General features: G+C 37.6%; 2 protein-coding genes, 1 long non-coding RNA gene and 1 pseudogene across 3 annotated transcripts in view; 2 read left to right on the forward strand and 2 right to left on the reverse strand.

Moving 5' to 3' along the window:
• The window catches only part of LOC113439854 (carbonic anhydrase 3-like), a 22,199-nt gene extending 19,316 nt beyond the window's left edge, over positions 1–2,883 (forward strand). The window contains exon 7 of the mRNA XM_026705897.2: positions 1,328–2,883. Coding sequence (XP_026561682.1) covers positions 1,328–1,447 — 120 coding nt within the window. The 3' untranslated portion in view covers positions 1,448–2,883. The remainder of the gene's footprint in view (positions 1–1,327) is intronic.
• A 7,236-nt stretch (positions 2,884–10,119) lies between these two features.
• Positions 10,120–14,454, reverse strand: LOC148126422 (uncharacterized; annotated as a pseudogene).
• A 14,177-nt stretch (positions 14,455–28,631) lies between these two features.
• On the reverse strand, positions 28,632–30,986 carry LOC148126423 (uncharacterized). Its single transcript, XR_015743251.1, has 2 exons — positions 30,853–30,986; positions 28,632–29,852 (listed from the first exon to the last, which is right to left on the reverse strand). It is a non-coding gene; the product is annotated as an uncharacterized LOC148126423 (long non-coding RNA).
• A 265-nt stretch (positions 30,987–31,251) lies between these two features.
• Positions 31,252–50,333, forward strand: LOC113439933 (carbonic anhydrase 2-like). Its single transcript, XM_026706018.2, has 7 exons — positions 31,252–31,771; positions 34,079–34,276; positions 43,402–43,520; positions 45,208–45,300; positions 46,657–46,719; positions 47,133–47,288; positions 49,380–50,333. Exons 1-7 carry the CDS (start codon positions 31,744–31,746, stop codon positions 49,497–49,499), a joined length of 777 nt encoding a protein of 258 aa, XP_026561803.2. The 5' UTR covers positions 31,252–31,743; the 3' UTR covers positions 49,500–50,333.
• The last annotated feature ends 21,756 nt before the right edge of the window (positions 50,334–72,089 follow it).

The following is a 72,089-nucleotide window of genomic DNA, read 5'->3' on the forward strand; positions in this document are numbered from 1 at the left end:
TTTTTTTGCAGCAAAGGGAGATCACCTGATCAGTGCTACCTTTTTGGAATGTCCATGTTACCTTTAACACAAGCCCCATAGGGAAAAACTCTATACTATTTACATGTTAAACGTATAATGTCACTCAGCTACCTTATAAACATAAAGTACAAGCCTACCTTAAATCAGTACAACAATGTTTTTTCAAAATAAGATCTTTTTAATGGACTTAATAAGACTTGCATATCTTGAATCTCAAATTTTAATTCAGTCTGATAAAAGTGATTGGCAATTTTATTCTTTCCAAAAGAGTTTTTCATTTAGACAATGACACTATCCTTTATCAATTCTATTAGAGAAAAAAGCACTCAAAGGAAAGAAGCATATTTTCATAGTGTCTTATTTAAACTTTATTTTATTTGTTTATTTCCTATTTTCTAGTTAAACTTTTCCTGGAAATACAAAATATTAGTATGCTTTGCTTAGGTTTCTTGGGCCAGCAATCAAACCTTTAATAAGGCCTCCCACTCTAGTCCTTATGCTATTTATGTAGAATTAAATTATATTGGCTTTAACTGAAGTGATTTCCAAATAGGGCGAAGTCCAGAGTAATGGGTCATTCATAAATAAAGACTGCTAAACTTGTTTTTTTGATTTGCAAACAATCTAGTAAAAAGTTGGGCAAACAAGGCGGATCTTTATATTATTGCAGGAAGCTCTTTGATTAGTTGTAATAATCAAAAATCTGTTTATATATTATCTTTATTCTTCTAAGTTTCTAAATGTCGTGAAACAAAATGGGATATGATATTTAGAGTAGCAATGTAAGGCATTCATCAGAGAAATAAAGATAAAAGGTTTGTTTGTAATTAGAAAGATCTTGATATCCAGGCAATTTCTTACCAAAGCAGAAAGACTTCTATAGATCTCCAGGAAAGGAAAATCAGTTAGCAAGGGTGTTATCTATATTAAGCAAAAGTTGTTTCAGTGTTTGGGAAGAATTGCTATTTGAACTGTGGTAGGTCCTGAAATTACATGAGAAGAATATAACCCAGAGTAGACCACGGGATAGCTATAGAATATTTAAAAATTGCATCAAATATGTAAATTGTTTACAACAATTGAATACAACAAGTAAGAGTTTGTTTCTACTTGGGTGAGAGGTTTGCTAGAAAATAAGCTAAGCAGAACTTTACAGAACAAATACAACAATGGTTGTATAGCATTTTTTTCTTGAACAAACTCTGGCAGCTTTTTAAAGGAAATTATCATTCTAGTATCTGTTGAATGTTTTTAGATCATTTGTAACTAAATTGATCTTAGAAACGTCTTTGTTTTTCCTCCGTAGATGTTAAAGCTCCGTAGCCTTTCTAGCAATAGCGCAGAAGATCCTCACTGTCCTTTACAGGACAACTGGCGGCCTCTTCAGCCTCTCAATAACAGAATGATACGATCAACATGTCAATAGACTCTCCACTACAGTTGCTGTCTTGAGTCATGAAGATCTAAGGTTTTACACTCATGTTGTATATAGGTGGTACTTCCTCTGGATCTATGCTGTTGAGCCATTGATCTATTAAGCAATGAAGCAGGGCAAGTTATTAAATGAATATAACTTCTGTAGGAGGAAAAAATAACGATAGTAAAACTTTAACTTGTCTATTGATATGCTGTGGACTCTCTCTTCATATGTCATATACCATTTGCCATGATGTTACAGAGACTGAGCAGTGTCTATCAAATGCTTCCTTGCTAGCCTTACTCATTTGGCTGCTCCTGCCTACTGAACTGGCTAAACTGTTTTCTGCAATCAGATGTCTTTTCCATGTGTGGGTTTGATCTTATCCTGATTTGATTATTTAGTCATTTATTCTGTAGCAATGCAGATAGTGTGCATTATATTCAGAATCGCTGTTATAAATGGGAAGAAATTTCATAATGCAATGAGATTTTCACGGGCATCTCATTTTAGATTTGAAACCAATTATGAAATGGAAAATATAATGAATCCAGACTTAACAATGTCAATATTACTTTTTTTTTCAAATAAACTTTTATATCTCCTATGGCACAGGTGTCAAATGCATGGCATCATATTGTCGTCACATGATGTTTTGTGACATTTTTCCCTTCACAGAGCTGGGGTGGGTGTGGCCTACGCGTGATGCATCCAGCCCGCTAGCCTTGAGTTTGACACCCCTGTCTTATGTATATATAATTAGTAACTTATAAGCATCCAAGTATTTTCTTCCAATTTTAAAAATTGATGAATGGATTGTTTCCTTCCAATTAAAAAAAAATCAGTTTGTATTTGCATTGTAGTGCTTAACATTTCTAAAACATTCATTAAAATCTAAAACATACATTAAAACACGGGTGTAAAACTCAAGGCCCGAGGCCTAGATCTGGCCCACAGGGTACTTAGATCTGGCCTGAAGTGCCTCTGCCAGCAAAAATGGAGCTTGGGAGGGCTGTCTATTTTGCTGGCAAGGGTTGCAGGAGGCTGTCAGAGCCAAAAATGGAGCTCGGGAGCCCATTTTCTCTGGCAGATCGCTCAGGCCACCACAGATACCTTCTGACACGAGCGATGTTGAGCTGGCCGCTCCCATCCTGGCCATGCCCAATCCAGCCCCCTGAGGTCAAACAAAATCCTGATGTGGCCCTCAATGAAATCGAATTTGATACTCCTGCATAAAAACATTTTTTTAAAGCTACTCGGAAAACAACAGTGTTTGGGGAGAATGTCTAAACTTCTGAGAATTATTAATAAAATATTGGCCTGGGTTGTTTTTCTTTCTTGCTTTGGGTTTTGCTTTGCAAGAAAAGCATTTCAAATTGTACTGTATGATGGCAATATACTTGGTTTTGTAAAACAACAAAAATAAATCTACCTTTCAGAACCAATATTTTTAGATTTTTTTTCTGACACATAATTAGAAGTCAGAAAAAGAATGCTTGGTCTTGAAATATAATTTTAGTGTCCTCCATCAATAGACAATGCACATGGACTATTCTAAAAACAAAAACAAACAAATTACAAGTTCACAAAAATTATCCAGACTTGTTTACTTCATTTTACTCTATAGGACAGTTTCATCTTTTTTAGTAAGTTAAATCTTTAAGAAATTTCATTCTGAATAGTGCTTGTCAGATTCCCCCCACAGGTGAGAAAAAGTACATTATTTATAAATATTTATAATCCATATTTAGCAACCAAATTTCAACTCTATATATGCTGAAAATATCTTATAAATCAAGCCTATGCACTATACCATCTGCTTTTTCTAAAATGACTATCATAAACAAATTCTATGTTCACACAGTTTTTGATGACTTGGTCAAGGACAAAATTTGGGAGGCTACACTGCAGTTCCAAATTTTGCTTATTTTCACCTCTTGTACTCCTTTAAACACAATCCCCTGTAGGCTTTGCATTCACCATTGCTACATTTCTATTTGTATATGGGAACACAGCCAAACGTATTCCAAACATCAAGCAGAGGTGACCATTCACTCCTATTTGAAAATGAATTGTTATACACTGTAGGTAGATTCTTAATCTGCTAAATAACATTTAGCATAATCATATTCTGCTAGGATGTCCTCCTCACTCACAATTCAATCCACTAGTCTTGCTCATTTTCAAAAGGGAGCAGATCCACCCTTTTTTGTATGTGAAATATTTCACATATCCCTTAAGTACTATTTCATTTTCTATTAGGCTTATTTTTATAAGGTAAATATGCCTAGTCTTTTAACTTTTCCTCATAGGATTTAATTTCCAGACTTATTCCAGACTTATTATCATCTTGACAGCTTCTCCATGTTCCTTTTAAAATGTGGCCCCACCCTATACTCTTATTTCACACTAATCAGGGCACAGTATACAATATGGAACAATATGCAATATAGATTCAAAACTTAATACAGACCTATTTTTCATTGGCCTTTAAACCTCTGCATCTCACAGCCCATCAGTTGACTCTGGTGGTGTTGAGAAACATCCAGCCAGACAGGGAGGAGGGATCAAGTAAGGAATTAGTCTTGAGTCATTGTGCAACCACAAGAGATCCAGGACTGACCTGTCCTCCCAATTATGGACCTTATTAGTTCCCAAGAAAAACTAGTTGGGAATCTTATTATAGGCGTACAATTAAATAGTAAAATACATATGTATCTGGTAACTTCTTGACTGGGGATGCTGTCATTCTTACCTTATTATCTCCTATTCCTATGGTTATATATTAGGTGTAGGACCTTAGCCTTGTCAGAATGGACTATCATCCTTTGGATAGGATTGAATGCTTATGCCTTTTCAATGTCATTTTGGATTGAGATATTGTCCTCCAAGGTATTGCCCCATCTGCCTAGCTTGGCTCCATCTGCCAATCTGATAAGCCCATGTTTTGGCAAAGCAACTCACTAAAGAAACAAACAACTGGAGCTGGTCCAAATGATTGTTTATTAGCCTAAAGCTAGCATATTACAGCAAATCACTAAGTTACTTGAACATGAACAGGCCAAGAGCAAGACCCACAAGGTTACAGTACATAGATCTTATAAGGAATATAGATCAAAGATAATTTGAGCATGTATACACATTATAGAAGATATTAAACAGAGGGAAAAAATTGCTTTACAACTGCCAAACAAGATAACTAAGGGGAGACATGGTATTTTCCCTGATGTGAAAACATTATAAACCCATTCCTTGAAATATAATATAGCAGCTTTGATCAAGAACTTATGCCAAGGCTGTAATTGGTATTCTAAAAAACACTTCACTGCAGTATAAAGAGAGATAAGAAAATACTTTGATTATGCTGCCTCCTTTCAATGTATGAAGTCTGTAATTAGTAGATGTAGATTTCCATCATCATCATCAAAATTAAAAAAATGTATTGTTATGAGAGATACACCAAAAGAACATATATAGAGGCACTGAAGAAAAATATACAATGCTATATTTAGATGTAAACATAAAAGAAGTTTCAAAATTGATTCAGCCTGAGTTCTTATTCCAAGCAATCACACATCCCATCAACTAGTCAATGTATAAAGTTGATGAATAGCAGTAGGCAAGGACAAAGACTTGGAAAATCTCTCCTTTCCTCTAGGAAATGCATGACTATCAAAAGCGACATTTGTAGTTATTCAACTTTACTGGACTGGTATACTATACCTATTAATCCATCTTGTTTCAAGGGTAACACAAGAGATCTTATTAGAAGCTTTATTGAGATGAAGAGGCACTACATCCACAGTGATCTATCAAAACATGTCTCTATTGTAATAAGAGATATGGTTAGTCTGACTGAAAGTTGTTCTTGACATGCTGTTTCCTGACTATAGTAGCGTTCTTCTTCTATGTTTTCATAGCTATGCTATTTGACAATTTGTTCTACTTTCTAACCCAATAAAGATGCGAAATTGTTTTGTTTAAGGCAGCAAAGTTCCATTTGCCTTTATTATTCCTGAATTGCATCATCTCCACTTATTTGTAACTATTTTGAGAGAAGGTAAGCACTAGTAAGAAGGTACTCAGTAACTTCTCCTTATGCTCCATTATTAGTTCCTGGCCATCCTGCAGAATAGACCAGCAGCCATTTTGACTCTTCTTTTCCTTTGGACAAATGCTAAAACAAAACAAAACATGTTCTTCTAGGTTGCATTTTGAGCTTTAGTCCTCCAAGTTCCATCATTCAAGTGTAAGCTATTAGTTTGCATTTATCCTTATTTTTTATAATTTTGTTTTTTGCTTCATAGCATCTTGGAGAAATGAATTATTATAACATTATTATTATTATTATTATCACAATATAGGCATTCTAAAGCATTTCCCATTTTTCCTTCTATAGAGATAATTTCTTCCTGTAGTTTAATTTTTTTTCTGCTCACTTATTGATCTATGCTAGCCTTTTTTGCCTGTATTCTTTAAACTCTGTCCAATTTTAGTCTAATATTATATAACTAACCTTTTTAAATCAGTTCTCTTGGTCAGGATTACATCCAGGATAGATGGCTTTCGTGTTTCTTCTTTTGCCTTGTGAAAAACACATTTATCACCAGAAAGATCAGGAATCTATTGAACCTCCTTCTCTTAGCTGAGTCAGAGAGATAGTAACATTTTCTTCTGGAGATGTTCTGGAGACAATCCTGCAGAGCCACATATTTCCTCAAGCGTCTGAATGCACTTAAAGCAAAACCAGATAGGATGATAAACACATTCCTTTGTAATTAAAACTACTATTGGAAATATACCCTTTTTCTAGCAAAGATTTCTGTATATTTTATAATACATATGACTATTGGGAACTAAACCAGACTGGAGTGCAATGGGACTAAAGTATATTTTGTAAGACAAAACCAACTAATTCCATTAGATTTTTTTAATATTTGGTTTACAATGTGTTTTTTTTCCAAAGCCTGCTGCCAGAAAAGCAAAGTGTAAATCTATTATCTTCTCAAATAGAAAACATTTAAAAAGCTAATTGTCATGTACCGTGTTTCTCCAACAATACGCCCCAGGAAGGAAGACCCAGCATGTTTTCTAGGCATAAAATGAAATTAAGCCCCTCCCCCCAAATTTAGGCCTAGTTTAAAACATGTGATATGGGGGGAGGGAACTTGTCATTAGGAGTGCCCCATGGGCAGCTACACCTCACCATCAGTCGCTCCTAACAGCCAATCATGGTGGAGCACCCTTACCCCTCCCCTACCCAGGTCAGCAGGTGGGCAGTGTCAGCGTGGATGTCCGGCAGTGTTTTACCCGCTTCTCAGGCCTCCGTAGCTTCTAGCTGGTGCTGGCGCTTCTCTCAACTGCATCTGAATCGTTCCTGCTTTTCCCTGTCCCCGTAACAACAAGGAAAAAAAACATTTTGAGGTACCTGGGAGCGCTGTGTGCTGTGTTTTGGTTTAATCCTGATTGGCTGGGTGGGCGTGAGAAGAGCCAAGCGAGCATCTCTGCTGCTGCTATCCTTGGAACTCCAGCCTCGGACTCTGCAAGTTTGCAAAAGTCCCAGTGTGCAGCCCGGTGTGCAGCCTGTTCTTGCATTCCAAGTGCCCAGGCCGAGCTGCAGCTGTCCCTCTCTCTCCAGCACCATCTCCAACAACAGCGGCAGCAGCGGCAGGAACCATGGAAGTTATGGAGGCAGCGCCCCCACCTGAGAAGCGGCTGAAACACTTCCACCCTGCCTTATTTTGTGAGAAACACAGTATTTATTGATCAACTCTCCATTTAAATTAAGTCACAGAAAGCAAGAGCTAGGAACCAAGAAAAGCATTTGAGGAATATGATGTTCCTATCCCTAAAACTTAATTAGGATTTTAGTCAAAGACTTCTGCAACTGAATTATGCTAATGTTGGAATTTCTTGCTTCTGGAAAAAAGAAACAATAGGTATTTAAAGATTTTCAGAAAGAGCTATATGTAAAATGCTTTTTAAATTAACATTTGGAAACACGTCCATTTGCATCGGTGCAAAAGTAGCTTAGTAGTTACACGAGAATGCAGATTTGTCATATTTCTGGCAACCATTCATCATGGAATGCTTATCCTACTGTATAATTTCAATAATAAGAGTGTTACTATTATTGCAGTCATTTTAGCTGGAAAGAATAAAAACTCAGCTTTATTCAATTGTGATCGTTCTAACTTTTACGTTTGTGAGAGCACCTTGTCTACATCAATAGAAAGCTTCTTAGTTTTGGTTGATTATATCTTGTTTAAATATATTTAATTAGACCAATGAAATGTAATAAAAAACCAATGCTTTTCACTTCTCTAGAAGCTGTTTTGTAGTGAGGTATGGAGTCTTAATTTAGTTTAGATTTAGTCACTCAATCTTAATAAATGCATTTTAAAATTACTGTTGATAGGCATGTGAATTATACATTCAAGTACTAAATTTTTGTACTGCACAATGAAATGCATTGATTTTTTTGACATTCATTTTACATTCCGAGTTTTCCATAAAAGTCTAGGTGTTTTTGACAAAATTATAAGGTACTGTAGGAAGTGAAATTTGCTGTGTCCTTATACTTAGCAGTCCTTATACTAAAGGTAATGTGGAGGTAATGTGGAGGCTAGAACAAGTTAGTATCCATCAAACAATTAGAAAAGCAACTCAGTTGCACAGCTGTTAAGTTCCTGTGTACTTTATTCCATGGCCAGTAAGTGGCGACAAACGACAGGTGTCTGAACAGTACCATTGCATAGTCTAAGTTGAAAACAGAGATAGTTTATAGGAAAAGTGCTGGGGAATGGGAAGCAGAAGTGATTGTGGATCTAAGACACTTAGGATAGTCCAATAGTCAAAGCTAACCCAATGTGGTTTTGAATAATAGATAAAGAGTTTATATGGAAGTTAAGATTAAAATTAACAATTTATGGAAAATGTCATCTGTATATTCAAGAGTGCCATAAGAAAATATATGTACTTTTTTGTAAAAAGCAAATCTACTATAAAATAAGTATATATATATATATATATATATATATATATATATATATATATATATATATATATTTTTTTTTCTGTTTTCTGAGGTTCTCGTGGGTATTTGTATGTGGATCTTTGGTTGTTCGGTTTTCTCCCGCGTAAGATTCGAAGTATCTGGCAACGTTTCGATGAAGTCTCATTCATCATCTTCAGGCTTCTGTCTCCGGCTCTGTGCTTCTCTGAGAAGCACAGAGCCGAGACAGAAGCCTGAAGATGATGAATGAGACTTCATCAAACGCTATCTCAGATACTTCAATCTTACGAGGAGAAACCCGAACAACCAAAGATCCATATATATATATATATCTATATCTATATCTATATCTATATCTATATCTATATCTATATCTATATGTATATATATATATATATATATATATATATATATATATATATATATATATATATATATATATATATATATATCTGTTTTCTGAGGTTCTCGGGTATTTGTATGTGGATCTTTGGTTGTTCGGGTTTTCTCCGTGTAAGATTCAAAGTGTCTGGCAACGTTCGATGAAGTCTCATTCATCATCATCAGGCCTCTGTCTTTGGCTCTTGCTTTTCAGAGTGATGTGAGGTTGCAGCTGCTTTTTCTTTCTAACTGTCAGTGGGGGTGGGATTTGAATGGGTGGGGGCTTGGCTGTGTTCTGATTGGGTGGGGTGTCTTCTCATTGGTGGGGGCCTGGCTGTGTTTTGATTGGTTGGGGGTTGGCCGTGTTCTGATTGGCTGGATTTCTTGCTGCCCGGCTTCGAGTTCGAGGTCGCGCTGCATCTCCATAGTTGGTGTCGGCTTGCTTCATGTATTGGACAGACTAACAGAAGAATTAGTGCACGCATTGAAGAACATAAGAACTCAATCAAAAAAGAAGAAAGCGACCTCTTCCTGGTCCAACACCTCAAAGCCACAGGACATAAAATTAACTTTAAAAATACCAGAACTATTGCCAAAACCGAACACTTCAACAGCAGAATAATCAGAGAAGCCATAGAAATAGAAAACGCCACACAGCATGAACAAACGAGATGACACCTCCCACCTCCCAGCCATTTGAAACCCGCCCTCATGAACAGACGAATACCTGCAACCTCACCACTGCCCACTCCAAACCCCTCCGAGCCATACATGAAGCAAGCCGACACCAACTATGGAGATGCAGCGCGACCTCGAACTCGAAGCCGGGCAGCAAGAAATCCAGCCAATCAGAACACGGCCAACCCCCAACCAATCAAAACACAGCCAGGCCCCCACCAATGAGAAGACACCCCACCCAATCAGAACACAGCCAAGCCCCCACCCATTCAAATCCCACCCCCACTGACAGTTAGAAAGAAAAAGCAGCTGCAACCTCACATCACTCTGAAAAGCAAGAGCCAAAGACAGAGGCCTGATGATGATGAATGAGACTTCATCGAAACGTTGCCTCAGACACTTTGAATCTTACGCGGGAAAACCGAACAACCAAAGATCCATATCTATATCTATATCTATATCTATATCTATATCTATATCTATATCTATATCTATATCTATATCTATAAGACTTACTATCCTGGATCAGGATATCCTTTTTTCTATCCAAAGTAGCATTGGGTAATCTTTTGATGATGAACATTTCCTCAAGCTTAACTGAAACTATATTTTTCTTCAATCTTTCTCTCTCCTTGCCACCTATTTGCTTTCTCCTCTTTCTTTCTTTCTAATTGTCTGTTTGCCTAAGATCTAAACTGAAAAAATACCCCTCTATTATCACTGACTTGTAGTTTTTTACATCTACACTCCAAAATATGTGCTTTTGGTTCTATGGAACTATCATAACTAGACTTATTTTTTTTTAATTAACTGGATATACCAAAATAGATCAAGCTGCTCCAGAAAAAAAAACTTGTAAAACTACATAATCAAAACAATAGATTGTCTGCAGGGTATATTAACCTGCACAATATAATCCTATCATCTTTACAATGTAGATTGTAAAATCAATTGCCCAAGATTGTATTTATTTATACCTATGGGGTTGTGAAATTCTTTCATAAAGGAGCTTTAAATACATGATGCCTACTAGCTATCACTCAAGAATAGAAGCTGGAAAGAAACAGCAGTTCCAATGCATTTATAGGTGAGGAGGGCGTTTGGGGTGGGGGTGGGGAAACTGAGTAGTTTGCATCTGGAAAAACTGGTACCATTTTAAAATCTCACACTCTTGTTTACTTTCTTACCTTTGTTATCATTAATGTATTTAAATAAATATACAAATTAATATTAATTTCTGGAAGCTTTGCCTAGTAGGAACTTGTTGTAATGACAAAGCAGTCGAGTTGTTTGATCATGAACAACTGAATCATGATGATCTTTATTGGAGTCTAGTCTTGCATTTATACACATTTTTAGTTATCCTCCATCATTGGTTAACTTTGGTTACTCCTTAACTTTGGTTACTGTTTAGCACAGTAATTAATACAATTAATTATCTCTAGTTAAAGTCTAACATATGTTTACTTTCTCTCTCTAAGCCTCCTTTAGATGAGTGACTTTGTTTACCTGAGTTGTATTTGCTTGAAAACATTCTTTATCTGAGGTTTGCTATCCGAGATTGGAACATTCCTGCAATTACAACTCTACGCATCCTCGTTTTTTATTTTAAATGGAGGATTCAAAGATTTATGAATGTATCACAATTGTAGAGGATTAAGAGAGGGGGAAGCAGGATGAAACAATGCGAATCAATTTGGAATATATTGAATAAAACAACAGGTTGCAATTAGTACAATAATAATAATTATAGCATAAAAGAAAAACTGTCTGAGCCAAGACCAATCAGGGAGCCAATTGGTTAGCCACTCAAAAGGTGAGTAATGAGCATGGATATTATTTTGAATGTATGATTGTAAATTGGCAAGCTCATCCTCAATAGTTTTATTCAAATAATCAAAATGCACAGCACATCCACGGTGTCCAACAGAACCCTCCCTGGCGGGCTAAAAGATAGGCTATGGCAAAACGCTGCAGTAAGACATCTTGATTTAAGTCTTCTATTTCATGCTGCAAATCACAAATAATAGCAGCGGTAGCATTGATGGATTTTTCAAGTCAGCAGGTGAGACCAAGAATAGATCGTCTGTTTTCTTGAACAATTATGCCAGGATAAGAGCCTAGAGTAAGGACTCCTGTAACGGCCCCTGCCAATGCACGGCCAAATGTAGAACCAGAAGACAATTGTGTGTCAATAATGACTTCATCATTACATGTAGGCCCCAGAGAGGAACGCCGCTGTCAAGTTGATGGGAGCATACCTATTTGAACAGGTAGAGTAAAATAACCTATAGTTGCACATTGATAATTCTGAGGATGAACATTAGTGGCATATTTATCAAAAAAGAACCACATATTAGGATCCTTAAGCTACCAACCAGCACATATCGATCCTGTATTACATTGATCAGAGGCATTAAAAATAGAAAAATTGTCAGGATACATATCAGGAGCTATACTAATTCCATGCAAAGAAGAATTAAAGGTACCTAACAACCAATAGTAGTCAGAACAATAACTATAATTCCCTAGCTTTTTAAATATGTGCTGAGCAGCATCATAATCAGACCAATTATGAAGCCAAGTGTGTTTAGCGTGACAACAGAAACACAGACCCCTTGTAAATTGACTAACTTTCAAGTAACGCTAACAGACAGACTTCAATTGCATAGGGGATGTAGAAAATAGCCAGGAATGTGAAATAGATTGTAGTTGTGAGACAATAAATGTAGAAGACATGATCAAGTTAGGGGTAAAAGAAATTTGACCAAATGGCACTGGGGGCTCATAGTATAAAGTAATATTTGTGCCATGAATCATAAACATGTATTGGGCATGACGAACCCACAAATTAGGGTTAAGATGAACCACAGAAGTGTCATTTTGAGCAGAAACACCATTAACAATAAACAAGAAAATACAAAGTAAAATGGTAACAGAGTTAGCAGTAATAATAGCAAAAACAGCAGCAACAAGATTTTCAGGAGTCTGAGGTAATGAGGCCTCTTGCAGTTGTTGTTGAGCTTGATATGTAGTAGATTTAACCTGGCCCCAAGTGATGGGTTGCAGATGCGTCGACCTTGGAAGACGGACTTCCGTGTTCAGATGAAGATTGAAATCTGAAATCGGGTTGTGAAGGTCCTGATGCCATGCCATGATACAGACGAAAACAGCACTCTGGAACCCACACTGCTTGTCGAGTAGAAGGATCTTCCACAGCGGCATAACCACGACCCCAGGTGGTGAGTGGTGTAGGGCCTTTCCAGGTTGGATCTGGAGCTTGGTGATACTTTACCAAAGGCCTTGCTAAAGATTCAGTAGTTTGAAAATGCAAATTAACAGGTGAGTCTGCAAGAGAATCTAAAAAGGTTAAATAATTCCAAGTATATAATGCTACAGTAATGAGATTTTGAATCTTTCGCAGATAGTAAGGGCCAGACTCAGTTTGTAATTGTTTCTAAAGCAATGCCTTAAAAGTAAGATGAGCTCGCTCAAGTATAGCTTAACCCTGAGAGTTGTAAGGAATTCCGTGCACTAAAGTAATATTCCATTTCTGACAAAAGGTTTGAAATTCCTTACTAATATAAGCGGGGCCATTGTCAGTTTTAAACTGAGAAGGCCGACCCATTATAGCAAAAGAAGATAGGCAATGAGAAATAACATCTGAAGTATGTTCATGTTTTGAAGCAGTAACCAAAGGAAGTGTGAATGAGTGTCAATAGACGTATGAAGATAACAGTATGGCTTAAAGGTTGAAAATTGAGTTACATCCATTTGCCAAATTTGATTAGCTTGGGTTCCTCGTGGGTTGACACCCACTGGAAAGGGAACTGCCAGTTGCTGACAAGCTGGACAAGCATGGACAATATCCCGGGCTTGAGATAATGAAATTTTAAATTGCTTTGCAAGCGATTTGGCATTTTGATGAAAATAAGAATGACTGGCAACAGGATCAGCAAACAAAGATGCAACATCCTTTAAGAATTCATCCGCCTTCCAATTTCCTTCAGTCAAGGCATTAGTAAAGGGAGTATGACTTCGAATGTGTTCTACATACAAAGAATACAAGCGAGTTTCCAAATTATTCTTTAAAGATAAAAACAAGGATAACAAATTTTTATCCAAAGAGAGAGCACAATAAGAAAAGGGAAGGGATTGCATAGCTAAATACACATATTGAGTATCAACGATCAAGTTAATAGGTTGGTCATTGAACAATCGTAAAGCCAAAATCACAGCAGCCAGCTCAGTACGTTGAGCTGAAGTCTGCGTGGCAGTAAATTTAGAATACCATTGTTGTTGAATCTGCCAGACAACCACACCCCTTGTAGGTGACCCATCAGTAAAGACTATAAGAGCTTTAGAAATAGGATTTCGCACAAAAATGGAAGAAAAGGCCGGATTTAAAGTAGTAGTAACCACTATTCTAGGATCCTTGGGTAAAGAATACAAGTTTCCCACATATTGAGAAAAGGCTATCTGATATGATTCTGAAATCATCGTCAAATGCTCATGTTCAACTTTTGTACGAGTAAAAGCTATGCTAATGAGATCCTGTCATGTAAGATGTAAGGCTCGTTTACGACCTTTAATAATCAAATCCTCTAATGCTGATTGATAAGGATAAATGTTTCTAGGTGGAGTAGCTGACAAATTAATCCATTCATGAATGTTGACCGCTTGTGGGGACGCATTAGAATAAAGACATCCTGTGGGTAAGGGTGTAGTGGGAAGAATAGCTAAACAAAGTCCTATTGTTAAGAATGTTATCCTGTCCACATATCAATGCTTAAACTTATTCAATATTTCTTGAAGGCATGTTCTTTGAAGATCAGTTAATACAACTAGGTCTCCTGGTGATTGTGCTCCGTTCAAAGACTGAAATAAGGGCAACATATCACCAGTTGTAATGTAGAAGAATGGGCGTGCCCAATTAATAATGCCAAGTAATTTTGCCATTGTACTAATGTATATGTACTTGTAATTCAGGAAAAATTAAAATGGAGGAATTGTGCAACATTCTATGTCCTAAATAGGTATAAGGTTCTACCTTTTGAATTTTGTCTGAGGCTATATACAATCCCTGTTGTGCCACAATATCCGTTAACTCTTTTAATAACTTAGATTCATCAAAATCCGGGGCTGCTATCAATATATCATCCATATAATGATAGACTAAATAGGAAGGAAATTTATTCTGAAAGGGTTGAAGGGCATTATCCATGAAATATTGACAAAGTGTAGGGGAATTAAGCATTCCCTGAGGTAACACTCGCCAATGATATTGTGCCCCTTTTGTGGGCATGCTATTATTAAAAACTGGGACAGTAAATGCAAATTTTTCTTTGTCTTGAGGCTGCAAAGGTATAGTAAAAAATCAGTCTTTAAGATCAACTACCAATAATTTATAAAAATTAGGAATTAAGTTAGGATTTGGTAGACCACATTGTAAAGGACCCATGGGTTGGATACATTTATTAATTTCTTTTAAATCCTGCAGGAGGCGCCATTTCCCATTTTTCTTTTTTATAACAAAAACAGGAGTATTCCAAGGACTAGTAGAAGGTTCTATATGACCAGCAGCCAATTGTTCTTGAACCAATTGTTGTAAAGCAGCGAGTTTTTCCCTTGATAATGGCCATTGTTCCACCCAAACCGGCGTAGAACAGAGCTATTTAAGAGGAAGAGCCATCATCAAGAATCAAATGGGCATTAAGAAGAGAAAGGATATCATGGCCCCAAATATTAGTATGAATATCTAGAATGTATGGTTGTAGGAAAAAGGACTTACCAGCAGATGTTGTAACATTAATTTCTTGAACACTCTGCCAAGCAGCTGTAGAACCTCCTATTCCCCACAATGAAGAAACTGTCGTTTTTGGCCACTGTACTGGCCACTGTAAAGAGGAGATGACAGTAACATCGGCTCCAGTATCCAATAACCCTTGAAATAGTTGTTTATTAAGGAAGAGCATTAACAAAGGACGAGAGGAGTTCAGCTGATGAAGTAAGCCTACAGATAAAGAAGTTGATCCAAATCCTGCATCCCCATGATTACCTATACCAGGAGATGGATTTTCATATGGAAGAAGAAGCAATTTACAAGGAAGAACTTGAGGAAGATTCACCCAAATCTGAATCATGAGGATACCAGTGTAATCTGAATCTATTACCCCAGGCACAACAAAACAGCCCTTTTTGCGTGCAGAAGAATGAGGCAAAATTAAGCCAACTAATTCCGAAGGAAGAGAACCTTTAAATTTAGATGGAACTATTTTAACTTCCATGGGAAATTTAAACTCAATTTCCTCTTGAGTGATTAAATCGATCCCAGGGCTACCAGCTGTAGTTAGGGGGGAGTGAAAGAGACTGCTGGAGGAGTCAAGTAATATTTGCTTCCAATCTTCAGGGATCATTGTATAACCATGTTTTATTCCTTCTACAAGACCTCTTGTAAAATTACCACTAATCCATAGTCTGTAACTGCCTTTTTAAACTCTCTTAAGATCTGATAAGGCAGACCCTCCCATTCTGCTACTTGCAGTCCAAGCTGTGGCCCCTGACCAGGATGATATTGTACTGGACAAACAGACAGTAATTCTGCAAGTTCTGTTCCTGAGACAGAGGCATCCCTTTTACAAGTCTCTACCATGTTCTGAAAAGAAGACTGAACAATAGAGTCAGGAGGCTTTTGCCCTGTATCTGCAGGAGCTGAGGGAATTGAAGACATATATTCAGGTGAAGAAGGGAGACAAATGACAGCATTAGTATAACGTGAAGGTGGAGGTGTTAAAAGTGAAAGTTCATTGTGACCAAATTTTTCAATTGCATGCCTACATAAATGCCACACCTGCAAAACTTCTATTTTTGCTTGAGGTTCAGTATGCAGTGTTTCCCCAATACATTCCCAATCAGTTAATTTTAAAGACCCCTTTTCTGGGTACCATAGGCACTGAGCTGAAATCTCCTGGACCAGCCTTAAGAGATTTCTCTGTGGTACCTCAGTATTATTTTTCTTCAACAAATAGCCTAATTCATCTACATGTTTCCTTTGTTCCTCAGAAAGCGAAGATCCCATACTTACAGAAACCAAAAGGTTGAAGAAACCACAAAGGGTTGATGGTGCACCAAATCCTTGCCAGACAAAGTAAGAGGGTCCCTGTTCATGCGCCACTTGTTGTAATGACGAGGCAGTCGAGTTGTTTGATCATGAACAACTGAATCATGATGATCTTTATTGGAGTCTAGTCTTGCATTTATACACATTTTTAGTTATCCTCCATCATTGGTTAACTTTGGTTACTGCTTAACTTTCATTACTGTTTAGCACAGTAATTAATACAATTAATTATCTCTAGTTAAAGTCTAATATATGTTTACTTCCTCTCTCTAATTCTCCTTTAGATGAGTGACTTTGTTTACCTGAGTTGTATTTGCTTGGAAACATTCTTTATCTGAGGCTTGCCATCTGAGATTGGAACATTCCTGCAATTACAACTCTACAGGAACTAATTAAATGTAACTACAGACAGCCCCTGTAGGGCTATCTGTCAAAAAAAAACACCAATGCTTGTCTTGTGGTAAAAAGAAAAAGGGAGAACAATCAATGAGAAAGGAATGCTAGGATTAAACCATAATGCATGTGTGGACTTGTACCTACACCATGTGATTTTTTAAAAAATAACACTAATCCAAACCAAACCATATTATAGTGTGTGGTGATGTGCTGGCTGTACCAGTGGAAAGTTGCTATTGTTCCCATGATTTGAGGTCTGGATTAGGTGCCTGAATCTTCTTCTCAGCTCCTCAGTAAAATTTCTTCTATGGCCGTGGCCATTACAAAATAAAGCCATATTTAAAAACACTGTAAATTACAAATGTCTTCCTGGAACAAAGAAGTGCTCAGCTGAAACAGTATTTCCTACATGAGTATGCAGCATTTCCCCCTTCTCTGTCTATGTCCCTCTTTCTTGTTTCTGAATGTTGATTGACCCAATTTAGGATGATCAATCATTAAGATAGGAAAAACTAAAGCAAAAGTGTAAAACAGTTTGCTTTATTTTTGCTAGCAGTCCCTTAAATAATCTCCCAGCAATAGATCTGACTTAAGGGTTCAGAAAACAATTTCTCACTTATCTATAATGGAAAGAGATATTGACAAAGGAGCTCCTCTTTCAAGTTGACATAGATCTTTTAGAAGGTATCAGCTACCAAAACAGTCTCCGAAAGATCAAACATGCCTGGTCTGAATTTGAGCTTAATCTCATTTAGGCTTTGTTTACTGAAGGACTGAGGGTAAATGATACCCTGCCTTTCCATATTGGTCTCTTGAATTGGTATGACTTATTAATCTTGGAATACTGAAAACAATACTGATGTAGGAGAAGAAAAACAAACCCAGATTTCCCATTCAGGGATAGCTGGGTTGCTCTCTTGAAGGCAAAAAGAAAATGAAAACGTTTTGTTACTTTCAAGATTAATGCATTTATAGTGCCAGAAGCTTTCATAGATTGAGTAGGGATACAAGACGGCCTTCAATTGCCAGCATTCATAATCACATATGGGTATAGAAAGATAGAAACAGATCTAATTGACAATGAAATGCAAAACAGGTCAACTTTTGGCAATTCCAGGTTACCAACTTGAAATAGATATGTGATAGATAATTTTTAAAAAACTTTTATTCTTAACCTCCCTTTATTTTCTCTGTACCTGTGTGTAAAAATATATGATACTAATTATATTAATATTATATTATAAAGATATAATATATAATGTCATGAAACACAATACAATACAATAATATAAACCACATACTGTACCTACAGACATTTACATATTTTTTCATGGGTGGTGATGACATTGATTTCTCTAAAATGCCTCCTTTCGGCCCTGACAAAAATAATCTTTATAATATGGAGAGCACTGAGTCTGTTCTAGGGCTTGCTCGTAAGTCCGTATAATGGCAAGTGACTCTGAGCAACCTATGATTCCCATATTCAGACTTCAGATTAAAAACCATTAAAATAACAAATAACACATAAACAATTATGATCCTGACAAGCCATGGGTGGGGGAAGAAAAAATAAGTGACTAATCAGATATATTCCAATCAATGAGTTCCAAATTAAAACCTTCTGGCTTCTTTTAGTTCCTTTGTCCTAATGCAAAACCATGTTTTAATGAACTCACTAAAAGCCAGGAGAGAAAGGACTGTTCGTATCTCTGGGGGCAATCTTTGCTCAAGTATGGACTACAGGAAGTCTTTGTGATATAAAGGGCTGAGTGAAGAATGAAAAACTGATTTAGACAGCAAAGTGTTCTAGTAACATGAAGGATAAATGACTATTTCTTATATGGTGGTTCAGAACTTCTACTTTCCTTTATAACAAATAGATACAAGAAACAGGTTTGTTCTTCCAAGGGCAGGATGTACAGGATTGTCATATATTAAAGGACTGACACAATTGTTTTCCAGTTCAGATTGCAGGCATGAATGAAACACATATGCATGCAGAGGAAGTTAGTAGTGTTAGATCTGGGCAGGAAGAATTCAAGTCTTGGCTAGAAAATCAGACACACTGTAAAAGTCACAGTAGATGAAGAGAGCAGTAGACATAGCAGGTAAAAGAGAAGTAGGAATCTTTTAATATAAAGTAGCAAACAGGATCAGGGACTGAATCTAATAAGTTATGGAAGTTGATTCTCATGTCTGCAAAAGTAACAGAAAGTGCCTTTGTCTGGGATTGATCTGGCTGTATCTTTACTAGAAAATTTGGGAATGGCAAAAAAGACACATATATTTTGAAATTACAAATATGCCCTCTTGGAAACATCTTTTCCCCACTTGCTTTATTGATGTTTGCCTATCAGTAAGCTAGGATTGTTCTTGAGATACTCATTTTAAAGCAGTATTTTCCTTCTTTTCCCAATATTTTCCAAGGGCATCCATTATCTGAGAATGAATTCAACTGAAACTTGAAACATGAGAAGCAGAAAAAAGCAGGGATTGGTAAAGGTGTTTGCATATTTTGTGTTAGTTTTCTGCCAGCTCAAGGATGGGTACATAAAACTTCAGTTCAGCAGTTGGAAAAGACACTGAGTTGCATCACAACTAGGTTATTGCACCTTGTTCTGTGGAAAGATGTTGATTAGTAGGAGGCTATGCTTGGTTCAAAATACTATACACATAGTCCTCATAATGATTGTTTGGAGTGATGATGAACTTCAAAGAAAGATACTCAAAGTTATAACACACACACACCTGGTCATGGGGTGGCATTTTGGGTGCTTGACAGCCAACTTCCATTTATGAGCAGTTGCATCATCCTATGGTCATTGGCCACAATTTGTGGTGTGGCTTTTTTTGGCCATTTTCCAACCTGCCTATTGGATATGTTGGATTTGCTTAATGACCATGTAGTACGTGTAAATATATGAGTCCTTTAATGTTTAACAACCATTGTAAAAATGATCATAAAATGAAATCAGATCATGTAGTGACTCTGGGCTCAATTGTGATTATAGGTCAAGGACTATCTGTAGGTCTTTTCTTAACCTGAGTGGCATACCGGAAACAAATTATGTCCGTACTAAAACAATTACATTGACATCCAGTTTATTTTGGTATAGAAATGGATGCAGCAGTGTTAACCTATAATGCCCTCAATGGTTTAGGACCAAGATAATGAAGACTCATCTTTTCTCATATACATCTGCCTTTGAACGCAGTCAAGTATGGGAGTCCTTTTCTAGGTTGCAGCAACCTTTAAGATACATGTGGCGATGATCAGGGGAGGCATTTTCAATAACCATATGTAGGAGTGGGCTTCAAAAATTTTAGCAAAGGGTTCTCTGCCCGGTTGTTGGGTGAATGTGGCCGTGGTGGGTGTGGCCTAGTTGGCCTCCAGCACCATAGTGTGTGTGTGGGGGTGTTTGCCCTCCCTGGGCTCTGGAAGCTTTTCTCGAGCCTCCGGGACAGCAAAAATGGCTTTCCCGGGCTCCCGAGGCTCTCTGGAAGATGGAAACGGGCCCATTTCCGGCCTTCCCGAACTTCCGGGAGGCCCATTTTTCACCCTCCCCAAGCCTTCACACACACCCTGCACTTACCTGCATCCAAAACGGCCCATGTCGGAAATCCTGGGAGGGGTGGGGCAGAGCGAGTGGGGCCAGCCAGAAGTGGGATTTGGGGCTTGTCCAAACTGCACAGAATCTTAGCTAGGGGCTATCCAGAACCCCTGTGAACCCACAGCAGTCCACCCCTGACCATATATATATCCTGAAATTGCCTTCAGAGAAAGACAGATCTCACTTCTTCACTAACAATGTTTCAGAAATTGGTGTAAGCCTTCAGTTTCAGAAACACCTCAGACATGAGCCTTACTTTTACATTTTTTGTAAACTGCTCTTTGAACATTTTAGTCTTTTAAAATAATTGTTGGGGTGTTTCTGTGCTGTTTAGTGATTTTTATATTTATGTATTTTACTGATATGGCAAGTTGCTTAGATATGAAAGATAAAAATAATTCAGAAAATGCAATATCATAAAACTAGCCGAAATTTTATGTAGAGAAGCATGATCAATAGTCTTATCCATTCCAATCACTCTTGAGAAGTTGGCTGAGCCAATAAAAAGTTTTATTCTGATTTTTAGCCAGATTTCTGTGGGGGGTGGAAACTTTATAACTGATGCAAACAAGAGAGAAGGCAGGAAGTGCTCATTTTCATGGGGAACAATAAAGTCATCATTGGCAGCAATGCAGAAAAATGAGCAGAGGCTAAATAAAATGCCTTTCTTTGTGAGAGGCTAAATGTTGACTAACGTCAGCAGGAGTTATAAGCTCTTTGAATTGTGCCATTTCTTTTTTGTGTATCTGTCACTTTTGTAATGTCTGGAAAGTTGGTGAGATTCTTTCCATGCCTAATGTACCCTCTGGGCCATACAAAACCCCTCTGGGTGCACTCATTTAAATTAAAAAAGAGACAATATTACAATAAAAGTCAGTAATTTTGGTGCTTACAATGTAGCAAAAATAACCACTGCAATCAAGTTGTAATCTTCATCCAAAGAGAGTGATTCACACATGATCCAAAGTGTTTCCTTACCAACTACACTTCTAAAAATGTTGCAATGTTCTGGTGGAAATCAACTTGACTGTAATTTTATAAATGCCAAATCTTGGTGAACTTGGTGAAGAACCAATGTAGTCTGGGCCTCAAGATCAATACAGATAATTGTGATTTTTTTAAAAAAGAATCATATTGTCTCTCATTTGAGTACTTATTGTAATGTTATCCTTGTGTATCAGCTTTATTTATATTTTTATATATTTGGTGACTACAAAAGCTGGAAGTGGCTTAGTCTTTAAAGTTCAATAGGACAACTGAACAGCTCAAACAGGCCTGTGGGAGCTTCTTTTTATAGAAACCAGAAAACTGTAGTAGAGTGAATTTTATATATAGACGAGTGAATTTTGATATGTTGCAATGGGAAGGCTATAGCCTTGCTCCACTTCCTCTTTATCTCTTGCCAAGACCAAGGACTTAACTTTTAATATGGAGATGGTTGTGGTGTGAAATATCTTGGGTTATTTTCCTACAAATCCTGTATTAACTCCTGAAAAATTAAGCTACTTTTGTTCAAGTGAATAAAATACACAGCTTTGCTCTCCTCTTAATTAGGTTAGGCTAAGTTGGAAAAAATGATGATCCAAATTCCCATGAACTTCCACAAATGAAAATGGACCTGAACCTGATACTTCTTGGTTGTAGTGTGACACTTAACAGCTGTACAATACTTCTTATTTATTATCATGGCATGAAAATCTGATGATTTCCTGCTGGATTCAAACCAAAAGTATATTTTGTCCAGCATACCAGCCTCTCAAGGAAAGCATGATCACATTAATTTTTCCTGCTTATGTTTTATATTCACTGGGACTGAGACCTATATTGCTTCTAAAGTTATTAGAGTTTTAAAATGTATATATAATAAGGAACAATAATAGTGGGAGGTATCATTTCTAGGGAACTCAGATAACTGTACCATAGAATTTGGTGTACATACATACAAACCCCAACCAACCAACCAATATGTGCCAATATGGTATAGAGCTAAGATGCTAGACAGGTAGATGGTTTGGCCCAATCACTCTGTCCTAGGCAAGAAGTTGAAGAACACATCTCTATCAAACTGTGCTGGACCAAACATAGTAGATTGGTCATAACCTTCAATGAAGATACTTTTAACCTGTAGTAGATAGAGTCTGAATTATTATTATATTAAATAATTTCCACAAACATATCATAATCTAAAGATTAAGAAATATTTAAAAATGCAAATCTTTCACATACCTTTTATAGTTATCTCCTCACTAAATTTGTCACATCTTTCTTTAAAGCTGTCTAAATAGACAGTTCAAAGTGGCAAAACATTGAGAAACATTGTAGAGGAATTGTGAATGCTTCTTTGTCACAACAATGGCAACCAATGAGGAAGAGCTTGTGGGTTATTGAGTAGCTACTTCTAATCCTGTTGCCCTGATAGAGTCATCATGAACCCCTGTGCTGCTTATGGGAAGTGCTTGAATGATGGATCAGCTCCTAGAACACTTTCCTAGTTTGTGGTAGAATGTAGAACAGATCCTTGGAATTGGGAAAGAAGGAACAATCATTAATGGAGGCATTTCCTGTCTTTGACCTGACCTACCTTGAGGGACTGACCCAATTACACAGATTTGGGATCATGCTGTACTTTTTATATCACAAGTGCAGTGGAACTGAACTGGAGTGTTCCTGCCGGTTGCTTAGACTATGTCAGCCTCAATTTCTCCCTTTACCCTTGGTTAGAATATCTCTCTGTGATGAGTGTGGTCCAATGTGGCAAATAAGTATTCATTCTAAGCAACAGATAACAAGATTGAGCAGCACTCTGCTCAAATAGCTGCCTTGGGTGGCTTTGAAATGTTTTGATTGCACAGCCAGCTCTCATAGTAATTCCAACAAATACTATAGAGAAGTCAAGTGGTCTAAAGTCTCTTTATGAGTTATTCTTCTCTTTCTCTTCAGCAAAAATTTGGCTGTTGACTTCCAATCATTCCTTATTCAGTTAGCAATCAAGCACAATTACATTTATTGATAAGAACATTATACACTGCTCAAAAAAATAAAGGGAACACTTAAACAACACAATCTAACTCCAAGTCAATCACACTTCTGTGAAATCAAACTGTCCTCTTAGGTAGCAACACTGATTGACAATCAATTTCACATGCTGTTGTGCAAAGGAATAGATAACAGGTGGAAAGCATAGGCAGTTAGCAAGACATCCCCAATAAAGGAGTGGTTCTGCAGGTGGTGACCACAGACCACGTCCCTTTAGAATGCTGGTGGTGCTTTCACTCTAGTGGTAGCATGAGACGGAGTCTACAACCCACACAAGTGGCTCAGATAGTGCAGCTCATCCAAGATGGCACATCAATGCGAGCTGTGGCAAGAAGGTTTGCCGTGTCTGTCAGCGTAGTGTCCAGAGCATGGAGGTGCTACCAGGAGACAGGCCAGTACATCAGGAGACACGGAAGAGGCCGTAGGAGGGCAACAACCCAGCATCAGGACCACTACCTCTGCCTTTGTGCAAGGAGGGACAGGAGGAGTACTGCCAGAGCCCTGCAAAATGACCTCCAGCGGGCCACAAATGTGCATGTGGCTGCTCAAACGGTCAGGAACAGACTCCATGAGGGTGGTATGAGGGCCCAACGTCCACAGGTGGGGGTTGTGCTTACAGCTTACAGCTTACAGAGAACACCAAGATTGACAAATTTGCCACTGGCGCCCGGTACTCTTCACAGATGAAAGCAGGTTCACACTGAGCACATGTGACAGACGTGACAGGGTCTGGAGACACCATGGAGAACATTCTGCTGCCTTCAACATCCTCCAGCATGACCAGTTGGGCAGTGGTCAGTAATGGTGTGGGGTGGCATTTCTTTAGGGGGCCGCACAGCCCTCCATGTGCTCGCCAGAGGTAGCCTGACTGCCATTAGGTACTGAGATGAGATCCTCAGACCCCTTGTGAGACCATATGCTGGTGCAGTTGGCCCTGGGTTCCTCCTAATGCAAGACAATGCTAGACCTCATGTGGCTGGAGTGTGTCAGCAGTTCCTGCAAGACGAAGGCATTGATGCTATCGACTGGCCCACTCGTTCCCCAAACCTGAATCCAATTGAGCACATCTGGGACATCATGTCTCACTCCATCCACCAATGCCACGTTGTACCACAGACTGTCCAGGAGTTGGGGGATGCTTTAGTCCAGGTGTGGGAGGAGATCCCTCAGGAGACCATCCGCCACCTTATCAGGAGCATGCCCAGGCGTTGTAGGGAGATCATACAGACATGTGGAGGCCACACACACTACTGAGCCTCATTTTGACTTGTTTTAAGGACAAGCTGGATCAGCCTGTAGTGTTTTTTTCCACTTTAATTTTGAGTGTAACTCCAAATCCAGACCTCCCTGGGTTGCTCAATTTGATTTCCATTGATAATTTTTGTGTGATTTTGTTGTCAGCACATTCAAATATGTAATGAACAAAGTATTTAATAAGAATATTTTATTCATTCAGATCTAGGATGTCTTATTTTTGTGTTCCCTTTATTTTTTTGACCAATGTATTTAAGGTTTGTTTCCTAGTCACAGCCATAAAATCTCAAACATTTCTCCTTGTAAAGTAGCACATTTGTGTTGCTTGTCTACATCTAACACACATGAGATTCCACTTGCTGTACTGCATGATCTCCCCCCGCCCCAAATAGAACACTCTGAAAACTTTTAAAGTTATATTTCTATGAAATAGGAGCTATGACATTTGTGCATTAGGGCAGGGGTCTCTAACTCTTGAGCTGTGGACTGGTACCAGTCAGTGGCCCATTAGGAACTAGCCTGTGCAAGCAAGTAAAGCTTCATCTGCGCATGCATAGGATCTAGGTAGCGAAACCATCTCCCCCCTTCCCAGTCGATGGAGAAATTATTTTCCATGGAACTGGTCCCTGGTGCCCCCCCAAAATATGCATATATTTTAAACAAGTGTACTTTTAAATCCTATGCATATTAAAGCTAGTATCAGTAACAAAATGGCTTGGTATATGCCTGCACTTTAATTGGGAGCAGAAACGTACCAGCATTTTTGGTACTGGTAGTCCTTGACTTATGACTGTAATAGAGCTTGCCCAAAATAAGTCATGATGGTTATAAAATGTTCATTAAGTGAACACCATGATCATTAATCAAACCAATGTTTGGTGTGAAAATAGTTTTGTTGAAAACAGGAAGTGCTGGGTTTTGACAAAACCATCATAAAACACGGTCACATACTGCAGAATGCTGCAAACAACCATATATGCAGCTATGTTACTAAATGCCCGAATTTGAATATAGCAAGCACTTAGACTTATATACTACTTCACAGCCTTCTCTAATTGGTTTTATAGAGTTAGCGTGTTGCCCAGGGGTGGGTTTCTACCGGTTCTGTCCACCTCTGTAGAACCAGTAGCTCTGAAGAGCAGCAGACATAGAACCGGTTCTATGTCTGCTGATGTTTTTGCCCACCCGCCCACTCAGGCTCTTACCTGATCTTTATTTCCTGATTTTTCAACTTCAGCTGCCGAACAAGGCACAGCTGCAGTTAAAAAAGCAGGAAAAAAGGGCTTTCTGAAAGGCTGCTTCTCTGCACCAGCATGCTGATGACGATTTACAGATGTGCGCCAGCAATGTGCAGGGAAACACACCGTAAATCACCAAACCTCATAAATGACCGAACTGGTATTAACCCTGCCAGATCCCACCCCTGATATTGTCCCCAACAATCTGGATCCTCATTTTACCCACCTCGGAAGGATGGAAGGCTGAGGTCAACCTCAAGCCTGGTGAGATTTGAACTGCCAAATTGCAGGCAGCCAGCAGAAGTAGCCTGCATTACTGCATTCTAACTCTGCATGACCACACCACTGCGGCTCTATGTGACTGCAGGGTGTGTGTGACTGTCAGAACTTTGAACACATGTTGTTAGTAGCCCCAAGGTAGGTTCATCTTGAACAGTCACCAAGTGAATAGTTACAGGTCAAGGGCTATCTGTACTCATATTACAAAAATACTAGGAGAACCCACCTTTTAATGACCCAACTGTGCCTGGATCATGGTTTTTGCTGAAGGAGCTCCAAATGAGAAGCAATTTCCAAAACCCTTATGGCATATGGTAGATAGAGAGGGGTGGAGTGGGGGAGATCAGTCTGTGCAGAAATATGCACACACATGCATCATAGAATCAGTCGGATCAGTGATCCTTATTGATCCTCTGATCATTCATTCAATCTTTTCAAAAACAACCAGAGATGGTATTCAGCAGGTTCTGACCAGTTCTGGAGAAATGATAGCGGACATTTTGAGAGAACCAGCAAATACCACCTCTGACTGGCCTTGCCCTCATCTATTCTTTGCCTCTTGAGTCCCAGCTGATTGACTGGGTCTTCTTTTGTTGCCCTGCCCAGGAGAATGGAGCTGGAAAGCAGGTTAGTGAGGTGGGGAGGAAATGGGGATTTCTCCTTTCCCAGGAGTGAGGAGGGAATGGAGATTTTGCAGCATCCTTCCCCTGCCACGCCCACCAAACCACGCCCACAGAACCAGTAGTAAAACAAAATTGAATCCCTCCACCGAAAACAACCTATCTGTACAGTAGCACTAAAAATGTATTATTAAAACAAAAGACCCAGTGGGCCAGCACTAGAACCCTAGTGTTGTTGCACTGCTACATCAGTAGAGGGGGCTTCCAAACGAATAGTAGCTGCCAGTGCCAGAATTAGCCATGCAAAATCAACATCCTTGTGTTGTCTTAAAAATATATGATATGCTTGGGGTGAACTGTAATAGGCATCACAAAAGATTTCCTACATTTATCTTGGAGTTTTTATTTAAAGAACAAAGGACCGCAGTATTTATTTACCCATTTTGTACCTTTATGGCTCTGCTTATGCAAAACTCTTGATTTCCTGACCATGGAAAAGCTTCAATGAATTAAATAGAGTATTCAAATGAAGTGAGATCAGGCCAGGACTTGTATGTGCGGAAGAGGAGAATGCTAAAAAAGACACTTAGAAGTAGGAGTTCTAAATCAAACGTTTTTAAAAGTCAAGCTCAACTGTTGGTGACATTATAGAGGCATCCATGGAGTTTCCTTGACCATAGTGTAGAAATACTTGCTACAACCTTCTAAATCTTTGTTTCAGCTTCCTGGATTAGTTTATTCCTTGGAAATCTCTTTCCTAAGCAGTAATCAGGCTCAAACTGCTTAGCAGCCTAGCTACACTGAGCTGATTAATAACAAATAAACTTGAAAAGTCACATGACAGTGAAATATGGAACCCTGTTGTAACAAGTTTTTTTTTAAAAAAAACCTGAATGGTATCAATTGAATATAATGCAGCTATATAATAAACTCACTCTTGTGAGCTTTCATTCTGATTTCAACTCAAAGAAAGCCTCTTTACACACTATCACAATAGACCTTCTATTTATGTGTGTTTATGAATATTTACTAAGCTGTACCTGAAAGATTTTATCAGTCCTGACAATGTTCACTAGAAAAGACAAAGCTCTTAGAAGTGGCATGCATGAAAGTAGGAAAGAGGAACACAAAGCAAAGCCTTGTGGCTATTTATGCTACTTAAACCTGGCAGCATTTAATTTCAGCCCCAAGGTAATTCCAGGAGCGTAGTGAACTTTAATTAGGGTAATAATATTTTCAGTGAATCTACTGAAGAGCTGTAAGGTATTATCTTCCAATGCTATCACCTGCACCAGCTAAAGCTGACATATATTGGTGGAATTTTCTTACGTTCTCCATCAAACTAAGTGTACCTTTAAATGAACAGACTGCAGTAGCAATACCTGATAATAGTTTGCCCTTGGATTGCAAGGCAGACTTGAATGACTTCTCTAATTATACTTCAATTTGTGAATTAGTCAATTGCTTATCAAATGTGACTCTCTGAAACATTTATCCTAATAAAGTTTGAAAGGCTTACTTTTTTATTTTAGTTATAAATCTCCTTAAGAGAACACAAAAAGGAATTTATTTAATATGCAACTTTATTATATGTGTGTCAGGCAGAAATACTGTATTTAACATAACAGTCTCAAATACAATAACACCATAAATACATCTTCTGTACATACATTTCATTGAAAGAACTGGTTTTTAGAGTTGGATTTTAATTGTTTTGTACAGTAGATTGTGCTCTATAAAGCTGACTTTGCTAGCAAAACTATTTCATCACTTTTCCTCTCAAAGTATCTAATGCATCATCCTGGAATTTACTAAATAATGAATAATAATAACATTGGTCTGCTTGTTTATGAGACTAATCCACTACATTTACATCAGTGCTCCCACAGTTCAACAATAGAATATTAAATGAAAATCATCATGCAAAGACAATTCAGAAATTTAGCTTCCAATTTAGTGTATGTTGCCAAAGTGATCTAAACTTAAGAACTTGATGAAGCCTTCATGGCAACTGTAGTCTAAATATCTTCCAGATCTGCCATATCCTTGTTTTTTAAAGAAGAAAACTTCTTTAAAGAACAAGGATATTAAGCAAGGGGTTGAGTTGACATACAGTAACACATCTGATTCTCATAATCATTATGCCCAGAGACTCCAATGATGAAACATCTGGAGCTTCATTATTTGAATATATGGAAGGCTCATACAGGTAGGTTAAAGTCAATTCATATGTTAGTCAACTCTTATACTCATTGCCTCCTGTGTCAACTTTCCAACTGTGCATTAAGGTCATTATTACATTTCCAAATGGCATAACTGAATTGTGAAAGAACTCAGCTAACTAGGTTAATCAGTAATCTTTGAAGCATTTTCTGGAAATCCCCAAGGAACTTCTTTTCCAGTAGTTTTAGTAGATTCATTTGCATTTTTTTGCTATTGGGATTAATAAACAAATGATACAATCTTACTTTCAGTAAATGTATTTTTTTTTAAAAAAAAAAGTTCCTGTGAAGCAGTTATTTAAACACCTTACATTAGACCTGTAAATACAGATGATACGATTTATTTAATTTGATCAAATAAACACTCAGTTGGTTTCAGTTTGTAGAAGATTCATCAATTGCAATATATTTCCTTCCATATTTGCAGAACCTAAGGGTTTATCTTTATTGTCTGTTACAATAAGGCACAAAGGTAAAGAGAGGCTCATAGTTCCATGTTCTTTTGTTCTAGTGATTTCTCTTTTAATTCCTCATTCCGTTCTTTTAAAAGTTTAGCCATTTCAGCTGAAACAAAATTTTAAAATAACATTTAAAAGAACAATTTAGGGGTCTTAGCTGCCTTTCAAGTATACATGGTTCAAAACAATGTAATCTAGAGTGAATATCAAAAGGTACATGTGAACTTTTTATTAACACAGCATTGTGTTAATATTGCCTTGCAATTAAAAGTATTGAATGACTCTTCCTTATCCATATCTCTGTGTAGTTTGCTCTTAAACTAGAAGCAATTCTTTTACCCTTTTTGCATACAATAATGTATTTTTTAGAAACAAAACAACTGAAATTGTGAGTCTACAAGTACAGTATTATATATGGTTAAACTAGTAATACTCCTGAGCTAACAGAAATATCTAGTTTCTATCAAGAATGTATGTGTTGATGTGTGTGGGTGTATATAAATGCTTAAGAGAGATTTTCTACTGTCATACAGTTTTGATGAGCCACATGGACTCATGCATGAAACATGAATAAGACTTCTCGTGGAGTTAAACAAGAATACAGATAGATTTCTAATACACTGGTGTGAAAAAGTAGAACAGGAAATAATGCTGATAGTTTGTATTACTAATACTTACCTGAAACAGTTCCTAAACTACTTTGCAATGCTGGCAGCCATCCAACGCCTCAACCAACAGGTCTGACTTATCTTTCCATTTTCATTAATGGCTCAACCACACACACACATTCCTTGTTAGCTGCCTGAGTTATTTCCTCAAGCAGTCCAAAGTATCTCCAGGACACTCACCTACATTAAGGGGATGGGACATTGATTTTTTTTTTGTTTCTACACTGTGGGTTAGAATACTGCACAAGTTGCAATGCTCTTCTCAGCAACTGGGATTCATTCCTGCCTCCAAAACAGAGGCGGCACCTGCAGTTTCCTATACAAGGATTCACCCGGGGATGTATGTGTGTGTTTTCATACCCCCCCCCGCCCCACTCGCCACCACGACATGACAAGACACTCCGTCCGATTCAAAGACCGCGGGAAATTTTTACCAACCTCCGCTCTCTCATTGCGACCTCCCAGGCAACTCCAGGGCGCCGTTTCTAGACCACAAATGAGATCCTCCCTGATCCGCGGGAAGCCTCCGGCGCTCTCGTAATCCCTAGAGCTCCCGCGTTTCCCGTCACGTCCCAACCCGAAGCGCAAAAGCCGCCACCGCATCGCGACGACATTGCCCGCAAACCCGCCGGGCCGGCTCTGCTTCGCCCGCGCGCAAGCACGTCGTCTCAAGGTCACTCCCGCGAGTGATTGATTTTTTTTTCCCGCCTCCCGGAGGAAGGAGACTCCAGCGCGTGGGATGGGGAACTGCGCGGTGGGGCTGGCGGCCAGAGCCGGCGCCAAGGCCCTGAAGAGCCGGACTTAAAGCAACAGCTTCCTTGCCGCCAACCGACCTCCCCCACCCCACCCCCCCCAGCGCCACATCTGCGCGCCCGCCCGCCCGCCCGAGAGAAGTGAAACTGCTCCATCTTCTCGGCGGCCCGGAGCCAAGAAGCTTCTTTACGCGGCGCCCCTCCCGAGGCGGCAGCGCTTGGCTGTGCCAGGCTCCGGCTTGAACTGACGCGGCGCAGCGGCAGCGATTCCCACGACAGTGACGGAACAGGAGCCCAGCCACGAAAGCGGCTCCGGGAAGCGCAGAAGACACAGCCACACGTACAGCCACTTTGCAGCCCGTCCTGCTCTCCCCGCCCCCCCGGCCGGTGGCGCTCGCCTGGGAGCCGCCCCCTTCTCCTCCCCTTCGCTCCCCCTCCCGTCGGCGAGGTCCGCGAGGGTCATGGAGTTGGTCGGGACCTATAAAAACCCCTGAGAAAGAACCCCGGGTCTGTCACCCTCGGGCAAGGGAGAGCAGGCGGAGCGCGAAGTACCCGGCACAGCGGACCCATCACCACCATGTCCTGGGGCTACGGCAAAGACAACGGTGAGTAGTTCCTCTGCGGAAGGTGAGGGTCATCCTCGGTCCAGGCACGATCTCCGATTGGCAGGTCTCTGGCGGAGGCCCCCTCGATCCCCGAGGCGCTCGGGGCTCGTGTTGCTGGGGCTAAGCCAAAGGAGAGCGCTAACCCCGTTGCCGCTTGCAGTACCTGACAGGCAGAGCTTGCAGTACCTCCCGGGCAGAGCTCAAAGGGAGCCTGACCTTCAAAGAGACGCGGCTCTGGGCGAAGCGGAGCTTTTGCCCCGCGCCAGCTAAACTACCTGCTGCTCCAAACTGATTGCTGAGAAGTAACGGTGGGATTATGGAGCGAGTGGTGGGAGATGGAGGAGGGGGGGGGGATGCGCTTGGTCTTTTTAGCATTTGAGCTGCACTGAGAATGAATATAGGAACTAATAAGATTTCCAAGTAGGAGAGTTCTGAGTAGAAGAAAGTAATCCTACAATGATCCCATCAAAGGTATCAGGTGCAATAGATGAGGCACTTGGGAGGCCATCCTTCTCCAGCCATTTGACCTTCAGATGGACCCAGCTACAGGAGGGGCTGTGCCTGATAGGGATGATGGGGAGCTGTGGATACCTGAAAGGCAACAGGTTGGGAAAGGCTGCTATAGAGAGTTCTCACCTGAACTTCCACCTGCTGTATCTTCCTTCCAAGCAGAACTCACGAAGAGTTTTGGAACACACACTATGTTGCAATTGCAGTGACACTTGTAAGGCAAATGAATCTCTCTTCATCCGGTTTCTGCTAGGTAACTGAAATTCCCAGAAGGGGCATTTTGTTGTATCCTCAGGAACTCCATTAGAATGTGGGTTTAACATTCCAAGGCATTGCTATTTCCAAGCACAGTGATTGTTTGAGGTGGGAACTTTATTTCCTCTAAAGTGAGAAACAAGTTTGCTTGCCTAGAATTGGGTAAGCAACTGTAATACACTGGGAAATGGACAACCAAATCCATTGTACAACCAAATCATGGAAGGATGTGCCATCCTCTGTTTTGCTTTGCAAAGAAGGGGTGACCTTCGGATTTTGGTTACTATGTGTTAAATTCCTAGAATCTCCTTGAACTTGATGTACCAATTTAAATAAGATAGGTGGGCTTCCAGTTTGCCAATGCTCAAATCATAAGCATCCTTAGCTTTTAATTCCCAACAATACCTTAGTGGAGGAATCTGAGTGATGCTCTTTCATTCATCTCAGAAACCCCTCAGGCCCTGTGCCCCAGTTTGCTACATCTGTGCAAGAATAGATTTAAGTTTAACACATCCCCCCACCTCTTCCCTGCCCCCATTAGGTTTCTCGACATTTTCCATTTGTTTCTCTATGTGATTTTTCTATAATTTCAGCGTCAAATTCTATTTGGCCAAAATAACTTCATTCTTTCAAAAATGTTTAAAACCTTTTTAGAATAGAATAGAATACTTTTATTGGCCAAGTGTGGTTGGACACACAAGGAATTTGTCTTGGTGCAAATACTCTCAGTATACATAAAAGAAAAGATACATTCGTCAAGAATCATAAGGTACAACACTTAATGATAGTTATAGGGTACAATAAGCAATCAAATCATACTAGAAAACAGGTATCTTTATGTTAGGAGAAGAGTCAATAGCAGCAAAATCAGGAGTCTGTAGCATCTTTTGCAGCTAATAAATTTTATTAAAAGACACACTTCAGCTTCAGCTCACTTCCTCAGGTGCATAGAGGGACTAATGTCAGCTCTGTGAGGTAGACCAAATCAGGTAACTGGCTCCAGAAGAAAGTTAGAACTATACTTTATTGATATTGGATGTAATAGTAAAAGTCTGTTTCCCCCCCACCCCCATTTCCCTGTTTTAACCCAGAGAATTCAGGGAGCCAGTCTGAGTCTTTTCTCATATTTTCCCCCCTCCCTGGACTTAATGCATGCCTATGCACCTGTTGTTGTCTTAACAGACTTCTAGACTTCTCCAAGGTCATCTCTCTACAGCTAGACTGATGAAGTGTATTGAAGCTTATGCCTTTTAATTAAAAAAAATAGTCATAAAAGGTGCTTTAATCTTTTAACTTTTTCTTCCTGACCTTTTATCTTTATTCAGGACCCATATTGTTGGGGACAATATGCTGATTCTGTAAACCACCTAGAGAGGGCTGTAAAAGCACTGTGAAGCAGTACATAAGTCTAAGTGTTATTGCTATCTTCCTAATTTTCAACTGCCTTAAGACATTAAGCCTTTCACCCTCTTTGTTTTCCTTTTGTGCTGCTATTTCATGCTGTGGAGGTTTCATTCTTGTACTTTTCTTTCTCTGTTTTAGGACCTGCTTTTTGGCATAAGAACTTCCCTGTTGCCAATGGAGAACGACAGTCACCCATTGCGATCCAACATAAATCTGCCAAGTTTGACCCTGCACTGAAGAGCTTGAACATCACATATGATGCATCTGCAGCAAGGAAGATAGTCAACAATGGGCACTCCTTCAATGTGGTCTTTGATGATTCTGGAGACACATGTGGTTAGTAATTGATCAGTTTTCTTAGGCTTAAAGCTTTGTGGGAGAGATGGAAGCAGCCGCAAAGGGGGAGGGAAGGGCTGAGTAGAGCAGCGGTTGCCAACCAATGGGCCAGGGACCACTGGTGGGCTGCAAGAAAATTTTGGCAGAGAAATTTCCCCCCCCAAAGTAGTCCTCCAAAGCAATTAATCCAGGCTGCGCGGGAACACATGGCCCACGTGGCCCCCACCCTTCAGCCAAGCGCAAACCTTACCTTGAGTAGAGCCATGCGAGCTGGAACTAGAAAGTAAGACCAACAGCGGGGGAGGGAAATCCGCCCCGGGGTGGCTTGCTGACTTTGGTGGGAAAGTCGGTCCCATATTCCAAAGCTGCAGTAGTCACAAGACTGGCCCTTTGGTCATCCCAGAACAGCAGCTCCTCCAGTCCATGGCAGGCTGGTGCACTCGGGTGGAGGAGCAGCTGTTCTGGGATGACCCAAGGGCCAGTCTTGTGACTACTGCAGCTTTGGAATATGGGACCGACTTTCCCACCAATGTCAGCCAGCCACCATCAGTCAAATAATATGACTGATATTAGTGGTCCACGGGATTTAAAATTATGAGTTTGGTGGTTCCTGAGGTCCAAAAATTTGGCGACCCCTGGACTACAGAGAACTTAATTGATGTATGGCAGAGGGATATTTTTGTTTCCTTTATTTTAACCAGAGTTGCATATAACCAGAAAATGATAAAGACAACTTTTATGGATGATTTTTTTTCCCAATAGCAATAAGCCTTCTAAAACCAGTGAATCATCTTGTGTTAATAGAACAGCAATGGGGGCAGGCTATATATCACTCCAGTGATGATTCAAGTACAGTACTATTAAAAAGTTCAAGAAGTTACCACTAGAGAAGCAGTCTAGAGAGACAACTATTCTTTTCCCCATTTAATACTTTCTGGATATGTTGGTCTATAACTTCTATTAGCCACTGTGAATAGTGATGAAAGGGGCATTGGGAGTTATTAGCCCAGCCTGTAACCTATTGTCCTTGCCACCTGGAGATCAAATACCAGTGTAACATTGCAATCCTATATTGATTCCAAAGATAATCCATCAGAGACTTCTTTCCCAGATACATTTGCACAGTGTTTGCAAACATATCCGAAATATTGGATTTTTATAGTCCAACAAGAGAGATATTTTACATATATGGTTATGCCATGCAGTGGGTCTGAAGTCAAAAAGATGGTTTGGGAGAGAAGTATGGCCACATGTACTTCCTTAAAGAAGCTGCCTGTTTTCTTGGTTTCACACTGATAACGTGTGGTCCCAATAAAATATACATTTGAGCTAAGGAGGCACTGACAAGAAAGGGCTTTAGAGTGGGCTTGGATGTGCTATTACTGCCTCTGACTCAAACATCCCTGGGAATTTCTGGGATTATGCAATTATTGTGCAAATCCAGAAAAGGATGCATTGTATTTTTTTTAATGTAAATTTTTGTTAATCATATTTCCACCATAACACCACATTTCCACTCCTTACAGCGTTCTGGTATCTGTATTCACTCATATTAACATAGTTTCTAATTATATAGGTTACTATTCTATGCATTGTATTTAAACAGCTGTGGAGAATTATAGCATGCCCCAAAGTATCTTTTCAGCTTCATACCCAAAGCATACAGAACCAATTTAGTTTAGTGGTAAGGTTCCAGGATAGAAACCAGGTGACCATAAATTCTGGTCCTAGCTTAAATGTCAAAAACAGCTGGGTGACTTTGGGCCTGTGACTCTCTCTCTCAGCCCAAGAGGAGTTGTGAGGAAAATAGGAGGAGGAAGGAGCATTAGATATGTTTGCCAGCTTGAGTTATTTATTTTTTAAAAGGTAAGATAAAATAACCAAATAAATTACATCTGCTTATACAGCTAGTCTTTGACTTACAAATATTCGTTTAGTGACTGTTCAGAGTTACAAAGTAGCATTGACAAACATTTTTCACACTTACAACCGTTGCAGCATTCCCATGGTCAAAATTTGGATGCTTGGCAACTGGTTCGTATTTATGACGGTTGCAGTGTCCTGGGGTAATGTGATCATCTTATGTGACCTTTTGACAAGCAAAGTCAATGGGGAAGCCAAAATGGAGTTACTAACTTAATGATTCACTTAACAGCTTTTGCAAGAAAGGTCGTAAAATGGGGGGAAATTCACATAACTAATGCCTCATTTAACAATAAATTGTGGTTGTAAGTTGAGGACTACCTGTATTTCATCATATGTGTTGACTTTCTTATATTCAGCCTGAGTTCTATGGGTATATATTGTTTTCCAAGTAATCTAGAAATTGTCTGGTAATATCTGTGTGAACAAAAACCATTTATGAAACTTGGGATGTTTTGTACTGTAACATTCCTTTATTTTTTATGTGGGAAAAAAAAAAGATAGATAATAAGTATAGTTGGGGGGTTGGATTTAAAAAAAGAGGGAGGGGCATAAAAGGGGAAAATAAAATATTCATTTGATAGTTTCCAGATCAGTGGAACTAACACTAAAACTCAACAGACTTGTGTACTGTTTTGGGAGAGTTTTAATCAATGTTGATATATGAAATATGTCATAAGCATAATGCCTTTTTGAATCAACATTAACTGGAAGCTCATTTTATGACAAGGATCATCCATTATTCAGGAATATATATGTCACAATTATCCCAAGATAAGTGATTCCAATTGCCATTAGATTCCAATCTCTCCATTTAATTTTCTTTGATTTTTTAAAAAAACATGACATTTCCCACACATTTCCATATGTTTCAGTTAGTCATCCTTTGCTGGAGGATGTTCTGTTCACAATAATTCTAAATTAGCTCCCTCTTTTTAGAATTTTGTAAGTTCTCTGTTCTTTATGGTGATTCTGCAATTGCTGGCTGTGCAAAGCTGATCTTAGGAACAAGAGTTGGAATGTTTGCCTTTTAATATCCTGATTTGCCAATGCAATCTTTTTCCCCTTTCAGTATCCATGAATGAGTGTTCTAATCTGAGACAGGATGACGCTAAAAACAAATGGGCTGCTTTGTCTCTCAGCGCTACCTGGTTTGATTTGCTTAAGCAAATGTTCTGTATTTTCTCCCCATGTTGGCAGCCTCATTGAGGAGACACCTTCAAAGGACCTGGAACAGCTTGGATTTGTAAGCTTTCCAAGCAGTATTGAAAATAGCCATGCAGCAGCTACAGTCCAAAGCTTGCTTCTTTTAGTATTTAAATGAACTGCTCTGGAAGAAAATAGGCTGTGCAATGTAGCCAAAGTGTGTACAATCCATTTTATTCTTAGCATTCCCTGTAATAAAAAGAAAAATACCCCTAAATACAGGCCTCAGTGCAGAAAGTCTTTTCTGACTGGAATAGGTTTTAAGTTCTCACCCACAATTATACCTGGTCCGTCTGTGGTTACTGCAGACAGAAGAAGTCAACTATCTTGCATTCAGACCCTTTAATGAAATTCAGTGTCTGAAATATGACAAGAAAACTACAAGCAAAACATAAATAGTAAGGAGGGCCATTTTATGTTTCTTCTTGGATTTTTTGCATCCTTTTTTGTTATTTCAGCCTCTTGTGGGTTTGCATGCATGAATAGTCAACAGTATAAAATGTATATATTTACATATTTTCTGGTTGTAAAATTTGCAATTATTAAGAAAGATACACTTTTTACTTTGGTTGTTTTGGATTCGAAAAACAGAGAGGGAGGAAAAGGTAGCAGTGGAAATGTAAGTGTAAGTATAATACTTGAGGAATAGGCAGGAATTTGAGATTTTTGTTCACAGTTCTGCTGGAAAGAGAGGAAGTCAGCTAATCCTTAAAAAACAGAGATGAGGCTCATATTTCTGCAAGAATTATAATGTTTTGTATTAGGAAATATACCAGATAATCTACAGCATGTCTGTGGCATAATTTTATAACTGTTCCTTCCCTTCTAGTTATTTCCATGTCCTTAAGTCTCCCTCTCTTTGGGTGGAGAAAGGCAATAGGGCCAGTGATAGGCAGAAAACTGCTGAAAATCCAGAAATTCAGTATTCTAAAGAAGACAGAGAGATCTCTGTTGTTATCCTTCCATTTGAGACTAGGGTAAACTAGCTGGAGAGGAGTAACAATGCGACAAAAATAGTTTTAAATATTTTTAAAGCTTTCACATATAGTCAATCCTGTCTCATGGCCCACTTTCTCTTTTCTGCAGAATTTTTTTTAAAGTATAAATATAGGAAGGAGAAGTAAATAAGTATATCAATATTTTTCCAGTCTCCCATATCTTGTCCATAGATCCCACATATATTGGAATTAGACTGTTCTGTTCTCAAAATGACTGGTTTAAAATCCATTTTCTTCTTGAAACATCAAGATGCTACATACAGCATTACAAATTTAAGACTGTAATGCATTACTTTGAAAGACAAGAGAACATTCTGTGACTGTTCTATTATTTATACTAGAACATATGTTGATAATATTTACATTTTTATCCTAACTACCAAAGTTTATAATTGTTGTAGGAATCAAGAAACTATTGAAGGATAATATAATGAAATTTAGAAATGTTTATCTGTGCTGTTTTATCACAAATGTTCACCTTGTAATTCTTTTACAATTAGCCTGATGATAGGCAGGTCTTGGCACAGGGTCCTTTAAAGTCCTTTTATAAATCCAGCAATCTCTTTATCGTATCAGAAGCATTGCAAATCCTCAAATGGTAAAAATAAAAGATATAGATTATTCATTAATTAAACAGTCACCTTACAGAATGCTGATAATATTCACTGTCTTCCTGGGGTTAATTTTGCCAGTATTTTGATTGATCTGCTGTTTTTGCAAAATGTGTGTGCAAGGTAACATTTGAATAATGTTTAAGGCTTCTTCAATTTCTCCCCTCCCCAACTTTGCTGTGGTCTCTTTAAATATATCTGGTAGTTGCTATTTTACCAGGCAGGATAATAAACTGCATCCGAAATTAAAGAGTCCTTTGCAATATGTGTTATATTACAGTGCTTAAGCATGGTATCTACATAATGTTAATATTTTGTATTTATTTCTGTCCTGACTTTATTATTTTTATAAATAACTTATATAGTTTATTAAAATACATAGCATATAAATTTCTCTCATTGTTTATTGCCAATAGATCAATTAAAGGATTTTTTAAATCATCATTACAATCTTTGAGGATTGTTCAAAGTTTTGATGGGCTGATTTGATTAAAAAATTTGTAGAGCATATCCTCAAAATCCAGATTCAGATCCACTGGAACAGAGCCTTATAGTATTGCAACATTGTATAGAATGGATCAGAGCATATAAATCTCTTTCCTTTGGTTGCTTCTCTGGTCCTTTAGTTTGTGAACATACTATTTTGTGCACTTGCAGAAGCCAGAGCAGGACTGGCTCTGCCTTGAAACTGCAAGGTGGCATTTTTTTTCCTGATGCTTGGCTTTGTCCAAAGTGCCAAGACAAATAACCCCTGCATTGCCCAAGCAACTTAACCAACCTGGTGCCATTCAGTTTATGTTGGATTTAAATTCATAGAATTCTCAACCAACATAGCTAGCCCCTACTTCTACTTTTATTTTCAGGGAAAGAAAATTTAAATTTTATGGAAGTTTGTAGTTGTATGCTATACCATTCTGTAATTCTATACGTACTATACCATACTGCCGTGGTGGCGCAGTGGTTAGAATGCAGTACTGCAGACTACTTTTGCTGACTGCCGGCTACCGGCAGTTCAGCTGTTCGATTCTCACCAATTCAAGGTTGATTCATTCTTCTATCCTTCTGAGGTTGGTAAAATGAGGACCCAGATTGTTGGGGGCAATATGCTGACTCTGTAAACCGCTGAAAGAGGGCTGTAAACCACTGTGAAGCGGTATATGAATCTAAGTGCTATTGCTATTCATCTGAGTAATTTTTAAAATCCAAGCATTGTTAGAATCAGCTTTGTGTCCCAAATTGTACTATATTCTTCTATGTTGTTTGATGGCTGGTCTATATTTGTTCCTATGATCACACAGTGTGAATTCTGCTTTCTTGAGGTTATGATAAAACGAGTTTATTTGTACATATGAATAGTAATCCATTGTAGATAGTCAATAAAATTAAGCTTTTCAATTATGCACACGCACATAAGTACTGGAAAAGATCAAAAGTTCACATATGGCTGTTGTTATCACTTTAGTCTTATACAAGTAGGTCATTAAGGTCTAATTAGTACTTAATTATCTAATTGATTTGAACTTGTATTGCTCTAGATAAATTACTCTCTACATAATACTTTATGAAAAATGTTTTTATAGTATATTTTTATTAGCAATTCAGTGCATAGCTGAACCATACAAGGATGCAGAAAAAAATAACTTACTAAAGATACCTCTTTTACTTTGGCAGTTGTAAACTTTGATAAAACAGATGTTTTGGAGGGATTACTCATGCAACTCCCTTATAAAACTACTCCCAAAATATCCTATAGAACCACACTTAACAGCTAAACCTCACCCAGGCTGAACTTTCTGATATAGTCAGTGGCTATCCACCAAGGAGAGCCTACTCCTTTATAAGACCCCTTTTCAGCATGATTTTGGAAGTTCTCTTCATGCCATAAGTAACATAGGCATAGGGTATCTATAGAGTTTTATGGCTATTAAGACATAATTGTCCAGAAGAAGAAGACCCAACCTTGTTCACTCAAGGACAAGGCAATCCTTGCCCCAGACATTTTTCTTCAATTTCTTCATCATAGTTTTTGTTGGGCGAAAATAACATAAATTCATTGTTTGAATTGTATCGATTTTTATCCTAAATGTAATAGTAGTAGTAATAATTTCTTTTCCATGTGTAATTGTTTTCAAACATCAAATAGTACAATATTTTAGTTTAGATATATTTCGATATTTTATAAACTACATCCACAGAAATCGATATAACTTACTCATGAGAAAGAATATTTAGGCTTGGGAGAATGATTAAATGTATCAAATAGGACAAGTCTAGCTTCCCACACCATACAACGTAAGTCTGTTTGACAATCTTCTCTCTATTCTTAAACAGCCATTGAGCTCCATGACTTTCATCTAATTTCTAAGATTTTATATGACAGTTGTGAAACTCCATGGCTACTGGCCCTAATGGCAATATGGCTGCCTCTGAAGCAGAGGTGGTATTCAGCAGGTTCTGACCAGTTCTGGAGAACCAGTAGCGGAAATTTTGAGTAGTTTGGAGAACCAGCAAATACCACCTCTGACTGGAAATTTTACAGTATCCTTCCCCTGCCATACCGCCAAGCCCCGCCCACAGAACCAGTAGTAAAAAAAATTGAATCTCACCACTGCTCTGAAGGCCATTGATTAAAGGGCTTCCCTGTACAGTTAGTTGGTTCCTGTGTGAATAGACTGCTGGACTAGATGGACCAGGGGTCTGATCCAGCAGGGATCTGTTTATATACTTGTATAGGAATTATATCACTTTATTACATTAATTAGGCAGCATTGATGGGATGTCCCCTCATTTGATCTTCCTACTAACAAATATGTGAAACAGGCTGCATTGAAAGAGGGGATCATTAATAATAACTAAAGACACCCAATCAGTGGCCAACTAATCAGTAAACAGTTTAAGTATGTTGTATGAATACTATCATAGCTTACTTATATGACGGATATCCTTTTTTATGCAGGCAATCAAAAACTGTGATTCAGTATGACTTTTTAACACATACTCAAGCAGTCAAATAATAATTTATAAGTTTCTACCTGCAAGCAATATCATTCTAGGAGATAGTTCTATTAGCCTAGGTCTCCTATGTCATATGAGGACTTGAGATATGGGTATTTTTGTATCTTTAAATAGAACTTCCCCAAGGTACATTTAGGGTAATTGTTGACAAACAGCCAGTAAGTAATATCTATAAATACCATTTAGGGAAGGTTTTCCCCCCAAATTATCTCTTAAAATTAAACCTTGTGCTACTATCAGTCTCCTGCTGACTTCTCTTAGATAACCAGCTGCTGTTTATCAGGAGAAATTATTAAAAGTACATTTTCAAACATGTGAACAGTTTTGCCTGACTGGTTCTAGAGGTTCTAAACTAGGAAATTAAGATAATCATCCTGCCATGTAAGTTTTTGCTTGTGCTAATTCAGAACCAAATATTGCCAAATATAGAAAGTATGCTTATGAGAGATAACATTAAAAAAAAAAGCTCGTGTCTCAAAATGACAATTTGCCCTGTCGGTAGGCTGTTAGATAATGATTAGAATTCACCCCGATTGAACTCAATAATGGCCTGTGGGTAAGTGAATGACAAAACAGCCTAATCCTTTATAATCCTTACTAGTTTAACTCAGATCAGCCATAATACAGAATTTTTAAACATGAAATATTTGGGGAAAATTTCTACTGCTGTATAATATTTTTTTTGCACCACCACATATATATCCAGGCCATCTGCCCTAGTTTGTGAGAAACTATAGGTGAACTGTGTTCTACAGAAATATCTTGGCTTGTATTTTTGTGGATTTCTGTCTCTTTTCTTATTCCATGATTGAAGAACACAGGTAGCAATTCAAGTTCTATTACTAGTAGCCAATTGAGGGAAAATTATGTTTTTGAAAGCCCGAAATGCTCTAAATCTTGTAGTTATGCAGGGCCAGCTGAGAATTAGACTTGTCAAATGTCAATAATGTAATTGCTTTCTTAGCATGCAGATGTTCCTATGAAATTAGCTCATATTAAGATTCAGGATCACAGAATGTGTTTTGCATATGCAGATTATGATCTCTAAGAGATTTTTATCAGATTTTAAAATGCCTCCTCAACTGATATGCCGGAGAAATTCAATTTATCACAGCAAGATCATACTTTATCATTGTGCTATTTTAAAGACAGTGGGAAATTTGCTATGGGGCAAATTATTGTGTCTTCATAATTTTCATACTTTGTTCGTATCACGTCGTTTAACCTGGCAAAAACATTGGTGAAACTATATCCAACAAAAATGACTCAATATAAGAAAGCAATTCAGACTTTTTGTTATAAGTCACAAGCTCTCTTTTAGTCAGGGACTAGTTTATGGATGAAGTCTACAACAGCTATTTTTTTATTTCAGTGCTGAAAGGTGGCCCAGTTTCAGGAATTTACAAATTAAAGCAGTTCCATATTCATTGGGGGTCCTGTGAAGGCCAGGGTTCTGAACATACTGTTGATGGGGTGAAATATGATGCCGAGGTGAGACCTTCATTATTTTCTAAGTATTTATTTTTGTGTTTTATATGTTTATGTATTTACTATTGAAAAAATATACTGAAATATATAAGAATTGGATATTAAATATATAAGTATATTGTATGATTACAGGCCAGTTCATACATTTTCGAGTAGGGGTCTTTCCAAATTTATGTATGATACTTATAGGGGCCATATTTTTGCTAACAAAGTTAGTAATAGAATAAAGAATTGCGTCAATCAAATCCAATAAAATAAAATGCATTAGTATTGAAAGCTAAAAATATTTTCTGTTTTTGGAATTTTAGAATTGTACAGTTGGAAGGAACATTTTATCAAGTCCAACTTTCTCTGAAGAAATCCAAATTAAAACAACCCGTAAATTGTGAATTTTTATTAGGATTAAAGTGAAATAAATAAAAAGAAAGGCTTTTCAGAAAGTAACTGAGAAAATCTAGGCCTTCATTAAAATGTGGCCTTCATTAAAATGTGCCCAAATTTTTGCTGCTAAAATTTGGTGGCAAAATGAGCAATCATTAGTAACGCAACATTATTTTGACCATGTTTATTAAAAATAGATTTATTTTTCAAGAATAAAAACTTGCACTGTCAAAATTCAGCCATTTTCCTGTCAAATTTTGTAGCACAATTTTGGACCATTTGGAAAGTTTTGAACGATTTTTAAAAGCACTTAAAAAAACCAGTTCCCCCAATAATTTGTTCCTTTTCTTATGATGTCACCATCATTTCACCAATGTCACTGGTAACACTCTAGATCAGAGCTGTCAAACTCCCGGCCTGCAGGCCAGGTGCATCGAAGGGGAACATCACATGATGCCACCGTGACAATGTGAATTTGACACCCCTGTTCTAGATGATGCAACAAGTTGTCATTTCTGATCCTCATAAAGTTGCCTATATTTGATCTAGTTAACATAGTTGTTCTACATTCATTTTTACAGTCTAGGATGTACTTATTCTACAGGCCTACCAGACACTACTCAAAAAAATAATACAGAGCTGTTACTTTGATGATAAATGCAATGGATACATTACCATTTCTAAGAGAAATGCCCTGGCTTAGACTGTTTAGGTCAGCCTTCTGCTGTCTGACCTAAAGAGTCTAAGAGTCTCCTGTTTGGTACTCATAGTTAGGTTGAGATCCCAACGTAGAGTAACACCTAGAAGGCCAACAGGTAGAAAACAGTACAGTATAACACTGAATGCAGTAACTATCAGTTTGAATTGAGTCCAGAAGGAAATTAGCCCCCAATGGACATGGTAGAAAACCAGTGAGTAGTAAAGGCTTTCAGAGACCATTCTTACTACTGCATTTCGCACTGTTTTTCACAGCTGTTGACATTTCTTTTTTCAATCTACCTGATCCTTCTCAAATTTATATAAAGTATAGCTCTTACTTTCACAGTAATGTCTGAATAAAAGGATTGGCAATCTGCTTACATATTAGTAATGGTCTGAATGACATGAGAAGACAGTGTGAGAAATATAGCTATATTTGAATATTTTATTGCATGGGAAAAGGAACTAACAAGCCTGTTCTTTCTTTTAACGTCTCTGAAATCAAAAGACTTTCAGACTAAAGATTAATATATAATTTATTGAATTCCTCTGTTTAAACGAAAGACTGTTAATGGATGTTTTCTGTCTTCTGTATTTTTCTTGATTCCAGCTCCACTTAGTGCATTGGAATACAAAATATGGAACTTTTGATGAAGCTGTGAAGTATCCTGATGGCCTGGCAGTTGTGGGAGTGTTTTTGAAGGTTAATATCTTTCTATTTCTTTCTAATTTTTGTATTTTCAGAATATTTATCAAGAAAGGTGACTTTGCCCTTTACTCAGAAGTGAATTAATTGCCTACAGTCATTCCAGATATTTCAATGATAACATTATTCCCTTTATAGTAATTTCTACTGAAAACTGAAGAGGTCAGTTAATTTTTTAAAAAAGAATCTTAAGTTTGAAAAGAGTCTAAAAGTCAGGTGGGCACATTTTCTGGTCTGCTATAGGATTATCAGAAATTGACTTAATTTATATGCAACATGATTCCAAACAAGCTACGGGGTTTGCAGAGAAAATAAGCCTTTATGACATGTGAGTGAACAAACACATTGCAGAAAAACAGATACTTGCCAATAAAACCTCTTACCTAAAAATCATGAAGACCTAGTCTTAGCCATATTTAACAGATTCTTGCAACATATTGTAATCAAATATGAGGTACAAATGCAAAATTCACATGCACATGTACCTAATGTAACAATCATATGGATTTGGTACATCTAACAGATTTTTTTATTTTTCCTTTTAAATATATCAGAAGAGTTGAATTTAAATGGTTCATCTGTGTAAAATAATAAGCAATAAAAATTACATATACAGTATTTGAACTATGCAGAGTTACATTCCATTGTAGTTGGCAAATTTGCTTTTCCAAATGTATTTCAGAAAAGTGGTAATATTTATTTATTTATTTATTTATTTTATTTATTTGTCAGTTGCTTACAAGATAATAGGTATAAGTAAAACATACTTATGAATACATGAAATGGGTACATATAAGAAAAATAAAAGAAACAATAGGACAGGGACAGTAGGCGCGTTGGTGCGCTTATGCACGCCCCCTACAGGCCTCTTAGGAAGTGGGTGAGGTCAATAGTAGACAGTCTAAGGTTAAAGGTTTTGGTTTGGGGAAGAAACCACAGAATCAGGTAGAGTATTCCAAACATTGACCACTCTGTTGCTGAAGTCGTATTTTCTGCAATCAAGTTTGGTGCGGTTAACCTTGAGTTTGTATCTATTGTGTGCTCTTGTATTGTTATGATTGAAGCTGAAGTATTCATTTGCAGGTAGGACATTGCAATGTATGATTTTATATACTATACTTAGATCGGACGGAAGGCGGCGTAGTTTTAGGTTTTCTAGGTCTAGAATTTCGAGTCTGGTGGCATAAAGTATTCTGCAACGAGTAGAGGAGTGGAGAACTCTTATTGTGATAAATAATCGAGGATAAACTGAGTCAATGTTGTTTTGGAAGCTGAGTATTGATTTCATTTTTGAACACATGCACATAGGCACAAGGCATAACTCAAGTTTCTCTTTATCCTTTTATTTCACAGGTAGGAAGTCCCTGTCCTGGACTACAGAAAGTTGTTGATGCATTAGATTCCATTAAATACAAAGTAAGTGCTTCTTTTTCTTGGTAACCAGAAATATCTAGCTGTGAATTTTATTATTTTTTGAAAAAACATTAGTATAGGGGCAGCAGTTGAAATAAAATTGCTTTCAATCTGTATTTTAAGTGGCAATAGTTGCTTAACTATATCTTGTTGAAAAATGCTATATTTAATCATAGCAGAAATGTTTCCATTTCTACCTACATGTATTAAAAGGTTTTGTTTACTTGGTATCCCTCAGAGAGGAGGTGAAACAGCATATACTACTCTTTGTCACTATGGTTGCATTAAACCATATTTTCAAAAAAAATATCTTAGCATACATTTTATGATGGAATTGAGTTGAAATCTATACATCATAAGTTGCCAAGGTTTAGAAACACTTTACTAGGTTATTTTATCAAACTTCTGTCTTCTAGGAGAAAGAGGCTAACTTTACCAGCTTTGATCCCACTGGTCTTCTTCCTGCCTCTCGTGATTATTGGACTTACCCAGGATCATTGACAACACCACCATTGTTTGAATGTGTCATCTGGATTGTTCTGAAGGAGCCTGTATCTGTGAGCAAAGAACAGGTAAATGCATTTGCTTCAAACATTGCACTCCCCATCTTTTGTCACTAGGAGCTACTAATTTCCCCTCTAATATCTAATTAGAGAGCATGGGCAAATGACTTTTCTGATTGAATTTCACAGTGGTAGACATAGCAACATGAAGCTGCTTTCGCTCCTACCCCATGTGGATATGGACATACACACAACACATACACATGCAGAGTGTATGGCTATGGAGGCTTTCAATCTTGTGTATTTATGTTAGAAGTGCCTTCAGATGTAGTTGGCTCTGTGATTTTGCATGATGGCATGGATATTAAAGTTTTTTAATTGCGGAAATGTGTCAAGGTTACAAAAAAATGCAGACTTGTTAAGTGCATTTCCCCCGTTTTAGGCCTTTTTTGCTACAGTTGTTAAGTGAACCACTGCAGTTGATAAGTTAGTAAACCAGTTCTTAAATGAATCTGGCTTTCCCATTGACCTGGCTTATCAAAAGGTTGCAAAAGGTGCTCACATGCCCGTGGGACGCAGCAGTGGTCATAAGTATGAATCAGTTGCCAAGCATCTGAATTTTCATCACATGATTATGAGGATGTTACTAAGGTTGTAACTGTGAAAAATAGTCCTAAGTAACTTTTCTCAGTGCTGTTGTAACTTTAAATGATCACTAAATGAACTGTTATAAGTCAAGGACTACCTGTACTTAATTCCCCGGAAGGGCAGGTCGGGATACTGATTGAGCAGCAGCTGAAGATTGTGATCAGAACCTTTGCTCAGCTTTGACTAATACATCAGTTGTGGACTTTTTTGGGAACAGAACACCCTTATGGCAGTGAAGAGAAGGAGACTACTCCAAAACAGTTTACATGATTCTTCCTTGTAGACTCAGAAACTGCAACTGGTCTTGCTTACTGTTTCTACCAGTCCTTTGGATATTTTGGGAAAAGAGTCATGTTAGTCTATGATGAGGGGAAAACTCAGGAGCCTTTTATTAAAAGGCATAAGCTTTCATATGAAGAAGCATTCTAGTTTGCTAGTATAAGCTGTTTTCATTCAGTTGGGGCAGTCCGGAGACACAATACCTCTAGTCAGTTAAATTATATGAAGGTTGTGTTGACCAGCATAGTTCAATTCATTGTGTATGTGTCAACCATGTCACGTGTGAGTACTTTGATATTGGTGAATGTGCAGAATAACATTCATGTACACATCTATGCTTTGGCAAATTAAAATTAGACATAAATTGTCCTCTTCCCTTTATCATTTATTGGTCTGTATAATTCAGGCACATGCACATGAAAGAGCTGTTATGTTATATGTAAAGAACATAGGAATCCATGATATTTTTAAGTACATTTTTCTATAATTTAAACCCACATATCTGTCTTATATCAGATTGAACCACTGAGGCCCAACCCATTAATTTACGCTCCAGATTTCCTCAATCTAGAACAGGAATGTCAAACTTGATTTCATTGAGGGCTGCATCAGGGTTGTTTTTGACCTCATGGTCTAGGGTGGGCATGGCCATTGTGGGTTGGCCAGCTTGACCTCACTTGAGTCGGGGACATCTGTGGTGGCCTATGTGCTGTGCCAGTGAAAACAGCTCCCGAGCTCCATTTTCAGCTGCGAAGGCCTCCTGCCACTCTCTTTCAGTGAAAATGGAGCTCAAGGGTGCCGTGTTCCCCCCAAGCTCCATTTTTAATGGCAGAGGGCAGCAGGAGGCCATCACAGCCAAAAATGGAACTTGGGAGGGCCACATGCAGTCCTCTTGAGCTCTGTTTTCACTGGCAGAGGGCCAGTCCTTTGTTATTTCTAGGGTGGGCCCATGGTCCAGATCTAAGTACCCCATGGCCCAGATCCAGCCTCCAGACCTTGAGTTTGACACCCCTGATCTAGAACATTCATGACATGTTGCATTTCAACTTCTTCACTAGCCCAAAACAATTTAAGCCAATGCCAGACTGGGAAGGTAGGATGGGAGACTATTTGCTATTTTTTATTTGTGCCAACATACACATAGGAAAAATTGTGTTCCTAATAAGTGTTACGACACAACCTTAAGAATTCTGCTTGAGGTAGACGAATACTAATATCGTTTCTTTCCTCCAGATTGCCAAAATCCGCTGCCTTTGCTTCAATAAGGAAAATGAACCTCAATGCAGCATGGTTGACAACTGGCGCCCTTGTCAGCCTCTGAAGAGCAGAGAAGTTAGAGCCTCATTCCAATAAGTTACTGCTATTAGTTCTTCCTGCTGAGCACAAATCGAAATGCGATACATGATGCACTTGCCTCATTCCTCCCCCTCTCTTTTCGCATTGTTCTTTTTTTCGTCTCATCTTTGTTTATAGTGAAAAGGAAAAGGCCACCAGTAAAAAGGAAAAGCATAGTTGTAGCAGTGTGGGTGTGTATTTGCAGGATCTGATACTTGATAAGAATTGCTGTGATGTTCATGTTGGCACTGCAACATGACATCATCTTTTGCAGATTGCTAAGGGGGTGGATAATAAGCCACAAAAATGAAGCCATTTCTTACAGAACATAACTGTATAGAATAAAATCTTACATGCACTAAATAACTTGAATCATTAATGGAAGCACATGAATGCACTCTGAAGTAGAAATTCTTCATCTGATTTAGGATATTTTGACTCAACCTAGTCACTGAAATGCAGCTATTAGGACTGAAGAATAAATAAATGTCTTAGCTTTTAAATAGTATATATTGTTTTGCATTTTAATCAGGAATCTGAACTATAACTTAATGTTAGTATGATTTTATTTTTCTAATCATAGATGTTAATGAATCTAAATGCAACGCTATTATGTGTAAAGAAAAGAATGAAGGCAATATTTAAAAATAATGTCATAATTTAAATAAAAACATTGTATTTTAGCTGTATTCTTAAATCAATAAAGTTATTTTTGGTTCCTAAACTGCAATACAGATAAAAATTATAATTGAACTTATGTAACTCAGTATACTTTACTGCAGTATAAAAATATTTGTCAGTATCGAGTTTGAGTATCCAAATAAAAATCCAGGATCATTTCTCTTCTGAAAAGCTTACTGTTTATTGAATACATAGCATGGTAATGGTGAAGTAAAACTAACTGAATTTCTCAGGCAGCAGTTCACAGTATTAAACAATGAAGTTCCTAGCCCAGCCCGCAGGCTTCCATGTAGACCGTGTAAACAAGTTCTCTGTGTTATGGGAATCATCTACCTTTTTCTTCACACGGTTGATACGTCCTTGAAAAGTTTCCAGACTCTCACAAGTTTCAGTGGAACTGTAGAAGTTTTGCTTCTCTAACTAACCCATTCATAATCAACACCTTTCCCCTTACTCTAATGGCAAGTTGAAATGAAGAGACATGTAGCTGCCACTCTACGATATTTAATTTTCTTAATTTTATAAATGTACACTATTCATATAATACGTTAAAACAAAATATTGCTTTTGAATTCTATAGCTCCTTGAATATTTATTATACATTCATTTATTCAAACCTTATACTGCTCAAGTCCCAGTAGCATCTAAGAGATACAGCACGGTTCCCTTTTCCTTCTCTGAATGAGGAGGAAGAGCTCTCAACTTGAAGAGAAAATTCAGCATTGGATCTACCTTTCAAATGAACTTGATATTCCCAAAGTAGGGGTGTAAGGAAGCAATTCTAATTTGTAGCGGGAAGCCATTAATTAAGCAGAATGGAATGCATAACTAGGTCACACCAGCTTAGTTATCCGTGAATTACACAGTGATGTTGCAAAGCCTGTTTTACTATTGGAAAAACATCAATAGTTCGTGGATCATAAATACCACACATTCCCTAGGAAGACCGGCATTTCCATGTGATTTTACAAGCAAATGTAGATAAGGTGAACAGTCAGCACCTTCCTAAGCATAAGAATGTAGTACAAATACAATGATGATGTCCATTTTTCTCTACAAATGCATGGAGATCTAATATACACCCTAAGTGGATTCCCCCCCACAAAGAGATTTTCCCAAATATTTTAAGAGGGAACATAAATAAGGCCAGCTCAAAAAACTCAGGGCCCTCCTAAGCATAACGATGGGCTACAAATTTGTTAGTGATATCTATTTTACTGTCATGGAGATCTAATCATAACCCTAAATAGATTTGCCCCGAAATGAGATTTTCCCATGTATTTTACCAAGAAATGTAGCTAACCCTTAGCCAATGTGATTAGTCTGCACCCTCCTAAATAAATCCATTGGCAATGTCTATTATACCTGGAAGAGAGAAATGTAATAAACAAACATGGAGTCCATGGCCATTTCTGGCAGTGGACATTGACATATTGTGAAAAATCTTTCTGATTCAGAAAATATTGTGTTATTAAAATACGAACATAACTCTAATTATTTTCTTGCTATTAAAGGGTGGTTCTTGACTGTCACATTTGGTTCATAAAAGAATGTTTCTTTGGCCACTTTGCTGCTTAGTTTCCTGGAGTGGTCACAGCAGTCTCCTGATTATTTTGCAACAATGTGGGAAAACACTCTAATGGAGCTCCACTGCATGGCACCTTTTGAGAGTTAAAATGGCTTTGAAGTACAAAACAAACAGATGGCAAGCTCCTTTTGGGAATGATTGAGAGTTTAGCATTTGTCATGTGGTGCATAAATGGGAAGCGAATTACTAAATTTACTAGATGTATTCCAAATAAATTTGTTAATTAAAGGATTATTGAAATCAGTTAGGAGATAATTAAATATCTGTCTTTTTTGTATTCACCCATAAAAGAACCATCATAATTTCCTGTTTTAAGGATGCTATGATTTAAAATTAACTATTTAAAAGTCAGTAGGATTTAAGAATAGAGTAGAATAGAATTCTTTATTGGCCAAGTGTGATTGGACACACAAGGAATTTGTCTTGGTGCAAATGCTCTCAGTGTACATAAAAGAAAATATACATTCATCAAGAGTCAAGAATCGTAAGGTACAACACAATAATAGTCATAGGGCACTATAAGCAATCAAATCATGCTAGGAATCATAATTTAATCATGATTAACAAATCTCATGGATCTTAATTTGAAAAAAAAAGAGATCTGGATGAATTAGTGCTTGGTTTCACTATTAATGTACCCTTTGGTTCCTATGTACAGTGTGATTAGAAAGAAGAGGCCATTTTTATTTTTTGCAATGAACAGAAGCATGGATGCATTTTATTTCGATGAATTTCAAAATGGTATGACAAAAGGACTTTTTTCCTTTTTCTAGAGTCCTAAACTTACTATTCTGTGACCCAAGTAACACCACTGACTGAGAATATGACACTCAGGCTGTTTTCAAGGCTTGCTGTTTCTGTATTGACAATGTAGAAAGAGACATGAAAACCTGTGAAAAGATGGGTGACAACAAATACACCTAAATTCCAAAGTGAGAATCAGCAACTGAATTGGTTAAAATTAGAATTGAAAATGAAAATATGCAAGGCATTGTGACACTTTTTAAAGGCTTCCAATTAATAACAATCCTACGAGGCAGAATAAATCAACAACTGGAATGTCTTCCTGGCAGAGCACAAATATGAACTTGTGTATCTCCAATCTAGCGATTCCATTGCCCATTCTTAAAACAGGAATGAGCAGCCTGAGACTCAAAGGCTCCATAGACCCTGCCCAGTGGTGAGATTCAAATTTTTTTACTACCAGTTCTGTGGGTGTGGCTTGGTGGATGTGGTATGGCTTGGTGGGCATGGCTTGGTAGGCATGGCAGGGGAAGGATAGTGCAAAATCCCATTCCCTCCCCACCCCACTAACCTGTTTTCCAGTTCCGTTCTCCTGTGTAGAGCAACAAAAAAAGATGCAGCCGATCAGGTGAGACTCAGGAAACAGAGAATAGAAGGGAAGGGGCCAGTCAGAGGTGGGATTTGCCGGTTCTCCGAACTACTCAAAATTTCAACTACCGGTTCTCCAGAACTGGTCAGAACCTGCTGAACACCACCTCTGCCCTGCCCCCTTGAAGACTTTTTGGCTGTAAGTGCTAACATGAGGTGTTTTCCAGATGTTTTGATGATTGCAATATAAGCCCTCAAACAAGTTTAATTAAAATAGTGAAGGAAATTCAAGAAGAAATGGAAAAACCTAGCCATACATTTCCTGCCCATTTTGCATCAAATCTTCTACTTTCCCCCTCCCCCTCACAAAAAAGTGCTAAGTGTAGTTCCTAAGCAGAAAAAGATTGGCTACCAGATTTAGATGCTTATTTCTCACTTGAGACTGTGATGTAAACAGTCAGGCAAAATAACTCCCTTGACAGCGTCATCCCAAGGCTCTGCTAATAGGAAGTGGATGACTTCTTTCTATTTCTTCCTTACAGGGACTACCCTGAACTGCACCCAAATTTTGTTTTTAATTTGCATGTTGTTGCAAAGAATAGTAACAAATATTTTTTTTAAAATTTGGCCCAACTTTTATATTGCAAAATTATTTTTCTGCATAATAGCTTAGGTGGCAATTTTATTTTTTGCAATTCAAGATTTTCTAACACAATTTTAAAGGCCTGGAGACTAACACATATGAAGAATGGTTGGAGGATTTGGGTTTGGTTAGTCTACAGAAAAAAAAGGACTTGGGGTGGGGACATGATAGCAGTATTCCCAGTATTTGAGAGGCAGCCACAGAGAAGAGGGGGTCAAGTTATTTTCCAGAGCACCAGAGGGCAGGACAAGAAACAATGGATGGAAACTAATCAAGGAGAGAAACAACCTGGAATTGAGGAGAAATGTCTTAACAGTGAGGATAATTAACCAGTGGAACAACTTACCTTCAGACATTGTGGTTGCTTCATCACTTGAGATTTTAAAGAAGAGACTGGACAGTCATTTATCTGAAATGGTATAGGGTCTCCTGCTTGAGCAGGGGGCTGGACTAGAAGACCTCCAAGGTCCCTTCCAGTTCTATTCTGATTCTGGAAGTTAAAATGTTACAGGAAAACTTAACTCAAGTAAATTCTTATGCAACCCACCTGATCTAAAGGAACACCATATAGAAGAATTGCAGTGATTCCTGCTGTGTGTTGGAATAACAGACAACCCCCCAATATGAATCTCTTCTTGAAAAAATAAATTTAAAATAATAACAAATGTGTAAGGGAAGTATTGATAAGGTTTTTTATTATAACATCAATATTATTGCATAAGAACAAGTAAGAATATATAAAGGCTTCTGAATTTGAAAAATATAATGTGTCTGTATGTGCGTCTTTGTGTGTGTGTGTGTGTGTGTGTGTGTGTATTCTAGCTGTTCCATCAAATTATTCTTTGTGTGATAGATTTATGCCCATAGCAAGCTTCCTTAACTCAACAATGCCAATACCCACTAAAGAAAACTTGTAGGACCAGCAGATATTCCTTAATAAACTTTGATATATACTCATGACAGCCAAAGAATCAAAATAAAGTAGTTGAGGAAGCACAAGTGACAGCTTGGAAGGAAATGCTTTGGTGTAAAAAATTAATCTTGATAGAGCATTAGAAGTGAAGGGTGGGCCAATTGGAAATGCATTTTGGAAGTAAATGAATATTTAGACACCAGGTCAAGATGGCAATTGGCCAGAAATTTGAAAACAATGCTGAAAATAAACAAAACGGATTTTTCAGTGTGAGCTGCTCTTTCTGAACTGGCAATAAAACCAAGGAGGACAGATGTCGACATGGAAATGCTGATGGTAACAAAATATTTAATTTGTTGCTTTAAGCACCCACTATTCCCACTATGGGGACAATTGCCGGCACTTCATGTTGTCATTTATTTTTTATTAAGTTCTCTGGAGAATTGGAAGACTCTTGGACAGCAACAGAGCAAATGATTTGCCAGTTGGCAATTTTTGTCATATCTCAAAGGAAATGCAGAATTAAAAGGAAAAAAAAATCTATACTGCCTGATATGCCAAATCTGATACTGCCTGATATGCAGTGCAGTGGTGGGATTCAAAAATGTTTACTACTGGTTCTATGGTCATGGCTTGGTGGGCATGGTAGGGAAAGGATACTGTAAAATCTCCATTCCCATTCCATTCCAGGGAAAGAATGGTGTAAAATCTCCATTTCCTCCCCACTCCTGGGGGAAGGATACTGCAAAATCCCATTCCCTCCCCCGCAATTAACCCACTTTCCAGCTCCGTTCTCCTTGCAGAGCAACAAAAGAAGACCCAGTCAGTCAGCTGGGACTCAGGAGGCAGAGAATAAATGGGGGTGGGACAGTCACAGGTGGTATTTTCCGGCACTCCAAACTACTCAAAATTTTCACTACCAGTTCTCCAGAACTGGTTAGAACTTGTTGAATACCATCTCTGCTGACATTCCAGATTACAACCCAAAGCAGCTAACAACTTGACAACTTGGCAGTACAATTTTCCCCAGTGGTATCTATCCATCCCACATGCTCTAAAAAGGCACAATCTGGGTCCCCTTCAGGAAACAGTGTCACTTTGTGGGTCCAGGAGGGCCTTCTTTGTGTTGGCACCTGCTTTTGGTTGGCTCCTGGCCATTAGAAAGGGGTCAAGACCTTACTTTTTCTTGGGCATTTGGATCAGGATGAGTACAATTTCACCAGCTAGTGAAACAACTTGGATTTCTGTTGGTCAATTATTTGTTCTTGCTTTTCCTTATTGGTTGCCACCCAGAACTGCATTGTTTGAGTTGGATGCCCAAATCAATGTTTTAAATAAGCCATCAATTTAAAAACAAACAAACAAGAGTAATAAGGCAGCAGCAAAAACTGAAGCCATGTATAAAATACAAAATGAAGCAGAAAGATAAATAAGATCTCAGAAAAGCTACCTCCTCCTTTGTCATTAAAATGAAAATATTTAAAATGTGTTTTTAGAGCAATACACTGCATACTACAGTTGAGAAAAGAGCCAGCTCTTTGTATCTGTATACTCTTTTAGATAGCAAGGAAATTGGCATCTGTGAAATTGATTGAAGTAGGTAGAAATAGAGTAGAACATGCAGCACTCTGCTTTTTAAGGCTTTTCAATTGTTCCCAGGAGCAAACGAACAATGATAATTAGAGGAAAACTACTCTGAAGAGATTTGCTCAATTCTGCCAGTTCCTGAGACACTTCTAAGTTAGCACTCTGGATGACAATACTAAAACTTCCAGATGCTTTTCAAGGACGGTGTCATGCACAGAATTCATTTTTCAAAGGCCTCTATTACATGACTTGTCCCCCAAACCTTTGAGTTAACTTCAGAGGGGTTTGTCATGTTTGGGGAGCTGGGTCAGAACAAGTGAGTGGGCCATGGTGAGTTGACTGAAGCAAGTTGGCCATGGCAAGTTTCCCCATTTTGCCTCAGTTCAACTCTGACCTATAAATACTTCCTTCTTTGGTTAAATTACTAACTATTGCATTAAAACAAAAGGGATTGCCAGTCAAAGACACAATTTGTTCTTGAAAGAACCAGTTCAAGGTGCTTAATAGAACCATCTAGCAATGTAGTCAGGAACAAGAAGGCTTTATCTTGTCTTTTTTCATGGAGATTTCCAGATGCACATCATGTAACCCATACATAGCCCAGATATCAGAAGTGATATTCAGCAAGTTCTCACCACTTCTGGAGAACTGGTAATGGAAATTATGAATAGTTTGGAGAACTGGCAAATGCCATCTCTGACTGGAGATTTTACAGTATCCTTCCCCTGCCATGCTCACCAAGCCACGCTCACAGAGCCGGTAGTAAAAAAAAAAGAATCCCACCACTGCCAGATATGTCTTTGATATTTTCTGCACATTTCTTTATCTACTGGGATGACCTTGATGCAGATAATGATAAGCAAAACTATCAATGACACTGGTAAATGCTATCCTAATCTGTAACATGACTGCTATAGAACAAGAAAAAAAATGCCAGTTAAATAAGCCAAAGGAGCTATCTTTTACTCTGACTTTCTCTTAAAATGTGCCTAGGTAGCTTTTATTGAGAAAACTCATATGTAAAGCATAGATTATATGGCAAGTGGCAAAGCTGGCACTATGAGCCATTCCTAGTAGGTCTTGCTCATGCATAAGGCAGAAGAAAAGGATTAGAGGACAAGAACTATTATATTTGTCCTGAATCATTCAAATTAAGCTGCTTTACTAAGCTTCAGTGATGGATCCATTGTTGCTACTAGAGTTAAAATATTAATTTCCAGTCATTTTCCATATAGTAAACAAGAGGTGATGAGGCATGCTATCTCTTATCTGCTGTGCACAATAAATTCAGCTTTAGTTGGTTTCTTTTCTTCTGTACCAGGTTGCTTTGGCAATCAGGATTGTTAGCTAGTCTCTGCCACTGCATTGCTCTGGAACTAATGAAGTTCTGTGCAGTATTTCAGAAGGATAGATGTTGATGGTTGCTCTGAATGACATCGACTGACCACAAATGCCTTCTCCACTCCAAGAACAGCTCTCATAAAACCAATAATTAACATGGTGCTTTATTGTGTTATGCATACACAATCTTACTCTCATTCACATACAGTTTTATTCTCATCCACTCACACTTTTAATTACAAAGCGAATTTTGGGAACGTATCTCACGTTATTAAATACCCTTTCTCAGAAGTAATGTTTCTTTAGACATGAATTTCTTTCCCAGATGAATTACTGTTTCCAATGGTAAGCCACAAATTATCTAAAGTAGAAGATAATGTGTGGTTATTAGATTACATACTAAGATGCTGATTAGAATTCAGGGCAGGAATATGTTTGTTTGGTGTTGGTTGGCTCTTTCTCAAGTGCCCTACATACATAGGAAACAAAGAAAAGGCCTCCAATTTTTGTAAACAAGTAGCAGGTTCATTCAAAGCTGTCACTCTTTATTTTGTCACTGATTCAGCAGTACAAATGTAGCTTTTAAATGAGAGTCTGACCTTGACTATGTACAAAAATGTGTAAGAGTGTCAAGGAAGAGATAGTGGAACAGTTAACAAGCAGTGCTGTTCAAGGACAACGTTTCATGTAGGAAAGGGTCAAAAAGAGAAAGCAAGATATATGAATGAATAAAAAAAGAGCAGATAAGATGCAGGGCAGAAGCCCTCATGAAAAATAAAGCAACTGATTATCCATTCCGTGGATAATTATTACTTTAAAAGTGCAATTTAAACTTGAATCCTAGGAACCATCATTGGAGCCAAAATGAAAATAAATGAACCAAAGTAATAGTAATGCCATGATATTTTTTTTTCTTCCTAGCATTTTTCCACAAATGCAGGGTTTGCTTTTTTCAACTCTTAGTTGATCCATTGGTTGCAATAGGAATTGACTAACCAGCTTGTCACCCGAACCTGATGTCATGGGCTGATACAGAGTGATTGGTTCAAAGTCACCCACCTATCTTTCATTCCTAGGAAGGGACTAGAACTAACAACCTCTTGGTTTCTAGCATAGTGGCTTAACCACTAGACCAAACTGGCACCATTTGAAGAAGAATAAAATATAATAACAGGTAGTTCTCAACTTACAACAGTTCACTTAGTGAACATTCGAAGTTACAACGGTAATGAAAAAAGTAGCTTATGCCCATTTTTCACACTTATAACCATTACAGCATCACATGATTTGCATTTGGATGCTTGACAACTGGCTCACATTTATGATGATTGCAATGTCCCAAGGTCATGTGATTCCTTTTTATGACCTTCTGACAAGCAAAGTCAATAGGGAAAACAGATTCTCTTAACAACTGTGTTACTAATTTAAAATTGCAGTGATTCACTTAACAAAGAAAAATTGTAAAAAGGAGCAAAACTGATTTAACAAATTTCTCACTTAGCAACATAAATTTGGGGCTTCATTGTGGTTATAAATTTAGAATTACCTGTATTAATCTAATTTGAAGGGGGAAATAATTATTTTAATTGATCACCATCTCCCCAAAGTTTTTAAATATCCCTTATTAGGAGCAAGACTAATAGAAATGAGTTTGTTATAATGTGAGCAGTATATACTTCATCCGGCGAAGAATTTATGCTCATTTATCTCATAGTTGGTTCAAATGCTGAACATCAGAGTTTTGTTTAGAATAGGCATCTATATAACTATGGATGTTTTATATTCTAAAGAATACTCTAAGTGTTAGAGCAGATCAATCTATTATCTAGAGAAACTGTGGGATTTATTTCCTTGGTGCCATTCCATAGATTCATTACTCTGACTGCTGTAACATCAAATGTAGAGGACAGTTGCCTGAAGCTTCTGATCTCTAAAAAACATCCTTTAAAAAATTCTAACCCTAAATCATATTTATTTTTATTTTATTTATTTGATTTGTCAATCGCTTACAAGATAACATATATAAGTATATGAGTAAGAATACAGGAAATAGCTACGAATAAATGGGAACAATAGGACAGGGATGGTAGGCACGATGGTACACTTATGCAGGCCCCTTACAGACCTCTTAGGAATGGGGTGAGGTCAATAGAGGTTAGTTTGAGGTTAAAGGAATGGGGGTTAGAGGATGTGACAACAGAGTCAGGTAGTGCATTCCAGGCATTGACCATTCAGTTGCTGAAGTCGTATTTCCTGCAATCAAGTTTGGAGCGGTTTACATTGAGTTTGTATCTGTTGTGTGCTCTTGTATTGTTGTGGTTGAAGCTGAAGTCGTCATTGACTGGTAGAACATTGTAGCAGACAATTTTGTGTACTATGCTTAAGTCCAACCGTAGGCGGCGTAGTTCAAGATTGTCCAAGCTCAAAATTTCAAGTCTGGTGATGTAGGGTATTCTGTTGCAAGCAATGAAGGATGTTGGAATGAGTGAAGCTCTCCCTTTCCCTCTCCTTGCATAAACAATCTGCACATAATATTCAGTGGGTCAATGTGTTCTGAACACTTCTGCTGCCCTTCATGCAAATGTGCAGTGATGATGATGTCACAGAAAATATACATAGCATCCCCAGAAATCAGATTCAATCAACATCATTTTTCAACAAAACATTCCACAAATAACATCTAAGCTAGAATCTGCTGCATTTCTCTCACGCTATATTCTGATAATGTAACATGATGGACGCAACGTTATTAAACTTCAATATCTCTCCAAACAAATATACCCTTCTCATCCTCATCCTTCTTAAAGAAAATGGTTCATTTATGTTGAAGTTAAATATTACCCCCTTATTAGATTTTACTTTTTGTGTTTTGTTTCTAGATTTTATTTTGAACAAAACATAGAGGAATTTTTTCAGATTTTTGTGATGTTCATGTTTCAAACAACAGATATTAGTTCAGTGCTTTACTGAATATTATGCCTAGAGATACAGAAAATCATAGGGATAAAATGTAGAGACACAATTATACTAAGACAATAATACACAGTATAGGCCTTACTAAATTATTGTAAACCTTATTTTAAAAACCTTTGAGCACATAAAACAACTGTTGTTGTGGTTCACCAACAGGCTGTGCAGACAGCAGCGGAATCAGACAGTGGGGAAGAAAGGGGATCAGTCCGGGAGTCTGGAGAAGATTCGGACAAGGGTCCTGCGTCCAATGCAGAGAAGGGGCTAGGACCATCTGGGAGTGGGGTGCTGCCTCAGGAGCCTTCAGAGTCTGGCAGAGTGAGGCAGAGGACCCAGGGGAGCCTGTTCCCAGTGTGCATGTGCACAGAGCTGCTAGAAGGCGAGAGCAGCTGAAACAAAAGGGGTGACTTGGGAGTAAGGCTGGGAGGTTATTGCCCCTCCCATAAGGTAGAAAGGACAGGCAAAGATGATGAATCCTTTGCAGGAAGCAAAGTAGTTCGTTCAGTTCAGATTCATTCTTAAAGCTCTTTGTACTTTGGTTGGGTTTTTTTCTAGTTCATTTGACACTTCTGTTATTGGCAGCATTTCACAGGAAAGAAAAGTGGGTGCTAATCTCAAAGGGCTGTTTGAGATTCATTACTGGCTAGAAATGAAGGTAATTCCCAGCATTGCAATAAAACAAGACTTGTTTTTAAAATAAATGTGTGCGTAATTACCATCTCGGAAGCCTTGGTCAGAACAACTGTACTCATATGTATATTATACATTGTACAATCCCCACTGGAGACATAGATTTACATATTTGACTTCTCTATAGGATTCTCATTTGGCTGTTTTTCCACTGGGAACTCCGCTGTACTCCACAGTGGTTATATAGAAATAATCAGTACATTTTTAGTGGGATATTTGTGGGGATCTAAAAGAAACAAGATGAAATAATTCAGCTGCTTTGGTCTCACTGGACCATATGCTAATGTAAACAAACATATTGTTATAAGACTTTCCATTTTATGTTTTCAGTGTGTGTGTTTTTTTTATTTCTGAGCAAGTTTTCATTCGATCATATTGTCTCATTCAGAATTTTTTTCAGGAAATCCAAACAATCTTTTATTTGTGGAGTGCTTGGTGATCTCTGAGCTTGTTTGCTTACTTGTAGACATTTCATTACCCAATTACATAGCAACATCATTAATGGCAGCACCAATTCAGCCCTGGGGTATAGCTATTCTCTTCTACTAAAATCTTTCATTTCTGTCATTCTGTACAATGTCACTCTTCCTTCTACCCTATTTCATGTTAAAAAGTCAGCTATAAAAGAAAAAAAATATCTAGAAGCATTCTCTGTGAACCCATGCATGACTGGTCACTGTTACTGATTTTTTACACGTAGTGGTTTCCTTTATAGTGCAGATGATTCATTCTTACTTGTAGTCATAGCAACCTTAGTTTTAACACAGTGGAAGTTTGTTCTGAAATTAATGGGCCTACTTTAGAAAATTATCTTTAGAAATTGCACCTATTTTACACAAGCATCAATAGCATGATTCTTTGTGTTCTTTAAAAATGAACAGGGTGCAATCATTATTTGAACTTAGTTATCATCAACTTTTCAATCACTACTTGGTTAAACACCTGGGTAAATCTTTCCAGAAAGTTTGATAGTGAACAGGTATGTAAAATTGATAAATCTAATTATCTAAGCAAAGAATGAAAATCACATTTTCAAAAAAGGGTTATCATTTTCTATGTCCTCAATATGCCAAAAGCCTGTAAATGACGTTTGAATGGAGATATCTATTCCTGTTTTCTACTGGCGCACTGTTGCTCATTGGGATAGTGAAGTAGTAACAGTTTTCTATATTAGGTGTGGAACATGATCTGTTACCTTGTTAACAATAATATCATTATTAAAAAATATACTGTATATACTGTATATTGCAATATCTGACATATCTGACGTATCTGACATTATTCCAAATATTCTTAACTAGAAACAGGTGATTGGGCTTTACCAGGGGTATCAAACTCACATCGTCATGGTGTCATCATGAGATGTATCAAGAGTTATTTTTCTCCCTCACTAAACCAGGTATGGGCATGGCCAGTGCGTGATGCATCCAGCCCATGGATGGGAGTTTGACAGCCCTGGCCTATACTATTATAGGGCACCTAACCTGGAAGGAAGCTACACTAAATGCAATATTCAACTTTATTAAACCTTCAGGATACTAATACGCAAGTCATTCTATTCAAGTTTATTCTATTCAAGATCAGCAGATTTATGTGCTAACTCAGAGAACAGAAAGAATGTTAATGCTTTATTATGCCTCTTCCTGTAGGGCTCTTGAAGATGCTACAGGCAGGATCATAGGGTGTTTGTATTTACTTCAATGCTTTTGAATATATGTACAAGCAGAACAAAAGTTGTTAGAGGACACAAACACATTCAATATTCAGAGCAGCCTTTTTTACAATCAGTTTCAAGAACTTATTATTATATAAGCATGCTATTTAGAGACAAGGAATCTGTTTCATTGGATTTATTCTAAATGAAGCATATTTGAATAGAATGGTTTTTTTTCTATCACAAATGCTGCTTTTTGGCAATAATATACCCACATTTTTTTTGTAGTTGCCATGATTATTTACATTGGTTTTGAATACGTTCTAAATTGTATGTTCCACTTGTTTATATTTCAACTCAAACTGAAAACAGTTTTCAATTTTTCTCCTAAGTTGGTATTATTTTATTATAGTTGATAAACTTTTATATTTGATTTTGGTAATAAACTGTAATGTCCAAGGTGTGTCTCATTGTCTGACATATTCCCCCATTGGCATTTCCAAAATACTAAGGTATGTTTAATCAATAATTTTGAAAAGCAACTTTAAAGCAACTTTACCAGATGTTTCCACTTTCCATTTACGTTTCAAAACTATAGAAAACTGGGATAGTTGGTTTGAAATAATGCATGGTATGTATGTATGTATGTATGTATGTATGTATGAAGTATGAAGATTTTGTTTAATCTCAAATTCTGTAAGGGTTTTACAAAAGTTCATGTACTTCTAATTTGCCTTAATTGTTTAGATCAATTTTGGGCAGAGATGGATCTAAATATATATTTAGCAGTTTTATTTCCCCAGTCCTTCTCAGATTTGTTCTTGAGGAATAAATACTTGATGCATTTCCCCAATGTTTTTCCAAGCTTTCCGTGACTATGGCATTTGTCAGGTAGAAGTTCAACAGATCTGCAATTTCTGCTTGATGCTATGTGACTTTTGTATGTACTAGCAAAGCAACCTAAAACTTTATCGTAGAGACTCACCTTTGATTTCAAAAGTCCTGTACTTGATCTTTTCCTTGTTAGAACTGCAAACAGGCAGTCCCAATTAGAAAAGCAAACAAAAAGGCTTATCTGGATACAGTGGTTATTTATCTTATCCAGATATATTGGTTACCTATGTATCTAGGCTCCCATAATAATCACCTGATATATCACGTAGGCAGCACCCTTTCACTTTTTAATAGGTGTCCTCCATTCAAAGACAGCTTTAAGAAATGTGAATTTCGGTTGATCATTAACCTTTTTTTTGTTTAGGATGAAAATATTTGTTAAATGTAAACAAACTCCACCTGTGCATTACCTTTCTGTTCTCATAATAATTTATGATGATTGCTTCCATAGTTAGGAAAATTTTACAGCTTTCTCTCACTTAATCTTATGGAGAACTGAAGCATGGGAAAAATCACCCTACTACAGTCGATATAGGAATCACCCAACAGAAAAGTGAAAGTAACGAAGTGTGGAAATGGCCAAGCAAGAAGAGGACAAGCATCAGTATCATCTAAAACACAAACACATCACTACAGAATTCAAGGTCAATCCAGTTTGAGAGAGAGCTAGTTGAGATAAGGCTTTGGACTAGAGGCTGTGAGTTCTAATCACATTTTAGCCATGAGATTACCTGGATGATCTTGAGCCAGTCACTCTCTCAGTTCTGTAAAAGAGGCACTAACCAATCTCTTTTGCAAAACCTTGCCAAGTAAAGTACAGGGTCTTGTCCAGGCAATGAAAAATTGACTTGAAGGTAGAAATAAATAAATAAGTAAGCTAGTAGTTCAATATGTACATACAATATGTTCTCAAAAGCTGAAAAAAGCATTTATACAGATAAAATATTAGAATTTATGCCCAGCTCAGAAAGCATTTTTGAGCTAAAATTGGAGCAATTAGATGTCTCTAGGGACTTGCAGGCTGCAGACCACATAGAATAGAGAGACAGTGTGGTTTTTGTCTATAATGTACAATTACAGTGGAAGTTATACAATATTTTCAGCAATAGATTGGGCATGGAAAATGACTTACCTGGCTATTGAATCATCATTCTCACAGTTCAATGTTAGACACAGTGCTTTGGTTTTTGAAATACATTATCCAACTAGCTAATTCTTTTCTACTTCTAAGATTGGCATTCTGGAAGGTCTTCAAAACTAGGTTTTGTTATCAGGCCTGGGGATCCCATGGAAATATGGAGCCTGTTATATTGTGTGTGGGCTCAGAATGCACTGTCATGTTTTTGGCTATTATTGTTTTAACTGTATTTTAATGGTTTTGCTTTAATTGCTTGGATGGTTTGGGTTTTTAATTGTATGCACTGCCTAGAGTCATAAGATGCCTGTCTGTCTGTCTATCATCTATCACTAACATTAGATATATATCTTGCTGTTCCTTCAGGAGTGCATAGCAGTGAACATATACCTCCCTTGTCCTTTTTGGCATCATAAAATAGCAACACTGAGAGGTAGGTTGGATTAAAAGAGAATGGCAGGCCAAAGTCACCCAAGAAGTGTCTTTGCATAGGGATGGACTAAACTTGCCTCCCCCTGTTATTAGTCCAACATTATCACTACATTGACTTATAAAATACAACTTCATTATATCTATGTAATATAATGATAATACAAATTCAAGAAATACAAGTAATAATTGTGTAAAATATTGTATATTTTATCTAAATAGTGCTAACACAAGCCTCTTTTGGTTTTATGGTTTGCTTGTTGTTTAGATACAGATCCCTAATCGTAGAAAAAGGAGGGGGGTAGAGACAAAGTCACCTAGTACATTTCTATGTCTATGAGAGTTGACTTTAACCTGGGTCCTATGTACCACCCCAACTGCCAAACCACCCCACCCCACATAGCTGGAAAACCAAGAAGTGAAATCCATATGCCTTTCAGAAAGTCATCTTTAATGTTAATCAAGGCTAAAAACCTAATTTTGAAAACTGCACAAGTATAGCCCTAGGTGCAAATTAAGGTAGAATCCCTTTAAAGCATTCCTTTCCACCACCACCCCATATCTGGGGTCTCTCTTCTCCCCAAAGCCAAAAAACTCATTGCTTCTTCTCACAATCCCTTAAACCAACTCCTTAATCATTATATTATGCTGGTGCATTTTGCTCTTATTATGTTATGTAGATAAGAAAATTTCAGCAGACCTCACTTGCCATGCTCAGAAATTTTCTGCAAATGGCTTCTATACTGATGAGTGGGGAGACATTAAGGAGATAAGTAGGATACAATCTCTGCTGGTCATTATTTATGAATTATATAATTATAATTATATATGAATGTAAAATATACTGGGGAGTAGTCCAATAAAATATTGGAATATTGCCCCTGTCCAATTATCACAAAGCCAAACTGTACTAGCTCTTCAGTACATTAAAATACAATCCTGCACATGCCATCTCATTGTTTTCCATGCAATTTATTCCCAATGCATATAGAACTGAAATTTAAGAATGCTAGGATTTCAAACGTTATCATGCTACAGAGGTAGTGTACTTTCAGCAAAAGAGTGACTGTTAGCCTAATATTCCAAATCTATAAGGAGGAGGACAAGAAGCTATCCAGGTAAGTTTGGAGTACTTGTTTCAGTCATATTAAATAACAACTGATAACAATTAATTTGTTTTAATTGCATATTGTTTTTCTGAATAGCATAAATTAATTTGATAAATTACACTGATAATTAAATTAGATTTAGACACTCTCAGACTTTAGTTCGAAAAATCTGGAAGGTTATTATTTATTTAGCATATGATGAGAACATAACAGAAGAGAAGTAAACATAAACACACAATTCACACATAATTCTATACAAAACTTCTATAGGGTATGGCGGTAGCCTTATAACTGGATGTCCAATTCAGCTCTCCAGGTGATTGCCTCTGGAATTGGTTTGGGCGGGTCTTCTAAAGAACCAGACATGGTCATAGCATTCCTTAAGCTACATGTACTCCGTGGGAAGTGCAAAAGTGTCCCAAGATCATTCCCACAAACGATTATAGCTAGTAAAACAGTTTGGAAGAACTACCTCAGAGAACACCAAATATGAGGTGAAAGAAAGTGTGCTAAACGATGCCATTTTAGGAAAAAATGAAATTAAGTGGATTAGAATAAACTACTTTATGTCAGACAACTATGCAATGCATTATTTAGTTCACAAGTCCTAAGGAAAAAGAATAGTAGAGATACTCAAAAATATATTTCTAAATATGCAATATAATCTAATAAATGATATAATAGTATCACTGCATGATCGAAAACCAAAGTTAGAGAAATAGAGGAATTCAGGAAGATTTGTATGAATAAAGGCAATACGAGAGATAGATTAATTAGAATTTGTAAGCAGAAATCTTTGCACATTGGTGATACTTCCTTCAAACAACATATAGTAAATGGAAACACCTGAACGTCACAGAATTGAACATTGGAATTAAATCAGCTTTTCCCTAGGAGAGAGATATGAGATATAGTCAGTCAGGATGCTTCTATCTAGGTGAAGATAGAAGAACAGATTATAAATGATTGAAATAAAATATGTGAATTAATATAAAAACATAAAGAGAGTACGCAGCAAGATTTTTGAGGAAATGATAGTCAGAATATAAAATCATCATATGGAACAGATTCAGTACACTTTAGTTATGCAAAATAAAATATTAAAGGTACAAAAAGAGATAAGAGACATTGCAAGAATCTAACTGAAAAAAAACATCCAAAAGTTTCAAAGAAGATCAAGTAGCTTTTAGAACTTTCCATACTGATAGACAGGAAAGACAAGATGAAAACTTTGAGCAACATGGAAGCACAATGATGAATGCCAACTTTCAGCATCAAGTAATACAGGACACAGACATTACCGTAGCCAAGCATGTCAACAAAAGGAGAAAAAGAACAAGAAAATGGAGATGCTTTTAAGAAGATGAAATAAATCACAGGAAAATTGAGCACTATGGTATGATTACTTAAGAACAATCAAAGAGAAGATACAATAGAGGCAAATGAAAATAAAAGACTAGGAAAAGTATACAAAAATCCTTTACAAATGGATTATAGAATGATAAAAAATATTTGAAAAAAAGGAACGTACAACTACAAGGAATAGGGATAGATATGTGCCAATAAAAATTAGAAGAGTTAAAAGAAATGTTTCCAATAAGGAAGACTGTAATAGACAGGTATTGATAAAGAGAAAAAAGATTCCATGGAATCATGGATTTAGAAGTTATATCCTAGAATACAAGAAGAATTGATCAATCAGTCTTAAATTAAATAATGACTTGATTGTTTCTCTGAGGTTAATAGTAAGCAGAAATGTATTATACTTTAGGCAATTGATATGACTACATGATCATCCAAGACCAAACTTATGTTTACCAAAGTTGAGAGAAATAGAAAAAGAAAATAATGGAAATGGTAGATAAATGGAATCAGAGATATCACTAGAAATTACAATATGGATTATCACTGGTGAGAAGCTGAGATAGAGGACATTTCTCCATAGAGTCCATGTTGCATCAGTGGAACCTAAATTTTATTTATGCTTTTGGTCAAGCAAGTAGTAGCTCTGGTTTCTGCTTTTCATTATCTTCCTCCTAAACTTTCATTGTAATTTTCACCTGAATTAGCTAACTAACTCTGAAGTGAGGAAAAGAGTCAACACTAGCTTCTGAACAAAGCAGAACAGGATATAAAGTTTAATTAATCAGAAAGCAGTTTCACCATGTTCAGTGGGACTCCCTTCAAAATACAGGTATAATTTGACATGTAGGCATAATCAGAAGACTGTCTTTTATAGTATTCCCAAATGAATGCTATATTTGGAACAAATCCTGTAAATTTTAGAGATAAAACATTACATGTAAAATCTCTAGTGAGAACTTTTAACAATGTTGATTTCCTTTTTTCGGGGCCACACAATTTTATTTTTGGTTAAAATTGTATTGTATTCTTGTTGAGACTTAAATAAAAGTCTATATCTGACTCTTCCTAATTTAGACAACAGTATCCTCAAAGGAAAAGCATTTAGGAGATATCCTTTGAAACAGCAGTTATCTTCAAGTAATTTCACTCATGAAAAAATGACATGTGGTCGATTCACTTTGGTCTATGGAAGTACTAATCTGGGCTCAAGGATTCATTGGCTGGAAACAGAGGAAAATCAATATTAGAGCAACATATGCTATTTATGTAACTGGAACTGTCAGAAAGTGTCACATTGGTTTGGAACAGTCATTATGACTAATCCAAAAAATAATTCAAAGAAAATAATCATATTGGATTTTGTTATTTTTCATCAACATTATATATATTAGAGATACCACTGGTGAAGATATGGGTGGATAACAAGGCCATCAATTTGCATTCAAATATTAGTTTAGGTTCTAATTGCATTCTGATTTGGAATGCAGGGTTGTAAAGTATCTTGGTTGCTAGAAATATAACACTTTGTCATACGTTGCACTAGTGTCATCATATTTAATTTACACCAAATATAGATGACACAGAAAGCACTAAGTGTCAGGTAGACCTGAGCCACTTATCACACACAACTGATTCTGGGTGGGGTCAAACAACCCCACAAAAACAGCTGTTAATGGCCAAGGAATCCATTGACCTCATTTAACCGTCAACAATAGCAGAGCTCATCCACTCCCAACTCAAATGCCTGGAAGAGTAGCCATGCCTGCAATGCTGTGTGAAAGGCTAACAGAGTTGGAGCTTGTCCGTAGAGCAGCTGCTGCCACTGAGAAAGCACGACTTCAGGATCCAACAAGATGCCATTGTTTAGTGGAGGAAACCTCCATTCGTTTAGTGAAGCATATCTTTTCTACAAGAACTGATGAGCTGGACGGAAGCAAAGGAGAGAGGCTGTCCCACAAGTAACCTGGCCTATGCTATGAAGAGTTTTATAGGTAATAATCAGCATTTTGAATTGTATTTAGAAGCCTACTGGCATCCACCGCAGTTTGCAAGGCTACAATGTTAAATGGGCATTACAAAAGGCCCATGACACTGCATTCTGGACCAAGTGTTCTTCAAGGGCAGCCCAATGTACAACATGATTCATTAATCCAAGTAGGAGGAGGCTAAGACACCATGAGCAAAGCTTCCTGGTTTGGAAATGAGGCAGTTGGTGCATAAGACAAACTGATCTGAATCAGTCTGAACCCACATTATGTATCTGATATTAACACAGTTGAGAAAGTCCAGAAATATTTCACAAGAGTTCTACACTCCTCTACTCGTTGCAGAATACCTATGACACCAGACTTGAAATTCTAGACATAGAAAACCTAGAACTACACCGTCTTCAGTCTGATCTAAGTATAGTATATAAGATCATACACTGCAATGTCCTACCTGTCAATGAATACTTCAACTTCAACCATAACAATACAAGAGCACACAATAGATACAAACTCAAGGTAAACTGCACCAAACTTGATTGCAGGAAATACGACTTCAGCAACAGAGTGATCAATGTCTGGAATATTCTACCTGACTCTGTGGTTTCTTCCCCAAACCCCCCAAAATTTAACCTTAGACTGTCTACTATTGATCTCACCCCTTTTCTAAGAGGTCTGTAGGGTGGGGTGTATAAGCACACCAATGTGCCTACCGTCTCTGTCCTATTGTTTCTTTTCTTTTTCTTATCTGTATCCATTTCATGTATTCATAACTATTCTTATACCTATTATCTTGTAAGCAATTGACAAATCAAATCAAATCAAATCAAATCAATAAATAAAATGATGCAACCCCCCCTCCTCTGTGGCCAAGGCTACCATCTGCTCTTCAAGCAGGAGCCCAGAGTCCAGGAAGCCCCACTTCCCAGCCTGTGTACCAACTCTGGTTGTGGCAGTCCACTCTCATGGAGAATTAAAGATGGAAAGTCCTTGGAACCTGGAGACCATAAAACCCACAGTAACTCCATCTTGCTAGAGTTGAGCTGAAGCCCATTCTCTCCCACCCAGGCCTTCACATCCTCTGGCTGGAAGGATGGAAATCTATATTTCTGTCTGACGACAAGTATCCTAAGAGCTGCCTAGAGATGGAGGAACGCATAATTCAACATTTCTGAAGGCAGAAATTCAGAAAACATAATTTTGAAAATATAATTTTGACTCAACACTTTTTTTCTTCTCTCTCTCCCCTCCTCACTTTTCTTTCCCCTTCTCCTCCTGTGTCCTACTATTTGCTTTTGTATTTTTTTTATTTTATTCTATATCTAATAAGATGTTTTAAAATGAAAAAATAATTGAAAATATAACTTTAAGCACAATCTAAAATTGTATAAACAATATTGGCAAAGATGACACTTTTAAAATTCCTTCAAGACCACATTATGGAGTTGGGATTTGTTACAGTTCTGTTTATAAGAACAATCCAATTTTTGCTTTTCCTTTCCATTAGTACCAGATGTATCACAATTAGTCATTTTCAGTCTGCTATCTTCCAACAGCTCTTTGCAAAGCAAATAAAAAATAAATAGGAAATGAGATGAATATTATGGAAATTTTAAGACACTTCCCCCCTCCCCCCTGATATATTTGTATTTGAGCAAAATAATATCAAGGCAAATAGGTTGGCAGGGATATATGCTCTAAAAAGAAGGGGGAAAATGCATAGATTATATAAAACCTCCTGGTTGACAGCCACTATTTGACTTTGATATATTGTATTCCCTACTGAATGTGTTTGAAAAAATGGACATCACTTTTTTTTTAAGCTGGAGATATTGTAAATTTGAGGGTTCACTGATCCATATGATACAGTTATATGATTATTTAGTATCCTTTGAAACAGTGGTGGGATTCAAATTTTTTTACTACTGGTTCTGTGGGTATGACTTGGTGGCCGTGGTAGGGGAAGGATACTGTAAAAACTCCAGTCAGAGGTGGGATTTGCTGGTTCTCCAAATTACTCAAAATTTCCACTACTGGTTCTCCAGAACTGGTCAAAACCTACTGAATACCACCTCTGCTTTGAAGGTTGTGTATTAATACATATAAGCAGTTTCATGGATAAATGTTAAATGTTGAAGAGGTTTCTGTAACATTGATTAAAATACCATAGCTTTTGAATCTGAACTGTTTTTCAGAAATTGTGATTGTACTGAGTCCAGGGGATGAGAAAAAGAATTATATTAAGAGATTTGAAAAGTGATATTATGCCGATGTCAAGGAATATTTGTCAGA

This window comes from Pseudonaja textilis, chromosome 3, assembly GCF_049901715.1.
Source record: "Pseudonaja textilis isolate UNSWEBS1 chromosome 3, rPseTex1.2, whole genome shotgun sequence".
Lineage (NCBI taxonomy): Eukaryota > Metazoa > Chordata > Lepidosauria > Squamata > Elapidae > Pseudonaja > Pseudonaja textilis.

Coding starts and splice junctions, on each gene's coding strand:
- LOC113439933 (XM_026706018.2), top strand. CDS start 31,744: ATGTCCTGGGGCTACGGCAAAGACAACG. Junction 34,277..43,401: donor TGATTCTGGAGACACATGTG/GTTAGTAATTGA, acceptor TTTTTATTTCAG/TGCTGAAAGGTGGCCCAGTT. Junction 46,720..47,132: donor TAGATTCCATTAAATACAAA/GTAAGTGCTTCT, acceptor TCTGTCTTCTAG/GAGAAAGAGGCTAACTTTAC.